Below are 72,089 nucleotides of genomic sequence, written 5' to 3'. Positions count from 1 at the left end.
ACCTGGAGTTTCTCTTGACCTTTTCCTAGTCCACTGATCCATTACTCTATTTCTTAGCCAGCACCAGGCTGTTTTGATGACTTCTGCTTTTTACTATAGTTTGAGATCTGGTAGAGCTAGGCCTCTTCCTCTACAATTTTTTTCATCCGTTCCCTTTCTATTCTTGCCCTTTGGTTGCTCCAGATGAATTTTGTAACTATTTTTTCTAGCTTGGTAAAGTAGTTATTTGGTAGTTTGATTGTTATGGCACTAAATAGGTAATTTAATTTGGGTAGAGTTGTCATTTTTATTATAGTGTCTTGGTCTAACCATGAGCATTTGACATTTTCCCATTATTTATATCTGACTTTATTTGGGTGAGAAGTGCTTTATCATTATGTTCATACAGTTTCTGGGTAGGTTTGTCCATCTCACAGAATTTGAGATCTGGAAGGGGCATTAACAAACTTCTAAATCCACAGATTAAAAAAAAAGATTTCTTCTAATTGCAAATCAGATGCATGGGCATCTAATCTCTATTGGGATACCTGAAATAAGGGAGAAACTCACCTCTAGAGGAAAATCATTCCTCTTGTGACTGCACATATTCCCACTTTTAGGAAGATTTTTGCATGTTTCCACATATTTTCTTAGTTTTCATCCAATCAAGACTAAAATTTCCCCTTTACATTTACACTGTTACTATTTCTGCTCTATGAGGATGAACAAAACAAATTTAATCTATTCAACTACTTTCTAGTACTTCAAATACTTTACGATAGATAGGATAGTCTGAGTCTTCTTTAATTTAAATATATCTATGCTTTTCAATTAATCTTTACAAGTATATCATGGATTAAATACTACATACCATGCTACTTGTATTCCTCTGGACACACCAGGTTACAAATATCCTTAATTCATTACTCTGGATATCACACTCCTGATGAAGTCTTGTGTGATTAGAGTATAGAAATATTACTATTAATATTTTATGTATGAGGGAATTGATGAAAAAATCGTTAAATAATTCCTTCTAAATCATTCATCTAAGTACCACAAGTGTATTTTTCATGACTATTCATCAACATTTGGTGTCTACCTTTCACTCAGCTTTCATCTGGGGCTCCACAAAGCTGTAGCTAATCACACCCCAGTAAACTCATGGCAACAGACCTCAGATCCATCAGTAAATTAGGGGAATATCTGTCATAAGATTCTCTGGTATAATGGGAAGATGAGAACAATTTATGACAATGGCCATGAAGGTAGCTAAAACCCAAAGAGTAGAATGCTTAGTCAGATATCAAACACTTCAATGTCATTCCTTGTATGCCAGCCCATTGCCAGTCATCCTGATTTTTGTTTTGTCAATGAAGTTTAATGACTAAAATAAAGTCACACTAACAACTTTGTGAAACTCTGATTCACTTAAATCCGATGGACACACAAGTCGAGACATCAAGCAGACATCACTGAAGAGTGAATAACCTGAACAATTCAGGTTGATCAGAGACCAAGTATTCTATTAAAGACACTAATGATGGAGAGTCTGATTCTCTTTCTCGAGGTTGCATGTCTGACTCTGCTCCAAAATACTTTTTCTAACATGGAATAGAAGGTTTGGTCCTGGGAGTTCACTCTACCTCTGAGTTTCTTCTTATAATCAAAGGATCCTCCTGCTCTTCAGGTCTCACCTTATGACTGGTTGGTGTTATCCAGTAGCTTCCTTTTGAAGACGATGTCTAAACATGTCTTTTCATGTCTTTTCAACATGCACTACTGACTCAGTTACACAAGACTTCCTCTATGAAGTCACCTTTAAAGGTACCATCTCCCCCATCCACTATCCTCTGGCACAGTTTTCAACTGTTTTTGCATTAGCTTCCCTTAGAATGTAAGTTTTTTGAGGGCCAAGACTTTCTTCTTACTTCTTACTTCTGTTAATTTTTCTATTTTATTAGCATAGTTTCTGTCACATAAGTGCTTAATAAGTATTTTTAATTGACTGATAATGGTGATAATATTGAAGATAATATTGGCATGAGGTAACATTTTAATGCTTTACAAAGTGTTATATATGAATATATATTCACACATATATGCACATATATAAACTTATCATTATGTTATTCTGATATATCACATAAGCTTACAGTTGGAAAGAGCATCAGATGTTTTGTCTACTTGGTACCTGAATGGAAATCACACTTCATTCTCACCTACAAAGAAACATAAAGTCTTCATCTAAAGAAAGTGAGATTGCAAGAACTGATGCTGAATGGGATGAGCAGAACCAGAAGAACATTGTTCACCCTAACAGCAACATGGGGGTGATGATCAACCTTGATGGACTTGCTCATTTCACCACTGCAAAAATCAGGGACAATTTGTAGGTATCTTGGATGGAGAATACCATCTGTATCCTGAGAAAGAATTGTGGAGTTTGAACAAAGACCAAAGACTATTACCTTTAATTCACAAAAAATGTTGTCTTATTATGTAATTATTATATCTCATACTATATGTTTCTTCCTTAAGGATATGATTTCTCTCTCATCACATTCAACTTAGATCAATCCATATTATGGGAATGATGTAAAGACGAGCAAACTGACTTCTCTGTGGGGTGGGGGGAGGGAAGTGAGATTGGGGGAAAAATTGTAAAATTCAAAATAAATAAAACGATTCTAAAATTTCTAAAAAGTGAGAAAACTAGCCCCTCCAGAGACAAACCATTGTATATTTGATAATGTCTAATTGTCAAAGTTTTCATGACTTGAAGCTTAAAATTCACTCAGTAGATTAGTTTATTTTTGAACTTCAAAAACAATCAAGATATTTCTATCAAAAGACCTGTGTGTAAAGGTCATATTGGATAGGATGATTTTTCAAATGGGCTGATCCTACTTTCTGATGAATTACATTGGCTTTTGTGAAATTTATAATCCTCGGCATAAAGAATTCATCACATCTTAGTTATGCAGGTGGCTCAAAAGTACTTTTCTGCCCAAACGATGCACACTAATTATAGATAAAGTCTCATTTGTGTCCTTCCTCTACTAGGGGCACGTCCAGAAATGAACTCTACCCCTCCCTTAACACTGGTCAAATTTCATCTAATTTCAAACTGGTGTCTATCTATAGTAAATTTACACTTTATATACTGAAGGCAAAACCAAGGACAATTTGTTTTTATTAACAGACACAATTAAGCAGAGTACATATCATTTATGACCATCAACGGTGGCTTTCAGATCATCAAGAATGTAATTAGATAGATCAGTTTATTCAAAGGTATCAAGACAACTTACAGCACATTTAAGTAATATTAATATATAATGTTTCTTTTTCCTAGAAGTTTTTGGATGAATTTATATTGGGATACTTTTCTGGGCTTATTGTAAAGTATTATTTTACTGTATTTGTTGGAATCATCATTATGCAATTATATGAATGAGAAAAAATGTCCTCAAGGATTTGGAATTTTATCAAGTATATTTCCTCAAGGGATACAAATCACAAACCATCCAGGGATGACACTCATATGTTCCTTTTCCATATTCTCATATAATTTCCCCTCTTGGAGTCTTCCTAATATGCTTAGATATTCCCTTGCACCCTTTTTGGAAATGCACAGATATAAGTGGGTCACATCCATTTGTTTTTTCTTCTCATCACATTCCAAGGTAAGCTATTTTCTTTTCTTCTCCTTTTAAATTCTTTGGTTGAAATGTGTTTTAGTCTTCACATGCTTAAAACCACTTCCTCATTGACCTCTGATAGCTTACCAATAAAATGATTATGGAGTGTTATAATTTTTCCATTCATATTACTGAAATAAAGGCATGTGGAATATTGGGCTTAAGTTTTCTTTGAAACTCCTTATTTCCTTCTGTTCCATGAAAGACAAGGGAAATATTATGCATTTTATGTGTCTGTTAGTTTTCTGAGGTCTTAGGTATAGATTATATGAAGTGGTAACTTGATGTCACAAGGACGTTGATGATTACATCTTTATGACCTGGAAGTTAGAAGTTAGACAACCAAAGAAAAAGTGGTTTATAATTTGAGAACTCAAACAGGAAAATAAAAACATTCTCCATGAGCATGAAAATGCTATAAGGAATGATCTAGAAAAGATTATTAAATAAATAATCTGTATTTATATCATGAATTCACCTCCTGTCAAATTTTGTCCATTCCTCCTATTTTTTCCTTCTATAATCCAATAGAAGTCTAATCCTTATAATTAAAATATTTGAAGTTTTTCTTTTATTATTCTAATTATGATTTCAAAATGTTTTAAAATTGAGTTGTGGTCACATAACAACACTGAAGATGATCATGATAACGATGAAGATGATCCTATTTTACATGGAGATAGGCAAGGTTTCTTGGAATAATGTGGTAATAATCCCATAAATTCTATTCTGTTCTAACTTTTCTGGATAATAGTGCTCATTAATCAGTGGAATGAAAATTGATTAGCTGGGAAATATAAATGAGGCTAGCCAGAAAAAAAGGAAGTGTTTCCAGTTCCTTCCATTCATTGAAAGAACTGGGACTTGTTATCTTAACTCTAGAACTGGAAAAAATTTCATGAGTCATCTAGCACAACCTACCTCTCCTAATTTTAAAGATGATGAAATTTAAACTCCAGGAGGTTAAATATCTCACAAAGTCACTCACCCATGTAGTAATGGAGATAGGAATCAAAACAAGGTATTTCTGAATAGAAAATGTACATTGAATTCATTTTTTCATGACCTGTTTCAAAAATGTTTATTTTTTTAAAAAATGAGAAAACTCATAGGACACAATAATTTTTGTAGAGTTTCTGAAATATTGTATTATGGAAAAATAATTAAACATTATTTTTTGATTCCATGGAGCGTGAATAGATTCCAATATGGAATTTTCAAGGGAGCAAAATGCATACTTTGACCTTAATTTTTAGATTAATTTCTTTGTACAATCTAGATAAAAAACAATCCCATGAAGAATTCTTGATTCCCCTTCATTGGAGGGGTTAAAGCAAGACTAGATCATCACTTTTCTAGTGCTTTTTAAGGGGGAATACATTCTTTCATAGGTGCGGAGTTATATCTATCTTAGCTTAGATACTTTTCAATTTTAAAATATTGGAAATTGATTTTTGAATGAATCAAATTCACATTTCATCACTCAGTCATCCAGATTTCTCTAGATGAAGGCTACTGTTGGGCAGTTCAGTAGCACCCTAGGCAACCCATCCCCTTGAGGGAAGCTAAAATTTTTGTATATTTATTTTCTTTTTTTTTCTGCTATCACCTCTGACATCCTTTAATTCTTTCTTTTATTTCGTTCTTTTTGTTTGTTTTTGTTTTTTATTTTTAAATTAATTTTTATTAAAGATAATATTTGAGTTTTTTTAATTTTCCCCTCATCTTGCTTCCCTCCCCCCATCCCACCCCCACAGAAAGCACTCTGTCAGTCTTTACATTGTTTCCATGTTGTACCTTGATCCAAATTGGGTGTGATGAGAGAGAAATCATATCCTTAAAGAAGAGACAAGAAGTCTAAGAGGTGACAAGATCAGACAATAAGATATCTGTTTTTTTCTAATTTTTTTTTTTTTGCAAGGCAAATGGGGTTAAGTGGCTTGCCCAAGGCCACACAGCTAGTTAATTATTAAGTGTCTGAGACCAGATTTGAACCCAAGTACTCCTGACTCCAGGGCCGGTGCTTTATACACTGTGCCACCTAGCCGCCCCCTGTTTTTTCCTAAATTAAAGGGAATCATCCTTGAACTTTGTTCAAACTCCACAGCTCCTTATCTGGATACAGCTGGCACTCTCCTTTGCAGACAGCCCAAAATTGTTCCTGATTGTTGCACTGATGGAATGAGCGAGTCCTTCAAGGTTGAACATCATCCCCATGTTGCTGTTAAGGTGTACAGTGTTTTTCTGGTTCTGCTCATCTCACTCAGCATCAGTTCATGCACATCCCTCCAGGCTTCCCTGAAATCCTGTCCCTCCTGGTGTCTAATAGAATAATAGTGTTCCATGACATACATATACCACAGTTTGCTAAGCCGTTCCCCAATTGAAGGACATTTACTTGATTTCCAATTCTTTGCCACCACAAACAGGGCTTCTATAAATACTTTTGGTACAAGTAATGTTTTTACCCTTTTTCCTCATCTCTTCAGGGAATAGACCCAGTAGTGGTATTGCTGGCTCAAAGGGTATGCACATTTTTGTTGCCCTTTGGGCATAGTTCCAAATAGCTCTCCAGAAGAGTTGGATGAGTTCACAGCTCCACCAACAGTGTAATAGTGTCCCAGATTTCCCACAACCCTTCCAACAATGATCATTATTCTCCCTGGTCATATTGGCCAATCTGAGCGGTGTGAGGTGATACCTCAGAGAAGCTTAAATTTGCATTTCTCTAATAATTAATGATTTAGAGCATTTTTTCATATGGCTATGGATTGCTTTGATCTCCTCATCTGTAAATTGCCTTTGCATATCCTTTGACCATTTGTCAATTGGGGAATGGCTTTTTGTTTTAAAAATGACTCAGTTCTCTGTATATTTTAGAAATGAGTCCTTTGTCAGAATCATTAGTTGTAAAGATTGTTTCCCAATTTACTACATTTCTTTTGTTCTTGGTTACATTGGTTTTATCTGTGCAAAAGCTTTTTAATTTAATGTAATTGAAATCATCTAATTGGTTTTTGGTGATGTTCTCCACCTCTTCCTTAGTCATAAACTGCTCCCCTTTCCATAGATCTGACAGGTAAGTTAATCCTTGATCTGCTAATTTACTTATAGTATTGTTTTTTATGTCTAAGTCCTGTAACCATTTGGATCTTATCTTGGTAAAGGGTGTGAGGTGTTGGTCTAATCTAAGTTTCTTCCATAATAACTTCCAATTATACCAGCAGTTTTTATCAAAGAGGGAGTTTTTATCCCAATGGCTGGACTCTTTGGGTTTATCAAACAGCAGATTACTGTAATCATCTCCTGCTTTTACACCTAGTCTATTCCACTGGTCCACCTCTCTATTTCTTAGCCAATAGCAGACAGTTTTGATGACTGATGCTTTAATATAATTTTAGATCAGGTAGGGCTAAGCCACCTTCTTTTACACTTTTTTTCATCATGCTCCTGGCAATTCTTGACTTTTTATTTCTCCATATAAATTTACTTACAATGTTTTCTAACTCATTAAAGTAATTTTTTGGAATTTTGATTGGTAGGGCACTAAACACATAGTTTAGTTTTGGCAGAATTGTCATTTTTATTATATGAGCTCTACCTATCCATGAGCAGTTGATATTTGCCCAGTTGATTTAATTTGTGTGAGAAATGTTTTATAATTGTTTTCAAAAAGATTCTGAGTCTTTCTTGGCAAATATACTCCCAAGTATTTTATATTGTCTGATGTTACTTTAAATGGAATTTCTCTTTCTAGCTCTTCCTGCTGTATCTTGCTAGACATATAAAGAAAAGTTGAGGATTTTTGAGGGTTTATTTTATAACCTGCAACTTTGCTAAAATTGCTAATTGTTTCCAGTAGTTTTTTAGATGATTACTTGGGATTCTCTAGGTAGACTATCATGTCATCTGGAAAGAGTGAGAGTTTTTTCTCTACCTTCCCAATTCTAATTCCTTCAATTTCTTTTCCTTCTCTAATCACTGCTGGTAACATTTCTAATACAATATTGAATAGTAGTGGTGAAAATGGGCACCGTTGTTTCACCCCTGATCTTATTGGGAATGCCTCTAGCCTCTCCCCGTTGAGTATAATGGTTGTTGATGGTTTCAGATAGATACTGCTAATTATGTTAAGGAACAGTCTATTTATTCCTACACTCTCTAGTGTTTTTAATAGGAATGGATGCTGTATTTTGTCAAATCTTTTTCAGCATCTATTGATATGATCATATGATTTCTGATTGGTCTGTTGTTGATATAATCAAGTATACTAACAGTTTTCCTAATATTGAACCAACCCTGCATTCCTGGAATAAATCCTACTTCATTATAATGTATTATCCTAGTGATAACTTGTAATCATTTTGCTAAGATTTTGTTTAGGATTTTTGCATCTATATTCATCAGGGAAATAGGTCTATAATTTTCTTTCTCTGTTTTAATTCTTCCTGGTTTAGGTAACAGCACCATATAGGTTTCATAGAAAGAGTTAGGCAGAGTTCCATCTTTCCCTATTTTTCCAAAGAGTTTATATAGAATTGGAACCAATTGTTCATTAAATGTTTGGTAGAATTCACTTGTGAATCCATCAGGCCCTGGAGATTTTTTTTAGAAAGTTCAACAGTTGGCTTGTTGAATTTCTTTTTCTGAGTTAGGGTTGTTTAGGTATTTAATCTCTTCTTCCTTTAACCTGGGCAACTTATATTTTTGTAAATATTCATCCATTTCACTTAGATTATCAAATTTATTGGCATAGAGTTGGACAAAATGATTTTGAATTATTACTTCAATTTCCTCCTCATTGGTGGTGAGTTCACCTTTTTCATTTATCATACTAGCAATTTGGTTTTCTTCTTTCTTTTTTTAAATCAAATTGACCAGAGGTTTATCAATTTTATTGTTTTATTCATAATACCAAATTTTGGTTTTATTTACATTTAGTTAAATCTCTTTAGATATCAGTCTCATGCATAGGTCATGCATGTCCATCATTTCTATCTAGGTATATTCTCTCTATTAGAGTTACAATTCTCTAGATTTATGAGAATGTTTTTCCCCCATGCTAGGATATAGCCAGTTTCAATTTACTGGATTGCATTTTTTTCCCTTTTGCTGCCACTATATACACACACACACACACACACACACACACACACACAAACATATATATATATATTTTGGTTTTTTTACCTTTTCATGTGTCTCTTGAACCTCCAGTTTGATGTCCAGATTTTCTGGTTAGCTCTGGTCTTTTCATCAGAAATTTTTCGAATTCTTCCATTTCGTTAAATGTCCATCCTTTTCCCTGGAAGAGAAGGCTCAGCTTTGTGGGAAAATAGATTCTTGGCTGCATTCCAAGCTCTTTGAAATATCTCATTCCAGGCCCTTCGATCCCTTAATGTTGATGCAGCCAGGTCCTGTGTGATCCTTACTGTGGCTCCTTGATATTTAAATTGTTTCTTTCTGGCTGCTTGCAGGATTTTCTCTTTTAACTGATAGTTCTGGAGTTTGGCCACAACATTCCTTGGTGTTTTTATTTTAGGATCTTTTTCTGGTGGGGATTGATGGACAATAACTACTTTGCCCCCTGATTCCATGATATCAGGGCATTTTTCCATCACTAGATCCTGTAAAATTAAGTCCAGGCTTTTTTTCCTCTTCAATGTTTTTAAGAAGTCCTATAATCTTCAGGTTGCCCCTCCTCAATCTATTCTCAAGGTCAGTGGTTTTGTTGATGAGGTATTTTACATTTGCTTCTTTTTTTTTTTTCTATTTTTTGATTTTGTTTAACTGACTCTTGTTGTCTCATGGAGGCATTAGTTTCTGTATACTCCAATTCTTTTTTGGGGGGAGGAGTTCTCTTCATTATCCTTTTGCAACTCGTTTTCCAATTGGTCAATTCTACTTTTGAAAGAGCTTTCCACTTGACCAATTGAGGTTTTGAGAGAATTAATTTCTTTTTGCTTTTGCCCATTTGAAGATCTGAGAGATTTAATCTCATTTTATATTTGTCCAGTTGTACTTTCTAAGGTTTTGTTTTCTTGTTGCAAGGCATTAATTGTCTCCCCCACATTTTCTAGTTGATTTTTAAACTCCTTCCTTATTTCTTCAAGGAAGTCTTTCTGTGCTGGAGACCAGATTGTATTCTCCTCAGAGGTTCCAGGTGTCTTTGAGTTAGTGTCTTTCCCTTCCAAGAATTTTTCTGTGGATCCACCTTTCCTCTGACCCTTCTTCATTTTGCTGAGACGTGAGTTTTGGAGGGGCTGGTTCACCGGGGCTTGGGATCTCTAAAGGCTTTACTGAGTGCGGTTTCTCTGGCTGGCCAGTAGGAGGTGCTGGTTGCTTTCTCTGGAGTGTCTGTGACCTTGGCTGAGGCCTTCTCCCTTTGCTTGAGGGAGGAGTTGGAGCTATTGAATTCTTTTGCCTTCAACCCATAGTGGGCTTTACCCTGGCCTGAGGTCATTCCTCAGCTGGGCTGGTTCTTCTGCTCACACACCTGGGCCTGAGGCAGTAGTTTTCATTCATTTGTTAGGGAAGAAGTCTGAATTGTAATGGGACTCAGACCAGAGGAGCCCAGGGATGGTTTCCCCAGCTCCCCTGCTCCAGAATTCTCCCCCTAGCCCTGTCCGGGATCCCCCTGGGGGACAGCTCCAACACCAGCACCTCTGCTCCCCCGCAGACTCACACCCCTGTTCCAGCCCCACCTCTGATCCAGCAGGTCCAGCTCTGGGGCCCTCAGACTCCAGGTTCCAATTCAGTTGTTAATCTGGTTGATCAGGGCTGATCCTCCTTCTGAGCCCAGACTCACCCGCCTGAATTCAGCCAAATCCAGAGATAGATGTTCTTTCTCCTGGCTTTTCCTTCTGGGTTTTGTGGGTGGGATTTCTTTTAAGAGGTTTGTTTCATGTGATAGATGGGGAAGAGATCAGGAGACTTTAGAACTGTGCCTGTCTTCTCTCCACCATCTTGGCCAGAAGTCTATTTATTTTCTTTAAACAGAAATCAGCTGTTCTTTATTTCCCACCTCTTCCTTCTACTGCTGCCCTCTGGGGCCAAGAAGCACAAATTTAATCCCCCCCAATCTGTGTAACATGCCTTCAAATATTTAAAGCTAGCTGTTTTGTCACCTTAAACATTCTTTTCCCTAGGTTAAACATCTGCAATTATTTCAAGTGATCCATAAAAGGCACTTCTAGCCCCTTCATTATTTTCTCAGGGAAGTCATAAAGATCTTAATCTTTTTTTCCATAATTATGAGACCAGAGATAAGAATCCCTATTCCTAACACAGGTCCTAAAATGTAGTATACATACCTGTACCCAATATTGTAGACACAGTCTTTGCATGGTAGAGAATTGTGAGATGATTATTTGTGCCTTTCTGTAAAATGTTTCTCTCAATTGAAATTAAAAAAATATGAAATCATTTGTTTACCATCATAATTTTTTTGTTTTACTCACATCCCTGATTTGCAGTCCCCTAGAATAAGAACATCTTTCTTTTTCTGTTAAGTGAATTGTAGCATAAGCATACTTCATCTAACTTTCATTCAGGAATTTTACAGCTGATTCATTGAAGCTAAGTATTAAACTTTTTTTTTCATTTAAACTTATTGAAATTCATGTTTTAAAAAATAGTTTATCTTTTTAGACTTTCAAATACATTTGGATCCTGGCCCTGACATCAAGTGAGTTATGAAACCTTTCCACATTCACCGTATATTTTATTATTATAAACATGAAAGCATCTAAATCATTTTTAAAATGTTTAAATATTTCCATGATAAAGATGGATCCTTTAAGCTACTCATGTTGCCAACTAGTCTCCTCTGCTGGCCAAAGGTCACACCCTCCCCTAATTTCCCTCCTCCTATCCCAAGCGGTACCCAAGAGAAGGATCTAGAACAATTTCCCCTACAGTTGGGTCGAACCCAGACTCTCATCTAGGCCAATTTCTGCAATACTTCTTGGAGTGTATGACCTCGAGTTTCACATCAGCTGAGAGCTTTCCAGGACTGCTGATCCACCTTTGAGGTCTACCTTTGACCTCATTTTCACCTGTGTTCCAAGATGCTGTAGCGGGCACTCAGTCCCATCCTAGTAAGACATGAGGGCAGATGGGTCAAACCAGGTTGAAGGTTAATTGCTAGATTTCAAACTCGTAGTGAATTATGGGGATGTCTGGCTAAAGCAGGTGAAGACTTCTCTGGTGGCATGGGAGCGTAAGAACAATTTGTTCTATAGAACATAAGGGTCCCTGAAGGGGCAACTGTAGATTGCTGGGAACTTGGTCAGACACATGAGATGCCACAGGCAGTCGATGCATGCCAGTCCATCACTGGTTGAATTGGAATTTGTTTTCCCCTAAGGTTTCCATGATATCTATTTTAGGAAGTCTGCAACAGGTATAGAAGACTGTCTCTCTTCCACCTGCAAAACCAACTTATCATTATGCCACATAAATAATTTAGCAACTTAATTTCTTTGTGCAGAGGTGGGGGAGAGAAAGAGAGAGAGAGAGAGAGAGAGAGAGAGAGAGAGAGAGAGAGAGACAGAGACAGAGACAGAGACAGACAGAGACAGACATATAGAGACAGACCGATAGACAAAAAGACAGAGAGAGAGATAGGTAAAGACAGACATAGAGAGGCATAAATAGAGAGAAACAGAAAAACAGAGACAGAGACAGAAACAAAGACAGAGAGAAGGAAAGAGAGACAGAGAGACAGAGAGAGAGAGAGAGAGAGAGAGAGAAACAAAGAAATCTGGTATGGAACTTCTCTTTGGATGTCAATTTTCTTATCTGAGTAAAATGAGAATGATAATAACTAATCCAGCTCACAATCAATGAGATAATGACAATGAAATACTATGTAAATATCAAATATTATAATTAACCTTCCCTGCCCTGAAATTGCATATTTGCTTATCTGTGTATGAGTTGCTTCTTTTTATTCTTTGAAGTTCCCTGAAGTTTGAAGTTGTTTTTTTTTCATCTTTATATCCTTAGATACTAATATAATGTAGTTACTGCTTTTGCATGAAGGAAAGAATGAGTGATTTCATTTTCTAGGACAGGGATTTCGTCTGTAAAATGGAGCTCAAAGGTTTTTAGATTTTTAGATTTTAGATTTCTGTATAGATATGATCTCTCTGATGAAGAATAATATAATGTCAATATTTATATTGAAAATGCTTAAGAGACAAATCAAGTACCATGTGATTCTCAGTAAAAAGACAGGCTACCTTGAGCAAGAGAGCCAGAAGGATGGGGAGCGGTTGGTATTTAGGTTTGTAAGGAAGGTTAAGATGGTGAATAGAACAGTGACTGTCCTATAAAGGAATTATGGGTTTAAATGAAAGAAAGGAAGGAGAAGGGGGAGAGACATAAAGAAGGCCAAGGGAGAGACAGAAACAAAAATGAAGACTGAGCCAGAGTCAAGGGCAGCTCCCTTTGAGTAGGGAAGCCTTTCATACTTTTCTAAATGGATGAAACTCTAGTAACAAGTTCCATTGCTGAAGGACAAAAGAAAACGGGGCCCAGATTGATGAGCAGTATTCAGAGACACTTGTCTCTATTGTGTGTCAAAGAGTACTTTCTTTTCCAGTGGAAGGCCCGGCACCTGGGAAGCTGTGCCAGCTGAGACAGAGCCTCGGCAGGATCAGCCAGCCTCTGGGAACACCAAGGAGGCGACTTCCCTTCCAAGAATAGATGGAGAGAGCACAGGTGTGCAGAAGGGTGGCAGCCGCCTGCTGTTCTCAAGAGCCGCCACCTTGGATTTTTTTTCAAATGCTCTTCAATGATATACGGTCACAGAGGACAAGACTAGAACTCATTTGGCAGATATATCATGCCATGGGATCAAATTTTCCTATTCTGAGATACTGCAAATATATTTAAAGCAAATACTTATACAAAAAGGCATACATACATGTATTTGTACACATATGTGCCAAATCATTATATACATATTTTCCCACTATATATATATTTATATATAAATTATATATATATATATATATATATATATATATATATATATATATATATATGCATACAGATACAGGCTTATGCACTGAAATATTCATGCCAAACAGAAGTATATTGCATCGAAAAGAGCAGCTCTGGGGTTCAGTGGATAGCATTCCAGTCGTGGAGTTAAGAGAAACTTAGTTCAAGTCTGGTCTCAGGCACTGACTAGCTATATGAGCTTGACCAATTCATTTAACTCTACCCCCTCCTCCCATCCAGGGTCATCTCCAGTCATCCTGATCCATATCTGGCCACTGGACCCTCTTTGGAGGAGAACATGAGACTGGGGACTTAACATAACAGACCTTCATTCTAATCCAATTCACCTGCTCATCATGGCCTCATCTCCCTGATGACCATCTTGGAGAATTAAGAATAAACATCAACATCATCATTATCATATATGAGTAAACAATATGTAAATACACACATAATGTCTTTTTGTTGCATATTCAAAGAGATAGAGTCATAAATATATATATATATATATATATATATATATATATATATATATATATATATACATATTCCCATATACATATGCAGGTAGTATGTTGTGTTAGCATAAATGAGAAGGCTTAGCACCTGGACTTGTGGTTGTATGTGTAGAGATAATCTCAGATTGAAGGGAGAACTTCTATCTCTGAAAGCTGATGGGCACAATTATGTCAAGTAACCAGGGTGAGCTATCTTCTGGTGGTTGCATCATTGGGACTTACTTAGCCAAAAGCATCTGTGATCATTTTCCAACAAGAAACTTCCATTGCCATTAGGGTGAGCTTTTTAATATTGTATCCTCTAGGAATGGACCTTCCTTAAAGCCAAGGACTGTTTTAAATTTTGTCTTTAATCCAACCTCAGACACTTACTAACTGTATGATCCTGATCAAGTATTCTAAGTTGTTTGTGTCAGTGTCCTCAGCTGTAAAATGAGTTGGAGAAGGTTCATGGCTCCACTATCTGTGCCAAGAAAAACCAAATGGAATTCCCAAGCGTCAGACATTATTGAAACACTTGAATAAAAACAACAATGAGGACCAAGACCTAGGACCTTGTTGTCTAATTTTGGATTTCTTGAAAGTCAAATTATGTATTGACACTTTCAAATAAGAAGTTTCCAGAAAAGAAGTCATCTTATTGCTGAAAATGTAAATGTAGCATGGACTCAACCAAAAGCTGACTGAGGACCACTGGGTAATGTTGAGATCATCTAAGAAAAAGGTGTCTCAGGGGTAGCTAGGTTGTGTAGTGGTTAGAACACTGGCCCAGGAGTCCCTGAGGATCTGAGTTCAAATGTGACCTCAGATACTTTATAATTACCTAGCTGTGTGACCTTGGGCAAGTTACTTGACCCCAATGCCTTATATAAATTTAAAGAAAAAAAGTAAATAAGGAGAAAAAAAAAGACAAAAGGAGTCTCTCCAGGAGGAGATGAACAGAATTTAAAAAATCACAGGGTAAAATATCTATTGAGGTTTTCTCAATGCTTTTGACTTCCATGTTGGAAGATGCCTCTCTTTTTTGCAGCCTTCTCTCCCTCACACGTTGCTCTACCTAATCTCATAAATAACTTTTCCCCAGCCCCTCCATTTCTGAGAGAAGACCAGGTCAGCCATTCTTAATTCTTTGTCTATGTTCCCCCTTCCTCATTCCCTCACTTTGTAGCTCTCATGTGTTTTCTTTCCCCCAATAGATCATTAGCTCCTTGAGGGCAGAGAATGGTTTTCTTTTGTTTTGTGTTTGTGTTCTCAGAATTAGAACAAAGCTTCACATTAAGCAATGATTCTTGACTTGCCAACTTGAAAAAGGGCAACTTTAGGGAAAAAAAGGAAAAATTGTTTTGTAGGACCTGTTAATGAATCTTTTCAGGAATTCTATATTTTCTTGCTGACTCTGAAACAAAGAAGTATTTGGAGAATGTGGGGCAATTGTATATTGGCTTTTGGTGTTGTGGATAAATGAAGAAGGGTAGATTTAAGGCATTTGAATGAGATCAGCACTCTTAGGACTCAGGAGGAATACCAGATGAGTTGCTAAATTAGTTAATAAGGGGTGATCTTGTAAGCTAGAGTCAGGTTATTATTAATCACTACTATTACTTTATTTCAGCATATTGTTCCAGGTGGGAAGAGTGATCAAATCCTGTCTCTAGATAAATAATGGCTGTGCACTTCTGGGCAAATCACTTACCACTCAGTATTTTAGGCTATTCACTAAAAATATAATACCCTCTGAAGGTTAGCTAGGGGGTGCAATGAATAGAGTATGGCCTTGAAGTCAGGAGGATGGGAGTTTGAATCCTGCCTCAGATATTTGCAACTTATTAACTGTGTGACCTTGGGCAAGTCACTTAACCCGGCTTGCCTCCCGTCCATGGCCATCTCCAGTCATCCTGATTCATATCTGGCCACTGGACCCAGATGATTCTGAAGGAGAAAGTGATGCTGGGGACTTAGCTCAGTCCCTCTCACTCAAATTCAAATCACCTGCTTGTTGTGGCATCACCTCCCTGATGTCACAGTCTTCTTTGATAACAGAGGATAAACATCTTAGTCAGATAGATTGCTGAACCCAGATTCAGGAGGATCTGAGCTCAAATCCAACCTTAGATATTTATTAGTTATGTAACCCTGACCAAGGTATATAAACTATTTGTCTCCGTTTTCTCAAGTGTCAAAAAGAGCTAATAATGGCTTCTATTGGAATGGACTGCCATGAGAATCAAATGTGATACACACACACACACACACACACACACACACACACACACACACACAAACAGACATATACAAATCCAAAGCATTAGGCACAGTGCCTCATTGACTGTATTTAATAAATATGTTTCCTCTTCCACATACCGCCCTATACAAAGTTGAGATATCAGAAGTTTGAAGTCAGAATAAAGAAAAAGGAAAACTTTGGAGCAGAAAAATTTGTTATGCGAGGCTAGCAAATCTCAGACCATCTTCCTGGATGATCTGTGCTTAATGTGGGTTGTTAATCTGATTGGAATAAAGTTCTGGTCTTTAATCCAGGTGATTAAAGGGAAGGCAAAGTAGCTGTTGTTGGCAGAATTCTACCTACTGGGCAGGTAGCCTTTCTTTCTAGGGCCATGCTGTAATTTGAGAGAATTCAAAACCTTTCAGGCTTTCCAGTATTTCCCTTTCCTGCCCTCCATGCATTGGGAGAGGAAAAACTCCTCAAAGTCTATAGAGAAAGATATTTTACTATTTTAGAGATCTTGATAGCTAGGTAGGCAGGTAGGTAGGTCATTAAATAGATAGGTATAACTTCAGGTATGTAGTTTTATTTCCTATGAGTTGAACTGAACTCCACCATGAGCTGAGGAAACCTTTTCACCAGGTACTTCAACATCCTATGAAATTGTACTAGTTTTGGTTCTCATACCTCCTTTTGTACATTTTGTCCCATTGGTTGGAAGGTTGGAAGGTAGAATAAAGAAACCCCCCCAACCCTCAATTTATGTGGGACAACACATTCTTAATTTCCCACAAGCTAGGTAGTTCAAAGGATAGAGCAAACGTGTTGAAATTAGGATGATCTGATTTCAAATCTGGTCTCAGTTACTTGACATTTATTAGCTGTGTGAACTTAAGAAAGTCATTTAATCATGATTTCCCCCAATCCAGGGTCATCTTCAGTCATCCTGATCCACATCTGGCCACTGGACCCAAATGGCTCTGGAGGAGAAAGTGAGGCTGGAAACTTAGCATAGCCCCCCTCACTCTAATCCAATTCATACACTTGTTATGACATAATCTCCCTGAGGTTGTGGTCTTTTTTAGTGAACAAAGGACAAAAAACAGCAGCTCCTTGCATGAGACCCTATTATGCTTCCTCCCATGATGTTTGCATTCCTTCTACCCCACTTCTTGCTTTACTCTCTTTTCTGTGTTATCTACCCCATATAGATTGCAGTCTTCTTGATGAAGGGGGGAATTCTTTTTTTCCTCTTTTTTTCCTTCTTTGTATTTTTCAGTACTTAGTCACAGTGTTTGGCACATAAGGATGTGTTTACTAAATTTTTATTAGTGCATTGAGTGACTCAGAAAAAAATGAAGAAAAACAAACTTTGATGATAGAATATGGTGATATGCCAGACCTCCAGTGACCAACTCTGTAGAATCAAAGAACATATGAGTTTTCCCATTTATACGACTCAGTATAATTTCAATAAGTGTGTACAGTTTTCAATCCATATATACTTTACAATAATAAGAATTGGAAAATCAGGTATATTATATTTCGTTTTTGCTCATTTTCTCTTCTATTGAATTAAACTAATAATGTGATGATTTTTGCCTAATCATTTCCCCAGTGTCTCATATTAAAGAACAAGTGGCATCATCATCTATCTTTTGTGTACATTCAAATCACATCACATTTGGTGCTGTGAAGTTATAATAAAAGCAGTAGTCTATTCACTGTTAGAAAAAAGTTCACCTGAGTTATGCTAAAGGTATTTAATAAATAGATTATCACTAGGGAGGGAACCAGTCCAACCTGACATCATTAGTACAATTGCCGATGAATGAGTCAGCCACAGCTGAAGAAAATGAAAGCCTGGGGAGAGCTGTTGGGGAAGGGGGTTCCAGTTACATTTCATATCCAAACTTCATAAAAATATTGTATGTATGTGTGTATATTTCTATCTGTTCAATTATTCATTTTTCCTTATATTTATCCTTATTTTATATCTTCTTGATTGTTTCTGGATATTATACATATTTTTGGCATGGCAAAATCATTGTCTCAGTCATATTAGCTATTCTACCTGTTTCTTGTGATCCTGAACCAATCAACCTGTCATAAGTAAACATTCAAATGATTAACATATATTAAATATTTAGGGAAGTATCCAAATCTTAAAACACCTATTCACTCATTCATTCATCATTCATTAAATGGCTATTGTGTATAGCACACTATATAAACTATTGAAGGAATGAACCCATGAATAGGCACTTAGAATAGAAGCTCTCTCCTTTCCTCTCTCTTTCCCTTCCTCCTATTCTTACTCACTCTCTTTTCCTCCCTTTCTTTTTACCTCTTTATAACCTGACCATTTTCTTATATTTTTTCACTTTTACATATTATTCCCCTCCAAATGTTTCAAATACAATTTAGCCATAGTGTCTTACTTACTAATTTTTATATAAATAGAACTGCAAATTCTTTATTGTTTCCTCATATTTAAGAATGCTCTTTCTCCTCAAATCTGTCCCTTATAATGCCTGGTCTTTTCCAAGATTCAGCTCAAATATCATCTTTTTTTCCAGAGACTTTTTACAAGTCTTCCCTAACATTGCTCCTAGTATAATTCTCTATATTACTTTATGGCATAGTGAACAAATTTACATATGTACACATTGTCTCAAGTCCACTTTAAAAATGGACTTTTGTTTTTAATTTGCATCCTAAGGATCTAGCATAGAGTAATTCATTAATAAAACATTTATTTAATTGTTAATTTAATGATTTCTTGAATGAATGGATGAATGAATGAAATAGTGAGGAAGAAGTAATTGTCAGATATGGAGGATAAACTCTTTAAAGAAGCTGAATTGAAATATGCAATTGTTATTTAAAAGCAATGGCAGGGGACCAGTAGTTGACACAGTGGACAAAGCACTGGCCCTGGAGTCAGGAGGACCTGAGTTTAAATCTGACCTTAGACACTTAATAATTACTGTGTGACTAACTGTGTGACGTTGGGCAAGTAACTTTACCCCATTGCCTTGCCAAATGCAAATAAATAAACAAATAAATAAGTATGATAAAATAAAATCAATGACAGATGAACTAGTTTGGCTGATACATAGAATTCATGAGTGAAATCAATGTAAAAAAGAGTCTAGAAAGGTTGATGAATGCCATATTTTTTTAAATTTATTTTTTATTCTAATTTTGTACAAATGGTTTTTTTACATTAATAAAATATTCTTGTTTACAAGTAAACAAAATACCCCTCCTCCCCCATGAATATAGATAGACTTGCTTGGGCAAAAAAAGTAAAGGGGAGAGAAAAAAAATAAAGTGAAAAAAATTATAATAGTAATAATTGTAGGTATGGCCAGGTGGCACAATGGACAAGGCACCAGCCCTGGAGCCATGAGCACCCAAGTCCATATCCAGCCTCTTAAACCCAACAATCACTCAGCTGTGTGACATGCAAGCCACCTGATCCCCACTGCCCTGCAAAACCAAAAAAAAGAAAGAAAAAAAAAGACCCAAAATAAAATAAAATAGTAATAATAGTAGGGGTGGCTGGGTGGCAGACAGAGCATTGGCCCTTGAGCCAGAAGCACCTGGGTCCAAATCCGGCCCCAGACACCCAAAGATCCCCCTGCTATGTGGCCCCAGGCAGGCCACCCAGCCCCACTTGCCCTGCACCCTCCCCCAAATAATAATAACAAAAGATGTGCTTGAGTCTTTGTTCCAACACCAATAACTCTGTCATGGGTGGATTACATTCTTTATAACTCCATCACAAAAGTTATTTCCTTATTTTTCCAACATCGCCATTGTTGATCGCAACTCCCTCCTTTCTTATTTCTCCACTACCATGTACTCTATTTTCTCTCTCCTTTCACTCTGACTCTACTGTAGGGTCGCTGAGTGGCTCAGCAGACAGATCCCTGGTCCTGGGGCCAAGAGGCCCTGAGCCCTCATACCACCCCTTAGGTCCAGCATCCACCTGGCACTATGGTCCTGGGCAGGCCTTCCAATCCCAGCCCCTTGCAAGAAGTAAGAAAGAAAATGTGTTCTGTCTGGCCACTCTCCCACCATGGTCCATCCTCTCCTGCTTTACTCACATCCCCACCTCTTCCCCCTCCTCCCCCCTCCTTCTTACTCCTCTACTAGCCATCTCTGATGAGAGCAAAGGTTCCCTCATTCCCCCTTGCCTCCCCACTTCCATATCATTGCAATAGCTCATTGTAATAAAAAAAATCTTATGTAAAATATCTTGAATATCACCCCCCTTTTTCTTTCTCCCATTCCATTTCCCTTTTTCTCTATTGACTCCATTTTTACACCATATTTTATCTTCGAATTCAGCTTTCTCCTGTGATTCAACTATAAAAGCTCTCTCTACCTGCTCTATTAACTGAGAAGGTTCATATGAGTATTATCAGTGTCATTTTTCTATGCAAGAATACATGCAGTTCAGCCTCATTAAGTCCCTCATATTTCCCCCCTCTCCTCCAATATCCATGCTTCACCTGAGTCCTGTGTCTGAAGATCAAACCTTCTGTTCAGCTCTGGCCATTCCAAAAGGAACATTTGAAATTCCCCTGGTTCATTGAAAGTCCATCTTTTTCCCTGGAAGAGGACATTCAGCCTTGCTGGGTAGTTCATTCTTGGCTGCATTCTAAGCTCTTTTGCCTTCTGGTGTATTATATTCCAAGCCCTGCGAGCTTCCAATGTAGTTGCTGCTAAGTCCTGTGTGATCCTGACTGCAGCTCCACGATATTTGAACTGTGTCCTTCAGGCTGCTTGTAATATTTTCTCATTGACTTGTGAGTTCTGGAACTTGGCTATAATATTTCTAGGGGTTGGTTTTTTGGGATCTCTTTCTCTGGGGGATCAGTGGATTCTCTCCATTTCTATTTTGCCCTCTGCTTCTAGAATATCAGGGCAATTTTCCTGTAGTAATTCTTTGAAAATGATGTCAAGGCTCTTTTCCTGATCATGACTTTCAGGTATTCCAATAATTTTTAAATTATCTTTTCTAAGTCTGTTTTCCATATCAGTTGTTTTTTCAATGAGATATTTCAAATTTTCTTCTAATTTTTCATTTTTTGGTTTTTAAGTATCGATTCCTGATTTCTGCTAAATTCATCAATCTCCCTGAATTCTATTCTTTGTCTGAACGATTTGTTCTCCTCAGAGAGTTTTTTTTATCTCTTTTTCCATCTGGTCAATTTTGCATTTTCCATTTGACCTAAGCTGGTTTTTAGCATGCTATTTTCTTCAGCATTTTTTTGGATTTCCTTGACTAAGCTGCTGACTTCATTTTCATGTTTTTCCTGCATCTCTCTCCTTTCTTTTCCCAGTTTTTCTTCCAACTCCCTCATTTGGTTTTCAAAGTCTTTTTTGAGCTCTGTCATAGCCTGAGCCCAATTTCTGTTTTTCTTGGAGTCTTTAGATGCAGGAGCTTGTGCTTCCTCATCTTCAGACTGAGTATTTTGATCCTTCTTGGACTCATTTGCAAAATATTTCTCAATAGTCTTCCTTTTTTTTTTTTTTTTTGCTTGCTCATTTTCCCAGCCTGGGCCTGGTTTTAGGGGTACTTACTGAACTTTTGGGACATTCCCACAAGGGTCTCAGTGTGTGAGGCTCTGTCCTCCCTCCTGGTCTGTGAATGACAATAAGTGCCCCCCTCTGCCAAGGGGCTTATGTGGGGGGGTGCTGCTGTTCTATGGGGGGCCTAGACTGCGATCAGGATCTGAATGTGGTCAGAGCCCCAGAGTCCTGTTCCAGGGGCAGAGGACAGAGCTCAGCAGTCTCTCTCTCTTCACTCCCCTCCCTCAGCTCAATGGACTCATGCCCTGGGGGCTCCAGCTTACCAGCTCCCCCTGCTTCTGTTTCCTGGATCTGGGCTGGGGAAAGACCATGGGGCTTGCTGTGTGCCCTGATGGCTGGGCTCCATGTGCTCGCTCTGGCAGAGGTCCCCCGCTGTTCCCCCACTTTGTGCCCAGTGCTCCTCGGGGTGCAGCTCAGGAGACTCCCCCACTGCTGTGAGCCACGGCTCCCAGTGCCCTGGGACTGCCTCTGGGAGGCTGAAGTTTTTTGGCTCTGGTGGGTCACCCCTCAGGCAGGCCGCCCCTCAGACCCCGGGGGGAGCAGAGCCTTTCTGCTCTTTTCCAGGTTAACTTGAGTAGGAGAACTGCCTCACTGGGTCCCTTTGTGGGTTCTGTCTCTTGAAAGTTTAGTTAGAGTCCTTAGCTGATGAATTTTATCAGAGAGCTCCTAAGACTCGATCCCTTCTTGTCCCCATCTTGACTCCGCCCCCTGAATGCCATATTTTAAAGAGTTTTAGAGTTTATCTTTAAACTTGGATTTCCTCCCTCAATATTAGCATATGTTCTACATGAATGTTGAGGTAATAGGTCAATAGGATCTTAAGGTCATGATTTTTTTTTTCTATATAGTTCCCTTTTAATGTGTACCAATGATTGGAATAAAAGAATAAATAATGCAGATAAGATAAAAAGATAAGATAAGATATAAAGACACCAATAGGAGTAGCTAATATGACTGAAAATCAGACAAAATCTAAAATGATTTTAAAATTCCAGTGGCCATACAAAAAGAATACATTTGTTGGAGGAAAAATGTGCATTCTTAGCTATAAGATATAAATAAGGGAGTTGATGTCTGAGTATAGGTGGTCTCAGTAAAAAAGAAAGAAAGAAAGAAGGAAAGAAAGAAAGAAAGAAGGAAAGATCCACCTACCATTTCATGCAGAAAGGAGAACTTTCCCAGAACTTGGACATCTTCCACCTCCAGAAACTGTCTTTTTGTACCTATAAGAGCTAAGAATGAGAACCAGAAGGACATTAATTATTGCCACTCCATCATTTACCTAACTTATAGAGAAATATCTAAAGACCTTATACTTTGAAACATAGTCATTTCTAAGGAGTAAAGTGGAAGTGGTTTTCTTTTACACATATATCAGAGAAATTAATGTTGTAACATCAAGAAGATTTTAGTATGGAACACTAAAATAATGGCATCAAGGGACTGCTAGCTGGAAACTGTCTAACTCAGAATATTGGCTAAAATCAGTCACTGAATCTATTTATGATAGGAAGTTTTTGTTCACTTTTTCCACAATTACCCATTACAAAGATCTAGATAGCAGCAACAACAAAAAAAAAAGAATATGAAAAGTATTCTCTTTCAACTTTCCTGAATAACTCACAATAAAGATTTAAAGACTAGTGAGTATTAATGAATTAAAAAAGGCAATAAAATGGTAGTAACATAGCCTGCAGAAGGAAGAGCTAGAAAGAGAAATCCAATTCAAGGTAACCTCAGACAATATAAAATAACTGGGAGTCTACTTGCCAAGACAGACTCAGAAACTTTTTTGAAAACAATTATAAAACACTTCTCACACAAATTAAATCAGATGTAAATAACTGGGCAAATATCATCTGCTCATGGATAGGTAGAGCTAATATAATAAAAATGACAATTCTACCAAAACTGAAATACCTGTTTAGTGCTCTACCAATCAAAATTCCAAAAAGTTACTTTAATGAGTTAGAAAATGTAAGTAAATTCATATGGAGAAATAAAAAGTCAAGAATTTCCCAGAATTTAATGAAAAAAGTGCAAAAGAAAGGGGTTTAGCACTACCTGGTCTAAAATTATATTATAAAACATCAGTCATCAAAACTGTTTGGTATTGGCTAAGAAATAGAGTGGTGGACGAGTGGAATAGACTAGGTGCATTAGCAGGAAATGTTTATTGTAATCTGCTGTTTGATAAAACCAGAGTCCAGCCATTGGGATAAAAATGGTCTCTTTGAGAAAAACTGCTGGGAAAATTGGAAGTTAGTATGGAAGAAACTTAGATTGGACCAACACCTCACACCCTTTACCAAGATAAGATCCAAATGGTTACAGGTTTTAAACATAAAAAAACAATACTATAAGCAAATTAGAAGATCAAGGACTAGTTTACCTGTCAGATCTATGGAAAGGGGAGCAGTTTATGACTAAGGAAGAGTTGGAGAACATCACCAAAAACAAACTAGATGATTTCAATTACATTAAATTAAAAAGCTTTTGCACAGATAAAACCACTGTAACTAAGATCAAAAGAAATGTAGCAAATTGGGAGACAATCTTTACAACTAATGATTCTGACAAAGGACTCATTTCTAAAATATACAGAGAACTGAGTCATATTTTAAAAAAAAAAGCCATTCCTCAATTGACAAATGGTCAAAGGATATGCAAAGGCAATTTACAGATGAGATCAAAGCAATTCATAGCCATATGAAAAAATTCTCTAAATCATTAATTATTAGAGAAATGCAAATTAAAGCTTCTCCGAGGTACCACCTCACACCTCTCAGAGTGGCCAATATGATCAAAAAGGATAATGATCATTGTTGGAAGGGATGTGGGAAATCTGGGACACTAATACATTGTTGGTAGAGCTGTGGACTCATCCAACCTTTCTGGAGAGAAATTTGGAAATAAGCACAAAGGGCAACAAATATTAGCATACTCTTATATCCAGCAATACCACTACTGGTTCTATACCCTGAAGAGATGATGAAAAAGGGTAAAAACACCACTTTTACAAAGATATTCAGAGATTCCCTGTTTGTGGTGGCAAAGAATTGGAAATCAAGTAAATGTCCTTCAACTGGGGAATGGCTTAGCAAACTGTGGTATATGTATGTCATGACACTTTTGTTCTATTAGAAACAAGGAGGGACAGGATTTCAGGGAATCCTGGAGGGATTTGCATGAACTGATGCTGAGTGAGATGAGCAGAACCAGCAAAACACTGTATACTCTAACAGCAAAATGGGAGTGATGATCAACCTTGATGGACTTGCTCATTCCATCAGTCCAACAATCGAGGACAATTTTGGGCTGTCTGCAATGGAGAATACCATCTGTATCCAAATAAAGAGCCGTGGAGTTTGAACAATGTTCAAGGACTATTCCCTTTAATTTAGGGAAAAAAAAGAGATATCTTATTGTCTGATCTTGTTATTTCTAAGACTTTTTCTTCCTTAAGGATATGATTTCTCTCTCATCATATTCAATTTGGATCAATGTACAACATGGAAGCAATGTAGACTGACAGATTGCTTTCCATGGGGGTGGTAGGGGGAAGGGAAGTAAGATTGGAGGGAAAATTGTAAAACTCAAAAACTCAAAATTTTTAATAATAAAAAAAACATAGCCTGCAGAAGTAGGAATGGTATATGGATTAGAAAGCTGACAGGTGGGAGAGTCAATGGTTGTTATGACTTTTTTAATAGACATTTTCTAAGGGAAATTGGCACAAATTTTATGGTATGTAGCTATCGTGATGCAATTCTAAAGAAAAAAAGGGCACTATGAATAATGGATAGAAATGGCACTGTTTTAATTCTGAGTGTGAAATCAGCTTAAATAAGGTCTCAAAAATCTGGTAGATATGAAGAGACCAAAACTCGATACATTATCTTGCAAAGGGAAATGCTCTCAAAAAAGAGTTTATACTTTATGTGACATTTTCTCAGTTTCAATGTTACTAGAGAGAAAAGATATAAATAGCCTAGAAAAGATGTGATAAGGGGCAACTATGTGGCATGGTAGATAAAGCACAGGCCTTGGAATTAGAAGTATCTGGGTTCAAATCTGCTCTCAGACTCTTAATAATTACCTAGCTGCATGGCCTTGGGCAAGCCACTCAACCCCATTTGCCTTGCAAAAACCTAAAAAAAAAATGTGATAAGATCCTATATAAAGTAGGAAAAGAATAAAGAGAGAGAGTAAAACCAAGATAGAGACAATTAAGAATAATAAGGGTCAAAAGACACCTATTTGTTCCTAATTTTTTTTAAATAGTGATTTTTGAGGTATTTTCTTATTTGTAATCTATGGTTAAGAAGTCAGATGGTGGGGCGGCTAAGTGGTGCAGTGGATAAAGCACTGGCCCTGGAGTCAGGAGTACTTGGGTTCAGATCCAGTCTCTGACACTTAATAATTACCCAGCTGTGTGGCCTTGGGCAAGCCACTTGACCCCATTTGACTTGCAAAAAAAAAAGGCAGATGGTCAGAGAGGGAGTCTTCACTGCTGTATTTTCCATCATGTGCCAGGATACTTCATTTAACCTCAAAGTTGAATCCTCATCTGTAAAAGTAGAATGATATCTTACTTCACAAGTGTTAAACATGCAGTGTATACCAGTCTTAGTGTGACCTGAAGCTCATTAAAATAGGATCAGGAATGATTTAATGAAATTTTAAAAATACAATAAAGCAGGATATGCAAACAATGATGCTTTGCAAGGAGGCTGTATCATACCAGGATAATAAAAATGGTTTTGAAGTCAGGGAATGTGGGTTTATATTTAAGCAGCCCATGGTACAGGGCATAGAACACTGGGTTTCAACTTGGTATGGCTCTTCTTTGGGATTTCAAATTTGATATTAGTCACCTTAGTAGTTATATGACCTTGGGCAAAACACTTTTCATTTTTTGCTTCAGTTTTCTCATCTGTAAAATGAGCTGGAGAAGATAATGGAAAACCATTACAGTATGTTTGCCAAGAAAACCTCAAATATATTCATGAGGACGCATTGCAACAGAAAGGACTGTGCAGTACTAGTGCCTGAGATTCTTTAATCAAGTTTCTTAACTTCACTAGGACTTGGTTTTGTCAACTGTGAATTGACAGGTTTAAGAAAAAATGATTTTTTCCTGAGTGATTAAAATGTTATTTCATTAAGATAGCTTAACAAAATGGCACACCTCTCTCATGGTGGGAGAGGAGGCAGGAAAATCACAAAATCCAGGCTCTTTTATTGACTTTGAAAGGCTTTGTTCCTTCCCCTTCATGCCAGTCATAGGCTGAGGTCACAAATCTAAATGGTACATTGATTCCTATACATTTTCCCCCACCCTGCTCATTACTAATGAGTAAGAACAGTTAGACCTCCTTGAGAATGTGCAAGGAAGGTTAAGACTCTAGGTTAAGTTCAAAGCACATCAGGCAATCTCATCAGTTTTTGGTCTGATTGATAAGATAACAATATAAGCAGACATTAGTCTTTGTAATGTAAACCATAAATCTTCCCTTTACCTTCTGGTAGAACCCAAACACCAGCATTTTCCTCACAATTTCCCCCTTTTCTTTTTTATTTTAGTAAGAATTTGTGTTCCATACCTTAGTGATTTCTTTCTTAAATTACAACCCTTGTTAATGACATAACTACTGACTTTTCTTCTATCAAGATTTTTACTTCCTCATTTATCTGAGTCATGGACCCGTCCCATTTTCCAGGTGTGTGCGGGAGCACATGCCAACTTTCTGATGTCTTTTACTACTTGCCTTTTGACATCTATCTTGATAGATTGAATTTGTCAGGAACTCCTCCTTCTCCAATCAACAGATTTGTTTTCATGGCTTAGCCTACTAGCAAGTCAAGGCCCTAGCTTTCTAATTGGTCTATTTACACTATAGCTTAGACTCTAATCAGGATATAAATTGGCTTTCCACAGCCCCCACTCTCATCTAGGCCCTTAAGTCTAAATAACAATTCTCTGACCAACCCTTTGGACAAAGGAGTGTAGGCAGTAGTCCCACAAATCTAATAATGTCTCTTTAATGCTAGTTCTTCCAGGAATATAGTATTCCTTTTTCCAACAAATGGATAATCTTGCTTCTCCTTATTTCCAAGGGGACCTCCTAAATGAGGCATATAATCGTCATGATAATAGATTTATTTCCAAAGTTACCATATCTCCTTCCACTGGCAAGTTCTTATACAAATGTCTTTAGATAGGTCTTCCTTGCTCCCAAACTGATCAAAATAAATCCCTGATTTGTACCATGACTAACCCCAAGAATAGCTAATATATCTAGTGGTGTGCCTTAAATTATTTTTCTTGCAAATGGTGATTTCTGCCATTTCTTGCACTTTGCTTGGAAGTCCATACTAACTCTTAGTCATAGTTTCCATGAACAAGTCCCCCAGTTTGCACATCTTTACAAAGGATCCAGGTACTGTCATTATATCTCACATGAGTCTCAGTCCACCTATCTTTTTAAGTTGAACAATCCAGAATGCATGTACCGTGCTTCTGAACATGTCTAGACCTGTGGTACTCCCCCTGCCAGACTGGGATAAACAATAGCCCACCCTGAACTGACTCAGTCATATGCCACTGGTGTTCCTCTCCTCTGGATCAGAATCCTGTGCCACAGTGCACTTCTGACCAGTAACTGAGAATCTAGATCAGACCCAGGGGGACTGGTCCCCAGGGTCAATGCTCAAACTGCTGTGGAACGCCGCAAGTCCAACAGTTAGCCACACCAAAATACTGGGCATTGAATTCTGTCTGCCAGATTCTTCTCCCACCATTACTAATACCTGTTCTCTAAATCAGAGATAGGACTCTCCCTAGGTAGGATAATTAGACTCATGTAGGATATGATCATGCCACCCAATAATCCTCTTTTTCTCCATTTTCACCCTGCCTCCTCTCCTCTCCTCCTTTCCATAAGGAGAAGGGTATAAGTAGGGATGTCACATTTACAGAGTCAAGGGGAAGTTAAAGATACCCTGAGCTACACAATGTACAAATAAGCAAGAGATGGCAGAGATGAACTGGTCCTCTCTTCTCTTTTCCCCTGGAGACATCAGATGTCCTTCTATATATTCTGAATCTGGTCCAAAAAGTCCTCTCCAGCTCAGGTGACTAGTTGAGGCCTTATCTTCTGGCAAAGGAACTGCTTAACATTTTACTCAGACCAAACACACATTTCCACCACAAAACAATTAGATTCTGGAGCTTATTACAATTTACACTTTGCCTTATTGTCATATTGATGTACACACTTCACTTTAAAACAATAAATTTCCATCAGTTTTTTTATTACATAAGCAAATTCCCAATGAGAATTATGCCATTGACTTAAGCTTGTAACATATACATTCAACAGCAATCTTAGTTCAAAGAGTACCCAGTATATGGTTTAAAAATAAAACAATCTTAGCCTTTGCTCTCATTACAATAATGACTCAAACATTCTACCACCACCCCCATCCCAGGGAGAAAGCATGGGATCTTTACAAGATACAAGGATAGGAAATCTTCCCTCCTATAACTTCTCAATCTCAACCTTAAGCATTCTTTCTCTCTTAAACTCTTCAGTAATTCTCTCCAAACCACAGCTTTTTTCTATTTAAGAATCCACCCCCCCCCACAATTTATAATTTAAGCTGAGTCCCCAGACCCAGAAATGCCTAAGGCAGACACTTACATAAGATCACACACACACACACACACACACACACACACACACACACACACACACACATACACTATTGAGGGAACATTGGAATTCACTCAGACAGCACTGGATTCTATCAGCTTCCCTCCTGCTTCCTTGGTTTCCAACTACTGGCCACGTGGAAATTCCTGGAGAGAGAACTCAAATCCCCCTCCTTTGGGGCACCCTGGCATCCTCCGGCCTCTCCTTCAGGACAGATCTCCCACCGAGAGGACTTCTCAGTTAGTCCAGGGTGGTTCTGGCCATCGATGCCACCCTAGAAATCACCGCATTATGGCGGTTTTACACTCAGACATTTTAATCACTCTTGGCTCGAAACCAAGGTCAATCTTCTCAGGAATCTATTGAGATATCTCCCCAGCAAATAACACCAAGAAAGTGGGCTTAAAATCAAGCCATTTTGAGTGCATGATTTTCTTGTGTTCTTCCTTGAAAATACCAGAAAAAGAGACATGACGTTAATATCTCGAGATAAGCCCCCAAATTGTTACAAACAGCTCAAGAATACTTAGTCCAAACTGATTAAAATGCTTTTTATTAAGATTTCTTACCAAAATGGCACACTTCTCTCATGGTGGGAAAGAGGGGCCAAAAATGATTTTTTATAGTTCCTTCAATCTCAATCTATGATTTTAAAAGATAACATGCTAAGTCAACATAATATAAAGAGATAAATGAAATCGATTTTCAGTTTTGATTTCAAATTCTGCCTTTTACTTTCTATGTAACCATGGAAAAGTCATTGAATTTGGTCCATCTCAGGTTCTTAGTCTGAAAAATGATAGGACTTTGTATATATCTTCTAGTTCTAGATTTTGAGGTTATAACCTATCGCCAAACTCTTTACCTGTTTTAATATTCTATGAAATTTTGACAATTCAGTGGCAGTTCACAAGCATATATATCAGTCCCTGAAAACCACAGATTACTTAGTAAACTAGAAAATGTTTCTTTACCGAAGGAAAAACAAACTGTTTCTTGGATTTTTTTTTTCCTTTTTGTTGTTGAATATATCAGGAAGGAACCTAAGATTCATAATAATTCACATCAGACAGTCAAAAGTATAGATACTAAGAGAATGAAAGTATGAAAAAAAGAGGAAAAAAAGAAAGTCTCTTGGCTCTAGACTGAGTAAATTTCAGAGTTGGGGCCAGGTCATTTTCTTGACTATATCAATATGTTTAAACAAATGGTTTGCCATCTTTTTTTCTATCCCCTAAGTTTACTTGGAAAACATCAGAGCAGCCTTGTAAATGCAATATATATCAAGCTTTACTTTCAGAAAGCCTGAGATAACACAAGGAAATGTCAACGCAAGGAAACTAGACCCCAGAAGGATTGACTTCTCAATGGAGTTAGCCACAGAGCAATCTCTCTGAGGTCTAGCTGAGGCCATCACCTCTTAGCTGGCACATTCAACTGAACATACAAAAAAGTGACAAGGTAGCCCTTAGAAAGTTTACTAATGGGAAATACAATCCTTAGCAAAACACATAATGGAACACTTTTTTTTTTTTGCATATAGAGTCAACTCCAAGCTAAGAAGGAGACAACAGATAGCCAGCTAAAATATTTGCATATCAAGTCAGCATGAACTTAAAAAATATTCAAAATGGATATTTGCAAACAAAAAAAAGGAATTTGGAGAAATGCTTAGATATTTAGCAATGATGGGGCTAAGGAGAAGGTCAAATTCATTAAGAAATCAACGTCTAAATAGTAGGAGTAGTAGTAGTAACAACTAAAATATTCATAAAATTTAAGTGGCATGTTTCATATCTTTGAGGAGGGCATAGCTCTAGGTGAGTTATCTGACACATAACATAGCAAAGAAGACAAACACAATGTTTATAGGTTATATTTTCTAAGCAAATAGATTTCAGATAAAATTTAATCTGGAAAAATGTGTATTTTATACTTTCCCCATTTCATCATAAAAATGCTCCAGTTCCTGATGTAGAAGGAATTGCTAAACAATTTTATGTTTGAAAGAATCTGGCGATTTTCATGGTCTGTCAGCTCAAAATCATTCAATAGTGGAATATAGCAGCCAAATCTGTTAATGTGATCTCAGTCCACATTAAGAGGACAGAGCTTTTAGAAATAGGGAGGTGATAATCCCACTCGATTTGGACTCAATCAGACTTTATCTAAGGATTGAATTAAGTAAGGGGTATAACATTTTTGGAAGGTCATGGGTCATTGATTCAATAAAGGATGTCCAGAGGACACAATTTCCCAGGTAAGAGGTTAAAAAGAACCTTAATTAGAGAATGGTTTTTTGTGAATGTAGAAGAAAGGGTAAATGAGTCAGATGTTCTGCAATGGCATCAACAAAGAAGACAGAAAGGGGAAAGAAATCTAATCCAATTAGGAAAAAAAATATTTAAAAAGGAAGAAGAAATACTCATTTAGGAACTGAACACAAGCATTTGCTTCATGAAACATAAACTGGTGAGTCTAATAGCTTCAAATTTGGATAGCCCAAGAATTCCTCTAAACAAAACAACAGGACTCAAGTTTCATTTGATTTTCCAATTGAATTTCATGGAGCAATTTTCCTCCTGACATTCATTATCTCTTATAGTTAGCTGCCAAAGGCCTAAGGCAGTGTTGAGTGGCCCCCACAGAGAGATGCCACAGAGTCATGGCCTCACAGAGTTCAACAGGACCTTTGAACACCCCCGATCCAACACAAAGAAGAGTTAAGATCATCTCTAAAGTATAAGCACCATCTGGTCATCTGGCTTATGCTTGTGGAGTCAAGGCCAGTTGCAGAGATGGAAGGTGAGACCGAGATTTATATTCCTGGACCAAGTATTAAAATTTGATGATTTCTTGGAGAGGAATACTAAGACAATCATTTGTAAATTTATATGAACAATGAAAATGTCTGCCCTGATCTGGTTCCAGGACCAGTATGCAAGATTCATGCATTCATTCAAAAGTTTTTGATCCTCAAGGGCTACCTAGCTTTATGCACAGTGTTGAGAAAACAATCAAATTTCAAACATTCAATTACTTAAGCACTTACTAAGATCCCAATATAACAAAAGCCTGATAATAGAAGAAAATGATGGTCTGAGAATTCTGATAACTCACTCACAAAAAATTGGAGAGGTTGGGATACTATTGCTGCTGTTTGAAGAAATCTGAAAATTACTTATAAAACTTTTGAAACAAGAAGAAATTAAGTGAAGAGAGAAACTCTTAAATATTTTTTGAGTCACAGACATTTTGGTATAATAGTGTAACCCACTGAATTCTTATGAGAATAATGTTTGTAAGTACATAAAATGAAATGGAGATAAATAATAAGGAGATATAAGTTAGGGATTACTCTTATAAGTATTCCCATTTTTAAGTTGCATCAAATTCATCTAGAAAGCACCTATAATCGGAGTTGACCAACAGTTCCTGTAACTCCACTTTGGATGCTCTCATGTTAGACTGTGAGTGGTGGAGTAAATTTGGCAAGCTAGTGGACTTCTTTACTATATTTTGGCTGAATTTGAGAAACTTGGAAATCCTAGATCAACCTGTGCTGGGGCTTTGATGTAGGACTCTTCTTACTCCAGAAGAATCAGGAAAACAATTAAAAAACTTGTTCCTATCTACATTTCATAGCACATGATATGGTATATACAAAAAGTGATTGCCCATACATGCAGATACATGCCCATCATCTATACTGTATATTCCAGATTGCTCCAAGTATAAGCTATAGTCTTTTTTTTTTGCAAGGCAATGGGATTAAGTGGCTTGCCAAATGTCCCACAGATAGATAATTATTAAGTGTCTGAGACTGGATTTGAACCCAGGTACTCCTGACTCCAAGGCCGGTGCTCTATTTACTGAACCACTTAGCCATCCCAAGATATAGTCTTTGGATTAGCTATTGAAACACCTTTACAACATTGCACCAAGCTTTCTTTCCAATGTTATAGACCATAATTCCTCATCCTATACAATGCATTATTGTCAAATTGACCTCTTCCTGTGATTCACAGTAGGTTCTCTGGCTCTCTTCTCTGTATCTTTAGCTTAATGTCATGGACTCCTACATTTTTTATTAAGACATGAGTTCATTTCCTGCATGGACCATTTCTTAATGCAACTATCTATGCCCTCCATCCCGGACTATCTTGTATATTTACTTTATATGTGTTTGCTTTTATTCTTCTTAAACTCAATTTGTATATCATTGTTGCCTTCTGCTTTTGACTACCAACTCCTTATTTCATTCTTTAGTAGCAGCGTGTAGAATAGAAATTATATGGAAGGTTCAATACAAGGAGAACCTTTAAGAGGCTTTTACCATTATCAGAGAAGTTAATAGATTATCCTATAGTTCAGTGGAATCTTTTAGGAACCGAACATGATCATCATTTACCAGTCTGAGTTCTTGAGGTTAGAGTTCCATAATAACAGTCAGGAGTTAATTCAGAGTAAAGCAAGTATGAGGCAGCTAGGTGGCTCAGTGGATAGAGCACCAGCCCTGGAGTCAGGAGTACCTGAGTTCAAACCCGGCCTCATACACTTAATAATACTTAATAATTATCTAGCTGTGTGGCCTTAGGCAAGCCACTTAATCCCCTTTGCTTTGCCAAAAAAAACCCCTAAAAGAAGTAAAGCAAGTAGGTGTTTAGTTGTGCAGCAGGGGAAGATTTCAAAACGGATGGCAAGTTCCCCTTAGCTTATCATAAAAATCTCTTTAGATACAGATTTTTAGGACATTCATATGCTAAGCATTATTCAATATAACATTGTATGAAACAAAGAAAAGGATAAAACATAGGTATTTATACAAATAGAACAAAATACGTTTTGAACAAAAATATAATCTTAGCCATAGGTAATAGATAAAGAGTTTATCATCAAATTTATTTGGTCTTAACTAAAATCAAATAAATCTGCCCATTGGACCAGGCAGGATGAAGAACAGTCCCCAGAAACTGGAATCCTTTTTTCAGTAGTTAAGACTTTTGCTTCCAATAAGAGTGAGATAATGAAAGATATTAGCTGCCAGATCTGTGTCCTTCAACTCACTTATAACATAATAGACAGTATCCCCAAGGTTCATATGAAAGGGGGTAAAGCTTTATTTATTCTCCCTCAGAACCAATGCAGTTACTTGAGATTAAGGGATATTTTTTTCTCTTGATCTTTTTATTCTCAGTTACTAGCATAGTCCCTGGCAGGAAAGAGATTGTTGTGTTTGTTGACTGAATGAATGACAGTGGATAGAGTGATGGACTTTGAGTGAAGAAGAGGTGAGTTAAAATACTTGCTCAGAAACTTAACTAACTTTGACATTCTGGGGAAGTGACATAATCTTTGTCTGCCTCAAGTTTTCTCCTTATTAAGTGGGAAAAAATGAGTGTTTTTCCTCTCAGGTTTCTTTTGGGTGAAAATAACAAGAGATACCTTATCCCTAAATCCATACACATAAACAATAAAGCACAATTTAATATACTATTATTGTTACTTTTATTGCTTTTTTCAAACGTTGAATCATTTTTTTGCAAAAGCTCATTAATTTCATTTAATAGAAAGTAATAGAAAAATGCATAGATTTTAAATTATATATATATAGGTCATATATCTTCTAGCTAAATAATTAGATTGAGAAATTTCTTTTTCAGTAAATTAGTAGAGAACCTTGAATATAAAAGAGATAGGATAGACCAATGAACAGAGAGCTATATCTGGTGTCACAAAGATGCCAAATATATGTGTTTGTAGAAAAAGATTTTTGCCAAATTACAAAAGTACCTGCTGAGAGGAACAGAACCCATCAAGGATGATAAAATCATTATGTTCTCATTAATGTGTACATTATTCTCCTGTTTCTTCTCCCTTCACTCAGTATCAGTTCCTGTAATTCATTTCATCCTTTCTAGAGTCTGATCATTCATGGAAACCTGGAAACAATAAATATTTCTAATAATGTGACATGACTAAACACATTAAGATACATGAATGTGCTGGAATGGTTTTTGATTGAAAAATAAAACAAAGGGGTAGCTAAGTGTCACAGTGGATACAGCACTGATCCTGGAATCAGGAGGAACGGAGTTCAAATGTGGCCTCAGACATTATATATATATATATATATATATATATATATATATATATGGATATTTTCTGACTTCGGGGCTAGAGAGGTTGCTACTTACACTAAGGGGCCTCTTAGTATAGTTGTTTCTACCTCAAATTTTTATAACCTATTTCTTAGATAAGAACATGAGGTCAAAGATGGAAGGAAGATTATAGTCTATTGAATCCACTTCACTTATTTTTATGGAGGATACTGAATTCCAGATTTTAAGTCTCTCAATCACACAACTTGACAGCCTCTGAGAAACTATTTGGACTCAGGTCTAAGTTATTTCAAGTCCAGAACTCTTTCCAGTATATCACTAGCCTTTTTTTGTATTCCCCAAATATTCATTAAATATATATATATATATATATATATATATATCCATATATATCCACATGTATGTCCATTATATATTGCAAAAATAATATATATATATTCATTATATATAATATACACTATGTATTCATTGTTATCCTTTATATATATCAAATATTATACATTATATATATTGCAAAAACAATAGATATTCATTATATATCCATTATATATAATCATTATATCCACATATATGTATATGCGTATATACAATGAATACTCTGAAGCTCAGAAAGCCTGCATTTACTGATACAAGAATGAAATAGGGAGGGTCAAGAGGGAAAATACATGAGTACTTAAAATGAATAGCAAGTACAACACAATAAAATGAATTTTCAAAAATGAAAAATAAAGTCTAAAAGATGAAATCTGAGAGCTAGTCACACCTCAGTTCTTTGAAAGATGTGATAGCCATAGTTATGGAACAATCTATGTATTTTCAGACTTTTTCATAGTATTGGTCAGATTTGCAGATTTCTTTTTCTTTCTTTCCTTTTTATATTTTTTTCATTAAGTACTATTTTATCTCTCGTGTAGTTTGATTTCCTTGGAGAGAGAGAGGGAGAGGAATGGGGGGATTTTGAAAATACTAAAAAAATGTAGCATAAAAAGTTTATGATTAAAAAGACAGAATAATAACATGGCCAAATAGGAATGATTGGGCAGGCTAGGAGCTGAGAAACCATCATTAGATTAGGAAATCATTAGTCCTCTTTGACAGAGCAATTTCAGGGTGGTTGGAAATAAAAATCAAAAGTGAAAAATACAAACAGCTACCTACTAGGTCATATTACCTCCCCTTGAATCTTTTCTACAACTTCAGGCCAAAATAATATAACCTTTATTATTAAAATAATAATCACTGACTTTTACATAGTACTTTAAGGGTTAGGAAACATGCTTAATATAGATTATGTCTTCTGATCCTCAGCATAACCTTAAGTTATTATTGCACCTGTTTTATGGGTGAGGAAACTGAGGTTCATAGAAGTTAATAGATTTTCCTATAGTCAAGGAGTGTTAGAGATGGGATTTTAAATAAACCATTTTCTGACTTCAGGGCTAAAGAGGTTGCTCCTTACATTAAGGGCCCTCTTAGTATAGTGGTTTCTATCTCAAATTTTTATAACCTATTTCTTACCTAAGTACATGGGATCACAGATGGAAGGAAGATTATAGTCTATTGAATCCACTTCACTTATTTTTATGGAGAAGGATACTGAATTCCAAATTTTAAGTGTCTCAATCGCACAACTTGACAGCCTCTGAGAAAGTATTTGGACTCAGGTCTATATCATTTCAAGTCCAGAACTCTTTCTAGTACATGACTAGCCTTTTTGTATTTCGAAAATTTTTACTATAACACAATAAAAATAATAAATTAAAATAAAATCATATGATCTCCTCTTGTCTCCTTTTCCCTGAGTCTTGCTTTCAATATGGCAACTGAATAAGGGGACAGTTAGTTATTTTCTGTAGTCTATCCCTATTCCGTTCCACATATCTAGAAGGTGAGATCATAATTAAAACTTATTTCGTATAATGGGCACTGTTGGATTTTTGTCCACAAACCTAGAGTGAATATTCTTCATGAAAAACATATTAGTCTACAACCTTGGACAAATGAATGAATCTTTCCTTGACTCTTTTTTCTTCCTCGCAAAAATAATAATGTTACATGGTCTACAAACCCTTGAAATTCAAACCTATGAACCCATGAGCAATTAGTTTAATCTTCATTTTATAGATAAGAAAACTGAAACATAGATTGATTAAATGACTTGTCTAACATGACAAAGAATGACTCTAAGCATCTTTTTTCAAATAAATTCCTATGAAAGACAGGAAATATTTTCGAACCCCGTTAGATCTTTGCTACTATCTTTTACTGCAATCCCACAGAACATTGTGTTCATACTTCAAATCTGACAATGAGTTCATGCTATATTGTGGTATTATTTACTATTTTATATGCATGTTTGGTCCCTGAAAAGTATTAAGTCAGTCACTGGTTGAGTCTTTGTGGCTCAGGTGGGAGCAAAGTTTTCCAGTACAAATAAGAACTCAATGTGCTGCGATCCACGGCATTGTCAATAGGGGAAATTAAAACGGTGAAAAATAACCTTGGTAAAAATTTACATAGATTTTTATTGTTCTTTTTCTTTATTCAGACATTCTGACAATGAAGTTAAAAAATTTCATTGTATAGCACGTGTACAGTATCGGACAGTAATGAGAGAAATTTCTTGCACTGTGATGACATCTTGAACATGATACTTAAAAGCCAATAAGATGGATTTGCAATTCTAGGCCAGGCAAGGATGCATGAATGCCTTAAGAAAGCAAAAGAGTCAAGTGGCTTAAAGAAGAGATCTATAAAATAAAGCAGTCTTGATGTGGGATGTTACAGAGTTCGTGCTTTCCAATATAGTACTCAGATGGGGACAGCCAGTTATTTTCTATAGTTTAGCCCTATTCCATTCCAAATAGCTAGAAGATGAGATCATAATTAAAAATCATTTGGGGTTTAGTGAACTGTATGACCAATTCTTATTGATGAAACTCTACCTAAGGGAGAGCATTTTGGGGAAGATGTTCTTAAATTACTCATGGGAATACCCAGATAATCTTCAGCGGTTGTACTACCAGGGGTATAAGGATTAAATTCTAAAATACATTCTGATCTCAACTTCAGAAGACTAAATATTGAAAGATTGCAAAGAAAAGAGGCATATAGTCAGTAGCTTCCCCCATGATTGCAATTCATCCAAAAAGCAAAGGCTGAATGAGCTTATGATATTTATAGAGGGAAATTCTTGTAAAATATTAGTTGGGAGAAATGATTCTTATAGTCTGTTCTTTTGTTAGAAACTGGAGGGAAAAAGAGAAGTATATTAGCAATTAGAGAATGCTCCTTTAATGGAGGCCTTCAAGAAAATGATAGATGTTCATTTGCCAGAAAACTTGTGTATGTGAATATCTTTGTATGTTCTCATACATAAGATGTATATATATATATATATATATATGTATATATATTTACACACATTATATATATATATATATATTTATACTCACACACATATATGAATATTGTATTAGGCTAACTGGTTATTTGGTAGAGTCCATGAATAGAGCAATTCAAAAGTGGTAGAACTCTAAACATGAACATGTCATTTAAAAATCTTTTTATGTAAAGACTGAATCATGGAAAGAAATTTTGTAGAAACACATTCCTCCCATACTTCATATTCTAAGATTTAAATTTTATGTTGACTCCTTGCAATATATTTCCTCCTAAAAACTGTGTCATGAAGGTGTGTTTTTAATATCATAAACATTGTAGTAATATGAAAAGAAATGGCTTGAACAAAACAAAACTTGGGTTAATGCAGGGATTAGCCATGATTTCCAAAAAGTGGTCATAAAGAATACCTTCCTTCCACCGTGAGAAAAGTAGTGAAATACAAGCGAAGGTTGATCATTATATTGTCAGTCAAAAGCAAATGTTTACTTAATCTGACTGCAGTTATTTGTTATAAGGAAGTGTTCTGTTGGAGGGTGGGGAAGATGGTGGTAAATGACAACTATATTTTTTTCAAGCATCAATAAAACATCTTTTAAGATACATCATCAAGTAAATTAGATGTGTGCATTTTGGGGTAACCGACACATTCACAGATTTTTAGTTTGAGAATATATTTACTTTTCTATTCTTGATACTCATACTACACAATTATGTGTAGGGGAAAAGACATTCATTAAAATACATTGACAGGTAGATAGATAGATAGAGAGATAGAGAGATAGATAGACAGACAGATGATAGATAAGCAGATAGACTACACAGATGCCAATGGTTAACAGGCATAGAAAGAAATTAACTGACTCTGACCTACAGATTACTGAATGCAACCTAATGTCATCAGTTAGAGTCAGAAGTTGAACTAAGGTCTCTTTGACTCCTACTTAGTAATTCTTTATATTTATTTTCATTTCTTAATGCTTCTTTCCTAATACAAAACAGAAAAAGTCCCTTCTGATAAACCAAGCTATATTTCTTCTTTTCAGAATTCTTCAATAGTGTCTTTTCTTCAATTTTTTTTTTTTTACTATTGAGAACATTGCATTTGCTAAGTGAGAGGCCACACCACAAAAACCAAGAAATAAAGTACAGTGACATTTGGAATGGCTATTTTTAGGTAGTATTGCAGCTTTCCCCATGTAAACTAGTCAAAAAGTTCTTGTTAAGTTAAATTTGTTCCGATGCAGAATAAAATCTTATTCAATTTGATAAGGGAGCTGCTTCCCTAACTTTTTTAGCTTTATTCCTTAAGGTTCTTTGGAAATTCCAGGAGACACAAGGGATATTTACGGAATCAGTGCGCACTTGCTGATATTCAATAATGGCATAATGCTTTTCTTTACCTTTAAACATTGAAAGTCCACCTTCCCTGCTGTTCTACTTGAAGCAAAGATGCTGCACTGTTTTTGCAAGTTTCCTGGTGAGCAGAGGCTGGCCAACCAGCAACCATCTACGCTTTCTTTAACTTTGGAATCTATTGAATTCCTTTATTCCTCTTATTCTATTGACTTTGCTAGAAACTATTCCTTAAAAGTTAGAAACAGATTTAATGAGGAGAGAAGAAATAGGTTCTTTCTTCAGCCAACATTTCACTGAGCGCTAAAAAAAGGACTTTCACTTGTCAAAAGCAATTATTATTAAAGATAATATTCCTATATAATGAACCTATTTTTACCTTCCTTTTTCATGTTCATTCTTTACTTTCTTGTTTCACCCCCCACTGCCTATGTAGCTTGCTTTTCAAAATATAAATTAAAAATATTTTCACTGAAAATTAACTTTATTTTAAAAGTTTTAAACCTACAGAATAGCTAAAACTTATTCTATATATTTTCAAGTCTTGGCATATATTGCATTAACTAGACCTACACAGAAGCAGGGAATTTTAAGAGAAGGAGGACAGGAGGATATAAATTTCATTCATAGGAGGGTCAGTTGAGGAGACTCACATTTTCAAAAGCCTGGAAATGAGAAATGGAATACCTAAATTTATGGAAAGGCAAATGGGCCAATCTGGCTGAAAGTATGAGCATTAAGAGTTCAAATGTGAAATAAATCTGGAAAGAAAGATTGAATCCCAATTAAGAAAGGATTTAACTGTTAAGAAGAGGACTTTCTTTTCATCAGATAATTTTCAGAACAAAATGTCAGAGCTAGAGGAAATTTTGGTGACCACCGAATAAGACCTGTTAATTTCTTTTTTTTTGCAAGGCTATGGGGTTAAGTGACTTGCCCAGGGCCACACAGCTAGGTAATTATTAAGTGTCTGAGACCGGATTTGAACTCAGGTACTCCTGACTCCAGGGTCAGTGCTCTATCCACTGCTCTACATAGCCACCTCAAGACCTGGTATTTTCACAGCTAACAAAGTTTAAAATCATTGGAAAGTCCTTCCTGATAGGTCTTCCAAGACCATAAGTAATATCCTTTTGATTAGACTGAATTGACTTTAATAGTTTTCATTTGATTTTGGATCTCATTCTTCCCCTCATTACTCAGCTCACTTGATTTCAGAATTACAGAATTACCCAGTTGCAAAAGAATCCAGTCGTAATGAAGTCAAACCCATGTATAAAAAAAATCCCCTCTACAAATGTTCAACAATTTCTGGAGAGAATTATTGTTGTTAATTGTTATAATTTTTTTCTTTTCAATGAGGACCAATTATATGACATGTAATTTTTTTAAACTTAAAAGTGAATTAAATTTAAGTGAGACGGAATTGGGCAAAGTCACCAGCCTCACTCTGTCTTCAGAATCCAGTGGCAGGATAATGACCCTGCAGATGCAGTGGATGACCTTTGTTACTTTGATGTACGACCAAGCTCTAAGCACTCCACGGCACCTGTTTCAATCACCTTTGGGGCCACTGGAATAAATGGTTCTCATATGATCATTTTCTTAGGGGGAAATCTTCATATGTTTGAGATAGACTTCTCATTAACTCATTAATGCATTTGAAGACTAACGATTATTCTCACCTAGCTTAGTCCTCTGCCAAAGCAGTTGACTAGAGTGTGACTGCTATGTTTGCAATATGTTGGGGCAGGTGGGGTATTTAGGAGTACTGGTATCTTTAATGGGAGAGTTTGTTAAGCCCTTTTCTGGACTGCTCCCCCACCATTGGAGTTCACCTAATTTACCTAGAGTTGAAAGAAGTAGAAGATATATGGAGGAGAAATCTGTGAATCTAAAGGCATGGTTCTAACTCATTCTAGAGGCAATACCAAATTAATAGAAGTTTCTGAACAGGGGATGCATTTGATAAGGTCTTTGGTCTAGGTCCTGGAATTAAAAGAAGGATGGCTTCTCAAATTTCAGTTAGTAATGACTGAGCACTATCAAACTTTTTAATCACTAGATACTTCTGGCACTACATTTCTAAATAGTGGGAGTAGACCTCAATGCCAACCATAAAGTTTTTAGTTGAGAAATTTCAGTGTCCCATTTTTGCCTTGAAACCCCATGAAAATCATATTAAAGGCACTGAAAATCAGAAGAGGAAGGACTGCTTAACATAGTTGTGTAAACACAATATTTACCTGATTGTTCATCACTTAGGGGAGGGTATTGGGAAGGGAGGGTGGAAGAAAATTTTGTCCCTTAGAAATATACGTAGGCATAAAGATGAATGTTAACAAAAACTTTCATAGCATGTATTTGGAAAAGTAAAACAATAAAAATGAATTTTCAATTAAAAAAAGAGGAAAGGATGTTTCGTCTTGTCTTCTCATTCGCATGATTCCATTTTGACTCTACACCCATTTGCAAGTGTTACTTTTAAGATAAAGAAACCACAATCTCTTCAATTTTTTTAACTAGTAGAGAAATCCAACTTTATCTCTGACCACTTATTTTCATTTCTTTACTTTGTAATCATAAATGAGAGCAAACATGATGAAAATATTCGTCCTAAAATGAACTACTTTTCTTGTGCTTGAAGCAAGGATTATACTCATTTCTGAAAGTGTTTAACACTAAACTAATTGCAGCAATAGTAATAACAATAGAAAATTATGTAATATTTTAACATTCAGAATTCATTTAGCTTTATTACTTCTTTCAATCCTAACAACCTTGAGAAGTATTTCCTATTATTATTCTACTTAAAGATGAGACAACTTAAGGAATGTTTCCAGTATCCCATAGCTGAGCAATGTGTCTGAGGCTAAATCCCAATTCTGATCTTTCTATATTTAAGGTCAATTTTCTTTTGTACTGTCATGATCAAAACTCCAAAGATATCCTAGCAAATCACTGGCTATGTCCCACAGCACTTTTTTGTTTTAGTTATCACATCACCTATGAAGAACTCCATCTTCAAGAGACATTTCTCATTTAAGAATCATCTTCTTTCCTGACATTCTTTCATCATCAATGTATCTGGAAGAAATAAAATCAAATGGTAGACAAAATTCAGGCACCGTGTGTAGAATAACATGATGAGGTTCAAAAAGGATGTCTTATGGTCCTCCCAATCTATTTGAACATTGGAACGTCTTTAGATCTTATGGAGCTATCCAACATTAGATTTACTCTCCTTGAATCAAGGAGTCTAATGCAAGAAAGGAGTGAAATCTGGAGAGAATTAAATTAAATTTAGGTTTTAGAAAAATAAAGAAATAAGCAACAACCATATTCTTACTAAAAACAAGAGATTTCTAAAAGTAAATTGGGATACATTGAGGCATAGTAATTTTTCTCTCCCTAGAGATCTTCAAAAATGCCTAAATGGTCACTTGCTAGCTTTATGGGAATGTGGAATCCTTGTGAACAATAGATGGCCCCGATGTCAATTCCAGTTCTGAAATTCTGATATTCTTTGAGTTAGAAGGTATAGTATACATCAACTCGAGAAAGATCTTATAGTACAGATAAGGAAAGTCTGGTCCAGAGAAAAGAGATTCCTTGGAATTCCTTAATTCTACTTTTTTGTCAACATCTTAAAGAATAATTATTCTTCTCCTAGCACTGTATAGTCTGTCCAAACTCAAAATTTCCTTTCGCATGATTATGTGCTGCTTCTTACAGTAGACCTCTATGACTTGGTTTCAGGCATTTTCATTTTACTATGACATTCCCTGCCCCTCTTTTTCTATTGAATTTCTCTACATCTAGTCAATGCTGGTCCAAAGATTGCCTTCTCTAGAACCCATGTCTAGAAGTTCTTAATGATGTTATTCCTCCTCTGTGTATTGTATAAGACTTTATTATGTAACACCCTAATATTAATTTATATTCATTTAATATTCCCCAAACACTTAATATAGACTGTTTCATTTAATACTCTTTCCTACCCTGTGGAGCAAGGATTCCTAAAATCATTTACAGTTGAATACATTGAGGCACATTGAAGATAAATGACTTGCCCAATGACATTTAACTAGTAAGTTCCACAAGTGGTATTCAAAGCCAAATCTTCTCAAACTTCCATTATATCCATCACGAAATGATGTATTGATGAAATTGCCTAAGAAATACAAACTCTTTGAGAAAAGAGTATTATTTAATGTTCATCTTTATTTTTCTTCTCTAGTACCTGACACAATAGTAAGAACAAAATAAGGGTTTAATGCTTTCATTGATTGGGTAAAATAAAAACTGTACATATTAACATGTTTCTAATTAAATATTGTATTATTCATATATGTTTGGTCCTTAACCCATGACTACAGTGAAAACTCCATGAGGTCAGAGACTATATAACTTTTCTTTGATTCAGCATAAAGCACAGTGACCTGAAAATAGTAGATGCCTAAAAATGTTTTTTGGTTAATGGATGGCGGACTGAAAGGAACTGAAAATCTCATTTCATTGTTCTCATGGGAAAACTGATCATTTTATGATTTAAGTACATAAATTTCCATGTGTCTGTTAGTTCATGAAAAACTGTGACATGAATGATCCAGAAAATCTTTCCTATATTAAAACTATACTCAATCTTTTTTCTTGAAAGTTGTAAATATTCAAGTTATTTTAATACCAAAAAGTTGATCATCAAAGGAGAACCCCAGCCACTCAGTATTTCCGAGTATCAGTATTGCTTTTAGAGATGTCAGGATACCCATCAGGACCCAAATTTTGTTCCTCTACACTCTGGAATACTTAAATTATCCATTCTTTCTATTAGATTAAGGTATTACTTCTCAGTTTCATAGAATCATACAATCTTAAGGATAAGATTCATTTCAGAGCCACTCTAGATTTATAGATACGAATATATTCAATGGTTTTAAAACCTCCTGTTGAAAGGCCAATGAAACAGATCTCACTACATGTTGAAGTGGCTCATATTATTTTGTCTGTTCTAATGTTTCAATGCTATTCTTTCTACATTAGAAGAAATGTAAGAGATCCTCCAGCATAGTGTTTATACACCTACCAATGAATTTATAGGCAATCATGAATAAACCTATCACAACATAAGTAGGCATGAATGGTTTATATTCTGCATAATTGTAGGTAAGGAAAAGAATAAAGAAAAGAAGACCATTATCTATTAAGCATCCATTATGTTCCAGAGACTATATTAAACACTGTGAAAATATAATTTTCTGTGATCTTCACAACTCTGAGAGGTAGGGGATATAAAAGGCCCACTTTACATTTAAAGCAATTAAGGCAGAGAGACAGGTTAAATGACTTGCCTCAGTCACAGACTAGTGACTCTTCAAGACTGGATTTGAAATGCATTCATCCAAGTCCAGTACTTATTCTATTGCACAAGAGATCACAATTAATGACTTCACATATCTTTTTGAAAAATCAGATTTTAACTTTTTGCTTTTTGCATATAACTGAACTTCTATCTATTGTTTATACATTTGATGCCTGGGGACAAGATGTGAACATTTTCAATTATATTTATAGAACCTGTCTCACAGTGTTTTAAGGGAAAAGTGCTTCAGAGATTATATGGTGAATTATTATTTTTAAAATTACATATTACTTAATTATTTGTTTATGGAAGGCTAACCAGCCATGAAACTAAGTTTGTAGGACATGTGATTTACTATTTTTTTCAAAAATATAAAGGGATAGCGAGAGGTTCTTTTATTTCAATGGTATAGGGAATACACAGCAAAGATAATTTTCTCAAATAAATCAGTTTGGTAGATTATCTAAAACTTACAGTCTTACTTTTAAATTGATTTTGTTGTTGCCTAGAGCAGAGGTTTCAAATGGCAATGAATCACTGAGGGTAGCATTTTAACTTTAAAAATCACAAATAACATTATCAGTGCTATATTCATTGTATTTTTATGTATTTCGTGAAAAATTCCCAATTACATTTAAATATTGTAAAAGTTTCTTTTCTATCATTTATTTATTTGAATATGTTTAATTTTGAGTATCAAATTCTTTTCCTCCTGCACTTGGTTCAACCAGAGAAAGTAAGCAACATGTTATCATTAATGCAAATGAAATCTTGCAAAATGTATTTCCATATTAGCCATGTAACAAAAAAAAAGCAATAAATAAATAAATAAAAACACATCAATTATTTGCATTTAGATTTTATCCACTCTTTTCTGCAGATGAATAGTATTTTTCTTTATGAGTCCTTTGCCACATTCTGGGATCATGGTTTTGAATGAAATTACTGTCTTTCACAGCTGATCATTATTACAATCTTATTGGTCCTGAATATAATGATCTACTGCTTCTGATTTACTACATTTTGGTTCAGTCCACATAGGTGGTTTTTTTAAATGCAACCATCTCTTTTTTTGTCTGTTTAATTTTTTGCTAAAACCATCCCCCCCCCCTTATTTCTTATAATAGTATACTGTTCCATAATAATTATTTCCCACAACTTGTTCAACCATTCTTCAATTGATAAGCATCACTTCAATTTCCCAAAAGAGCAGCTGCAAATAGTTTTACATATATGTGCTTTTCCCTTGATACCTTTAGGATACAGACCTAATAATGTTATTGCTGGATCAATGACTTTGTAAAGTTTTATTACTCTTTGGTCATAATTTTAAATTGTTTTCTAGAATGGTTCAACTAAATCACAATACCATGACTAGTTCATCAGTGTACACATTGTCCCTTATCTGTTCCAGCATTTGTCATTTCTGTTGGTCTTAGGTTGTTCTGCAGAGTTGTTTTCATTTGCATTTCTCTTATCAATGGTGATTTTGAGCATATTTTCATATATATTATAGATACCTTTAATTTTTTTCTTCTGCCCGTTCATTTCCCTTGACAATTTGTAAATTGAGGAATGACTTTTAATTTTGTTTGATTCAGTTCCTCATATATTAAAAAAATACCTCCATGAGATATATTTGCTTTAATATTTTTGATTTTCCATTTTGTATATGAACTTTTATCAAAATGCAGTTCTTCTACTTATCACTTTTAAATGTCTCTTATTGATTTTTTTCATTTTCTGAGATGGTTGCTGGACGTATTTTACTGAAGATCAAAGCATAATAGATTCGGTTCCTTCTTATTTTAACACTGTGTGTGTATGTGTGTCTTTCTAATTCAAGTTAGTCTTTTGTAAATATGCTATGAATTGTGGTTTCTAATCTATTCGATGCACTTCCGTTTTCTGAATAATCTCATCCAATTCATAATTGTCATTATGTTTATTATTTATAGTTTTGTCTCCTTACTATTTTCTTCTGTTCTATTTTTCTGTTTTTTTTTAATAGTTAAAAGTCACTTTTTCTTTCTTCTGCCCTTCTTGTATGTGTGTGTGTGTGTGTGTGTGTGTGTGTGTGTGTATGTATGTCTGTGTATCTTCTCTCTTTGATACAATAGTGATGACATGGATATTCAGCCATTACAAGTAACACCCTTTTCCTAAGAATTCATTTTTTCCATTCTCTCTCTCTCTCTCTCTCTCTCTCTCTCTCTCTCTCTCTCTCTCTCTCTCTCTCTCTCTCCTGGAACTTTGAGCCAGAAGAGCAGAGAGTTCTTGAAGCTTCTTGCTACTATCTCAGTGACCTCCATGGGTCACCTCTAGTTCTATCTACATGTGACCTTGAGCAGCTCCAACACATTATCATAGGTCTTTATTGCTGACTTCCCAGGTTGCCTTTGGTTGGAAAAATGACTCCACCACAAAATTTGTTGGTTCTACAAGTACAAAATTATTTACATGATTATTCTAAGGGCCTTTGCAGGGAAATATTGATAGAGTTTGGATGGGTTGCTCCCTCTAATTTACCAGCTTGGTTCTGCCCCCTTAACAATTACATTTGAATCTAGTTTGGGTTGTATTGGAAGCAAGGAGGGTGACACCTCTGATAGACAAAGAGATTAAGTCATTCATGAAGTATTCTTCAGTCAACGTGCTCTTGCTTCTCACTCATCTGACCACAGGCTTGAAGTAAAGATGAATCTGACAGAACATCTAATTGAACTTTTTTATTTTACAGTTAAGGAAATTAAAGCCTAGAGAGATCAAATAATTTGTTCTAGGTGACATGTGAATTACATGAGGAAAAAAATATCCTTGAATTAAGCATTTGGAAAATGGATTAAGTTACTTTAGCTTGGCCCCAAAGAGATTGCTTGGGAAAAAGGGACAAAAGGAAAGATGTTTATTTAGGCATGAAGCAAAGTTTCATACAGCATCTAAACCTAAGTAGAATTATAATGGGTTCTATGAGCATAATTCATCATGTATGGTAAACCAAGTAGAGTTTTGGTCTTCAAAGTAGGAAAATCTGGGCTCATTTCCTACTACTAATGCTTAAGGTGTCCAACTGGAAAAGTCACATGTACATTCTAAATTTTCTTTTCTGTACTAGTAAAAAAGGGATTAATTACACACACACACACACACACACGGGTGTGTGTATATATGTGTATATATACACATATACATACCTATACATATCTATGCATATCTATACATATCTATACATATACATATAATACATATACACACACACGCACACACACACACATATATATGTGTGTGTGTGTATATATATATATACGTATATATATATATATATATATATATATATATATATATATATATATATATATACGTATATATATATATATATATATATTGCCTCCCAGGATTGTCAAGAGACTAAAATGAGGGGGAAAAAGAACTTGCAATGTTTAAGGATTCTATGATTTTCTATTTAACTGTTAGTTGGTAGTAGCATAACACTGAAGGTTGATTCAAACTCAAACAATCTATGTGAATATTTTTGACTGATTGTAACAAAGACTAAACTCAGTTTCAAAGCATGACTTGCTTACTTTTTTGAGAGATTAGATAAATCATTTTATTCTCGAAAATATTGAAGTGAGCCATAATGACGTATACCATGAAAAGCGTTTTGACTTTTGAGTTGAAACATTTTAGGTAAATCTGATCTCTGGTGTTTTATGTTGTCACCTTCCACAATCAAATTATATTAATTCTCTAAATCTCAGTTCTTTACCTATAAAATAGTGGGGGGGGTGAATTGTCTCATAAATTTAGTCCATACAATTTTTGTAAGAATCAGAAGAAATGATGAATTAAAGTATAGCATAAATTTTATCTGTTAAACATTCCTCCTGTATTTCCTCCAGCAACAAACGAGTTTTAAAATAGTCAAATTCCAAGGTTCCTCTGATTTATGAATATGTGATATTTAAAATAATTACAAAAATTTATATCTAATGTTAAAATGTATGCAAAATGCTTTATAAACTGTTATAAGGGACTAACAATAATCATTATTGTTATTTGATTCAGCAATTCTAATAACAATGCAGCATAAGGGTCAGTAAATGAGAGTGTTTTGTTTTGGGCAGACAGAATTAAATTTAAGAAATGGAAGTTGTAAAGACTTGGAGTTTAAGACAAGCTTCCTGCAAATTCAAGGTTCCCAAGAGTAGACTACACCATTTGGAGATATAATAGTTTTCCCTTCACTGATTTATTTATTTATTTTTGGCAATGGGGTTGTTACATGCAATTATTAATTGTCTGAGGCCAGCAATTAAACTCAGGTCCTCCCATGCTTTAATGCCTGGGCCACCTAGCAGCCCTACTGAATGTCTTAAAGAAAGGTTAGATGACTACTTGTCATATGTGGTATATTGGGGATAATGATCACATCATGGCTTAGAATTGATAGACCCTAGAGTCTCTTCTGAATTTGAAAATCTGTGACTTTATTTTGTTTCTTTTTCTCACGATCTATTTGTTGCTACCTATAAAATACATAATGGAGCACTGTGAGGGATTTTTACATGATCATTTTGAATCCTAGTCTTAATAATCATCTGCCTATATATAAAAGAAATCAAATTTTCATACAAGTGAACTATATATACATGCATGTTTGGATTTTATATATATATATATATATATATATACATATATGTGTATATTATATAAATATATATTTGTATACACATACCCAAACTATGCATACATATATATTAATCAAGTAGTCTCTATGTTCATATTGATGTTTAGCAATATATCCATAAATGCATATAAAAGAAGTCTAAAATACTGATGCATAAATATATATGAACGCATAAAAGCTATACCCATGCCAACTGAAATGCATACACATGCACTGTATTATGTTTCTCAAAACCTGGGCTTTGTCTGTGTATGTTGATGGGGGCAAAATTATTTTCCCATGGTTACCTAGTAGGCATATGATGCCCTAAACAGGTTTTAAATATAGGATTCATGAATTGAAGGGCAGTCTACACTTCATCACCTCATCACCCTACTTCCATGTTGCTATAATTTGCATCACTTTAGTTTCTGAATGTTTCCATGTAGTCTAGTCTGAGCTCTCTGTGGTCTGATTTCAACCTCTTAAATATCCTTAAAGTGTAAAATACACGATTTGGTCCTTATTATTAAAGATGAGGCCCATAAAACCAGATGGTAAGTACCCAACTCCAAAAGCAAAACTAGTTTTGAAATTAACCACACATTCCTGTATAATGAACCATATAATTAATCTGTGAACAAAATGATAAAGTCCCTAATCGTACATACAGTCAGCTGGCACTTTGTCGATTTGGTTACTAACTCAGCTGTTTCATTTAATACTCTGAGTTAATGAGGGGTCTCAAAGCCTAACAAGATGAACATTAGACGATATATGCATGCATAGAGTCCAAGACTCTTAGAAGCTTGGCTAGCCAGTTAAAGAAGTAATTAGAAAAATATATAAATAAATCCTGATGGTCATTTGTGAACATAAGTGAAAGTTTGATTGATAATAATAGAAAAGTAGCATCTATTAAAAGGCCAAATGTCACACCACTCAATTTCGTTGGTAAGGGAGAACTATTTCTAATTCTCACCAGTCTCACATAAGAGTATTAACAAAATATGTAAAACTTCCCTTTGCTCTTCATGAGGAATGGTTGGCATAGAGGTTAATGGCTCTGATGCCCATTTAGCAGAAGCTTTGCAAGTCTCCATTTCTTTGCCCCATTAAAAAAAAAATCATATACTTGACTATCACAGAGTTTTAAAAAATGTGAAATATTCCAAGAATTTTGCAAAAGCACTCTGTGAATTAAATGTGACTCAGAAAAGTCAAATATGAAGACTTTTGCTTTCTATATAATCCAGGCAAATTTTGTCTTAACATTTGATTCAGTCATTATTCTGGGTAACATTCTGTGTGAGATATTGGCAAATATTTTTTTCCAAGGGGTAAGATATGACCTTTGCCCTAAAGTAGCTTTTAATACAATGAAGAATTGAATTGTGTGCAAACCATAGGTAATAAACTTTTATTAAATATCTACTATCAACTCAACATTAATCTCATGGACAAAGGAAAAATATTGTTCCTCCCAAAGGAGCTTATATTTGAATAAAAATGACAAAATATGCATAGATAACTGTAATGTAGGACTTAGAGTGCAATTTTCAACCCTCCTCCCAAAAACCAACTTTGGATTGGCTAATATATATTTCTCTTTATGGTTAAAAGTGTAATCTTGAGGGAATGTTGTTGGTTACTTATTTCAGTTATGCCAAACTGTCAGTGGCATTTGAGGTTTTCTTGACAAAGATATCAGTGACTTGCAATTTCCCTTGCCACCTCATTTTATAAATGAGGAAATGAGGCAAGCAGTGATCCTTGGGGCCTATTTAGAGTCAGACAGAAAGTCTGAGGCCAGGTTTGAACTCAAAAAAGATGATTTTTTCTGACTTGAGGACTGAGACTTTATCCTCTATATCATCTAATTGCCATAGTACTATAGTCCATGATCCCACACAGGTGTGGTACAGCTGTTTTAATCAGCTGATATGAAAATTAATCTTCAAAAATTAAACTTCAAAAACTTTTGGAAACAAGTATTTACTAAAGTGATATAGTAAGAACAATTGCTACACAGCATCCACCAATGAAGACAATAATCTCCCAAAATAAAAATAGAAACTTGGAAAATGAATTTTTATTTAGAGAACATGTGGCAAAGTCAGTAATATAATTTCTTGAACTCTTTTGTGCCTTTTCTTCTGGAAACAATTCTTCCTTTTATGGGCTCTTCATGCAGTTCATCTTAGCTATGATCTAACTTTCTCCTTGTAGAATCTATCTCTGTTGAAAGTAGCTAATTTGTCCCCAGGTACCAATATAGACAGTGATAGAATGTGTATAGAAAGGATAAAATCTTCTGACCTTTCAAAGTTCATAATGTTATGAATGATCTTGATATATTATACAAACCTCAATATAAATGATGGAATCACTTGAGCCAATCATGATATATTTCCTAAGAGAGAAAAGATTTTCTGAGAGGAAAAAAATCATTCCTCTTATATTATTAAAAAAAATATTGTAATGGAATCAGGGTTTTTCCCTGTTTTCACTACCTCATCCACAAATCAACTAAGATGGAAATTTCCATTTAGAGATTTACCCATAGCAAGACTTAATCAAACAGCAAAAGAAATTTTAAATTTGGACTAATGGGTCTTTTCTTGTTTATTGTGTTTGTTCAAACAAGTTCTGGGGGAAAGTAATGATTCTCCCTATTATCAAGACAAATGAAATGTAATTTGATGTTTCATGGACAAAGATTTAAGTAAACCAAGTCACATAGTCCCAAGACCCTCATTATAATAAAATTTAGCTTCTCGTTTTAATTTGCATTATCCAATTATTGTTAACTAATCATAAATACTGACACCCTCGAGAACATCTACCGCTCCAAAGGTAAATACACATGATCCCATGACCATAAGGGGGTCTTTGATCAAAGAGAGACAGTCAAATGATCCTTCTTTTTAGGAAAAATTTTGCTATTATCGATAAATTTCTAATTATCCAAAATCTATGTCTCTTGAATATTTTAAATACCTCACTTTCTTAATTCAATAGGTTTTACTCATTATAAATCAGAACTATTCATAATTAGTTAACTAACAATGTTTGATTGACTGGTCCAATTGATATCTTTTTCCTCTTCTGATAAAATTGATTGGAGGGGTTGATTGATTAAATTGGTTTGTACTTTCATTTAGTCACACACAAAATACACACAACACAGAAATGATAACTTTGAGGGACTAGAAATTAATAGTTCAGGGAAAAGTAACTGTCTCTAGCAGAAGGTGAAGCTTAAAATGAGTCTTAAAGAAACTCCAGGAAGATAGGAAATGATCACAGAGGACAATTCAGGTATGGAGACAAACAGTGCAAATTAATGGAGAGTGAAGATGGATATCTTTGTATGAGAAACAAGGAAATATCATTTTGAGTGGACCTTAGAGAACATAAAAGGGAGCAGTATTTAAAATGCATGGGAAATTATGATGGAGAAAGATCGTGAAGAAATTTAAATGCAAAATAGAGGATTTTTTTCTTTATAGGATAAGGTTTCATTGGAGTATAGACATTAGGAAGTTTATAAGAAGTCTCCATGACTGATCTCAAGGTGCTTTTTCTTCCACTTTGACTCGGTTTTCTTCTCTTATTTCTCAACCATGTTCCAGTCACCCACTATTTGGAAGGGGTAGCTCAAGTTCTTGCCCTGTTCATACTCATTTTATCATTATTCTTTTTCAACTAATCCCATAGAAGAAATGACTACTTCTACAATTTTGATCCCCGATAGACATATCTATTCCTGATCTCCTGAATTCTGTCCTGCCAATTGAACATATTAATATGTATTTCTAATGACATCTAAGAACAACAAACTGAGCTCATTACCACCACCACCAAACCCATCAATTTTCTAAAATCCTCTAATCTTATGGAGGGACCTCAATCTTTCCAGACTCAGAGGTTCACAAATACAATGGGATTTCATCTTAACTACTTGCATTCAACCACTCCTTTATATCTAAGCAGTTGACAAATAGTCAGTATTTCTAATTTAGGTCTTTACACTCACATAGCTCATAATTTTTAATTTCCTATTTAATATCCTTTCCTCAAACATTTGCTTAACCTAATTCATTTTTCCAAAAAAAAGGTAAAAGAAATTTTCCTAGGATTCCTGTCAGATGTCAACACATAACAATAGACAAACACCAGTTTAAAGTGATACCATTAAAATCCAATGTATACTTATCTAGTTGGTATTTAAATATTTTTACATCCTCATCACTTCTTATATTTCCAATCTTCCTAAATACTTTGTCTTGCTTCAACCCTCTAACCCAAACATTTACATTGTCCTTTTGTCTCTTTGGAAGCAAGGCCCCATCCCTTTGCTTCTATGGGGTTCAGATAGCCCTGATTTATTTTCATGAGAATTATCTATTTAAACTATTTGTTAATAACAGAACAATGCTTATTCTTCTAATTATAATTCAATTCCTATATATCTTGGAAATGTGATCTTCTGAGTGACAATTGTGGAAAATAATTTTTCCCTCCCTCCAGGTATTTTCCATTTCACCTTAGCTTCATTTGAGGTTTTGAACATGAAGCATATGTAATCAAAATTATCTGTTTCACTTTCTCTATTATTTTCTGTCTTTTTTTTCAGTTATAAACATTTATTCTCTCCATTCTTCTAATTGGGAATTTCCCCATGTTTCTATCATTTGTTTATGATATGGACTTTTATATTAATATCAGGCATCCCTTTTAAGCTTATGAGGAAGATATAAAGGAGAAGCTATTAATCCAAAGATCATCTCCTTCATACTGATCGATTTTTTCTGGCAGTTTTTATCAAATAATGAGTCCCCTAAAACTGTTCTTTTGTGTGTGTATGTGCATGTATGAATATATAGTTTTTGTACATATATGTTCATACACATGCACCCACATATATTAAACTAGAGTACTAGATTGTTTAACCTATATATTATACACATAATTTACTCCTTCAATTAATTTATTTTCAACAATTTATTCTTCTGGGAATTGCAACATCAATTTTCATTAGGGATATTATATTTATGTATTATACAAGAAGAAAGCAAGCAAACATTTTAAAATATCATCTGAGCACCAGATATTGTACTGTGATTCATAATTATTATTCATTTTATTCTCATCACAACTCTGGATGATAATTATTATAATTTTCCTATTTGGCAGTTAAGAAAATTGGGGAAGAGGGGAATAAAAATATTTTCTCTGAGATCACAAAGAACCTAGGTTTTCTCTTGAGCTCCATAGATTATACCAACCAGATAATAAAATATAAATAACACAATAGTATAATAAAGGTGGGAAAGGAGATTAATAAAAAATGTGTAACTTAGTAATATCAAGTGTATGACTTGAAAAATCTTCATAAGCTGTAATTGGAAAAATAAAATTTAAAAAAATGGTCTCAAATCCAAAACATTATCTCTTGGAAGATTTCAAAAAAATATTTTATAAAAAAAGCAAAGAAAAAATAATTAAAGTTATGCAAGAAAATTATGAAAAAATTGGCTGAAGAAAACTATACCTTTCAAAGTAAAATTGACCAAATAGGGAAAAAAAATTTAGTCCTTTAAAAGAAAATTGAACAATTGGAAAGGGAAACTATTCTTTCAAAAGTAAACGATCAACTTGGAAAGAAACCAACTCATCTAAAAAGCAAAAATAGCCAACTGGAAAATAACCTATCTAAAAGTAAATTGAACAATTGGAAAAATGAAACACAGAACCTAGTTGAAAAAAAAAACCCTACAAATTAGAATTGAACAAATGGAAACTAATGACTTTATGAGAAAATAAGATTCTATAAACATAACCAAAAGACTGGACAAAAAACAAGTAATTTTTAAGTACAACATGGAAAATAGTTCCAAGAGAAATAATTTACAAATTGCTACTCTACCTGAAAGCCATGATCAGGAAAAGAACCTGGACAACATTTTGCAGGAAATTATCATAGTAAACTGATTTAATATCCTACAACAAAAGCAAAATAAAATAGTCCTTGAAAGAATCCATTGATAATTCTCCTAAAAGGATCCCAAAATAAAAACTCCAAGTATTATTGCAACAAAATCAACTAAAGAAGAAAATCCTGAAAGCAGACATGAAGAAGCAATTTAAGTACCAGGTAACCCTAGTTAGAATTAAGCAGGACTTACTGGCTTTAATATTGAAAGACTGGAAAGCTTGGAATATAATATTCTGAAGGGAAGTGATGATTGGGTTATATTCTTTCTAGGGAAAAGATGGACTTTCACAGAAAAAAAAAGGAATTTCAACCTTATCTAATAAAAAGACCAGAAATGAACAGAAAACCAACCTTTGTCTCTCAGAATTAGATGAATCTGACCATAAAATAAATAGGAAGGAAGCTTAAGGAGGTAATTAGAATGGATTTCCTAGGAAACCCAGACATAATAGACCTTTGGAGAAAACTGAACAGGGAAGGAAAGGAATACACAATTTTTCCCTGCAGGACATGGAACATACAGAAAAATTGTTCATGTACTAGGGCATGAAAAACTCATAATCAGGGGCAGCTAGGTGGTGCAGTAGATAGAGCATGGGCCCTGGAGTCAGGAGGACCTGAGTTCAATTTCTGTGTCAGAGACTTAATAATTGCCTAGCTCTGTGATCTTGGGCAAGTCACTTAACATCATTGGTTTAAATAAATAAAATATTTTTTAAAAAAGGATTCTTAGAAGAGTTAAAAATTCTTTATAAAAACCACATAAGCAAATGCAGAAAGGTAGAATGTGAATACTTCCTTTTCAGATCATAAAGTGATAGAAATCATGTGCAATAATGGGCTATAGAGAGATAGAGCTAAAACCAATTGGAAACTAAATAACCTAATTTCAAACAATGAATGGATCAAACAACAAATTATACATAGAATTAGTGATTTCATCCTAGACAATGACAATAACAAGACAACATACCCAAACTCATGGGATACATCCAAAGCAGTAATCAGGGGAAATGTTCCATCTCTAAATAGCTATATGAATAAAATAGAGGAAGGGGAAATCGATAAACAAAGAATACAACTAAAAAATTAAAGAACAAATAAAAATGCTCAATTAAATAACAAATTAGAAATTCTAAAAATTAAAAGAGAAATTAATAAAGTTGAAAGCAAGAAAATTATTGAACATAAATAAAACAAAGTTTGTATTATAAAAAACAAAAAATAAATTGCTAGTATCAACAATCAAAAAAGGTGTACTCACCACCAATGAGGAGGAAATTAAAGTAATAATTGAGTATTTTGACCAATTGTATACCCATAAATTTGATAGTCCACGAGAAATGGATTAATATTTACAAAACATAAGTTGTCAAAGTTAAGTGAAGAGTAAATTAAATACCCAAATAACCCTATCTCAGAAAAAATAAATTCAATAACCCATCAATGAATTCCCTAAGAAAAAAATCTCTAGGGACAGATGGATTCACAAATGAATATTATCAAACATTTAAGGAACAATTGTTCCAATTCTATATAAAATCTTTGGAAAAATAGATGAATATGGAACTCTGCCAAATTCATTCAACCCCAATAGGGTTCTGATATCTGAATCAGGAAGAGTCAAAACAGAGAAAGAAAATTATAGACCAACTTCTTACACCCTACTCCAAGAAAAGATAAAAATGGGATAGGATTTAGACACAAAAGACAATATTACAAGCAAACTAGGAGATCAAGGAATAGTTTACCTGTCAGATCTATGGAAAGGGAAGCAGTTTATGACCAAGGAAGAAATAGAGAATATCATAAAAAAAAATTATATTTTGATTACATTAAATTAAAAAGTTGCTGCACAAATAAAACCATTGCAACAAAGATCATAAGAAATGTGGTAAATTGGTAAACAATTTTTATTAGTGTTTCTGACAAAGGACTCATTTTTAAAATATATAAAATATATGAAGAATTGAGTCTTATTTTTTAAAAAAAATGCCATTCCCCAGGTGTCAAATAGTCAAAGAATATGCAAAGGCAACTTACAGATGAGGAAATCAAAACTATCCATATTCATATGAAAAATTGCTCTAAATTAATGCTGATTAGAGAAATGCAAATTAACGAATCTCTGAGCTATCATCTCACACCTCACATTTTGGTCAATATGACCATAAAGGACAATGATCAATGTTAGGAGGGATGTGGGAAATCTGGGACACTAATACATCATTGGTGGAACTGTGAACTCATCCAACCTTTCTGCAGAGCAATTTGGAATTATACCCAAAAGGCACTAAAAATGTGCAGTTCTTCTGATACAGAGATACCATTACTGTGTCTATACATTGAAGAGATCATGAAAAGAGTAAAAATATTAATCATACAAAAGTATTCATAGCAGCTCTGCTTATGATGACAAAGAATTGGAAATAACAGGGAAGTGCATCAATTGGGGAATGGCTGAAGAAATTCTGGAATATGTATGGTATGGAACACTATTGTTCTATTAGAAAACAGGAGGGATGGGATTTCAAAGAAGCCTAGAAAGACTTGCATGAATTGATGCTGAGCAAGAAAAACAGAACCAGAAGAACACTGTACACCCTAATAGCAACATGGGGGTGCTGATCAACCTTAATGGACTTGCTCATTCCATCAGTGCAATGTTCAGGGACAATTTTAGGGTATCTGTGATGGATAAAAACATCTGTATCCAGAGAAATAATTGTGGAGTTTAAGCAAACACCAAAGATTATTACCTTCAATTTTGTTTTAAAACAAAGTTTTCTTATGTACTACATAATTTTGTTATTTCTAATATTTGAATTGTTGTCTAAGTATATGTGCTTTTTTTCTCTTAACACATTCACTTTTGACCAATGTATGGTATGGAAACAATGTAAAGATGATCAGGTTGTCTTCTGTGGGGGAGATGGAAGAGAGGGTAGAAAAATTGTAAAGTTCAAAAGCTTATAAAAATGATAGGTAGAAGCTACTAGTGTATATAATTGGAAAACAAAAAAGATGGTATAAATAAAAGAATGTTTTAGAAGTAGGGATAGTTTTTAGGGTTTGTGGCAAAGTCTTTTGGGCTTTTTTTTGGAGTGAGTTGCTTACATTTCGTTTTGAAGTGGGAGATAGTTTCAGACAAGTAGTTGGAATATTTGGGTTAGATTGAAAGGGGCAGGGTAAGCATTTAGAGTTAAGGGTAGGCATAGGTGTGGAGTTATTGTCAGAGTGTTTGTTTAACCCTAAGCGTGGGAAACTTAGGGTTACACTGGGATGCTAGTGTTAATGTGAAATATGGATGCCTATATGGTTTAGAGGTAAAAAATGTATTTATATTTTAGGTTATGTTCAAGGAATATTATTGTCTCTGGTATAAGGGTTGCTGAGACTTTTTAGGGCTGCTTTTCACCTTTGATATCCACTGAACTATCTGTCTCTCTCCTGTGATTCAAAGAACCTGTAGCATGAACAAAGTCAAACTTCACAAAATTGTTTCTGCAGGTGGGCAACCATTTTAGAAGGTAACCAAACCTGACATTCATAGAGTTGGGGGTATCTACCCTTAACATGTGAAATCCTCCACTGGTGGAATGGGAGCATAACAACAATTCATTCCAAGGGCCATGAAGATAACTGAAGCAATGACTGAGTTGAGAGTTCAGTTATATATATTGAAGATACCAAGGTGAACTATTGCCACTAAAGTCATCACCATTGTCTTGACACTTTCCTTCCACTGGACTGTAATGACTTTGAAATAGAGTAAGGCTCATGACTTTGTACAACTCTGCCTCACTTCAATCCAATTTGTGCATGAATCAAAAGACATTACCCATACCAATATACCATTTCTCTCTCAAAAACCTGTGGCAAAGGGTAAATAATTAAACAGCAAGTGTGGATACACTGGGAATTGTACACACAAGCCTGCCCATAGACAGTCCAGGCCATGAAGTCAGCTCCTTATTGGAAGGAGCAGTGAGATCAGACAGACCCTTGGGTATCTGAGCAGTCCTTTAAGGGCCACACAACTCAACTCTTGAGGAAGAGATTAAAAAATATCCCTAGTAATTGTCTATTTACCCAACTCTGACCTGATTACTACAACAGATAGGTATTCCACCCATTGGTGGGTACACAAAAATAGTGTACAAAAACTTCTTCAAAGAAGTTTTCACTCAACATCAATACTTGGAATGTGCACCCATTTATAGACAACACAAATTTCAATAGACGTGAAAGATGAACAGCTCTCATTGTAAGAGAAATCATCAGGTATCATATCCAAATAGAAGCCCTAATTGAAACAAGGTTGGCAAATGAAGGCCAGCTTCCTGAAGATGAAACTTAATATACATTTTTCTGCCTTGGCCACAGAGAAGGGCAACTCTGTGAAACAGGACTAAGTTTTGCACTCAAAAACTAGTCTAGTCACCAAAGTGAATGACAATGCAATTGGAACCTGCAGGAAAAAAAAAAAAAACATTCCACCATCATCATCCCACTATGAAGAACCCTGTTGAAGTCAAAGAAAAATTTTATGAAGACCTAAAGACCCTTTAATCAGTGTGCCATAAAAGGATAAGTTTATATTTTTTGGTCATGTTAATGCTACAGTAGGGTCAATCTATCAGACATTGCAGGAGACCCTAGTGGAATGAAATTGGAAACAACAATAGCAATAGTCACTTATTACTGCAGACATACATCTCCCAACATCCTTATCACAAGCACCATTTTCTGTTTATCTAAACAAAATGAAATTTCCTGGATGTACCCTCATATAGAACATGGACATCTTATAGACCATATGAATATAAGAAAAAAAGACAGACGGTATATGAGATAGATAAAAGAAATGTGTGAAGCAGAGTGTTAGAATGATCACAGACTCATTCTCTCCAAGCTAAATGTTCATATTCAAGTGAAGTGAATTCCATAAGTCAAAATGAATACAAGAAGAATTAATATCAAGAGATTAGAGTATTATTCTGAGTAGGTTCAGATTTTTGCTAACTCGGAGTGAAGGTTGAGTCAACACACAGCAACAGTGGAGCAAAAAATTAGTGGGTAGTTTTCAGAGATTTGGTGTACAATACCATATTTGCTTATCTCAGTTAGATTGCTCACAAATATCAAGGATTGTTTTATAAAAATGATGGGGAAATACAGAAGCTGCTAAGGAGAATAGCAAGCCATCTGTGTTGGCGCAAACACAAGAGCTCCAGAGCACCTATGAAGCTGAAGTAACCGGACTGGATTGCCAAAGTCCAGTGAGCAAGTTGCTAACATTCCTAACACTGTCTGTGAGTAGATCCCTCTCCCAACATTAAGAAGCTTTGAAGAGCAACCCCTGGGGACAAGAGCAAAGCTTGAAATGAGGTAGAAAATTAAGAAAAAACAATACTAAGAAGTTATTAAACTGATAAGGAAGATCCCATCACCATATCATGAGAAGAATGCAGTGAAGTCCCAGAAGAGAATATGAATTGGTCTCAAGCACAAAACAATTCTCTTGGAAGAGCACAAAAATGAGTTTAAAAATCAAGTGGAAAAATTGGGGATGTCAAAGAAATGTATTATCTTGCAAAAGAAAAATCAAAAATTGCCTAAAGAAAATAATTCCTATAAAAATACAAAATACAAAAGAATTCTTTAAAAATATGGTTGAGTAAATGGAAAAAGGAAAATAATTTCATTAAGAATACAATTGGAAAAATGGGAAATGATGACACTTCCTTTAAAAATAGAATTTTCCAAATGGAAAAGGAGAAGCAAAACTAATTGAAAATAATCCCTCCTTGAGAAATACAATTTGGAAAATGGAAGCCAATGACTCTATGAGACATCAAGAGTGGGTCAAGCAATTTTTTAAATGGAAATAAAATATAAGGAAATGTAACATACTTCATTGGGAAAACAACTGCCTTTGAGAATAGAACTAGAAGAAATAATTTAAGAATTATTGGACTATTTAAAGCCATGATGCAATAAAGAGCCTGGAAAAGAATTTCCAAGAAATTGTAAAGTAAAATTGCCCTGATATGATAGAATCAGTGAGTAAAATAGTTATTGAAGGAATCCACCAATCATTCCTCAAAGGGATTCTAAACTGAAAATGCAAGAGACAAATTGCAGAATTATTTGGTCAATGAGAAAATACTGCAGGCATCCAGAAATAAACTGAGGAGTCATAGTAAGGATTACAATGCACTCGACAGCATCGATATTAAAGGATCAATATGTCTGGAATATCATATTCTGGAGGGCAAAGGAACTGATTACAGCCAAGAAAAAGATACACAGATAAAGTGAGTGTGTTCTTTAAGAGGAAAGATGGACATTCAAAGAAATAAGTGACTTTCATGTTGTACTGATAAAACTCCAGAGCAGAACAGAAAATTTAATATTCAAACTTGAGACTCAAATGATACAAAAAATTACAAGTTAATAGATAAAAGAATGTTATTCAATACAATAAATCTGATTATATTTCTACAAGGAAGGAAGATATGTGTTACTTTTGAGTAATGTATCTATATTAGTCAGAAGGTACAGGTATAAGCTGATGTTTATGGGATAAAATAAAAATAAGAACATTAAAAAATATATTATTTTGGGAAGGGAAGAAGGGGGAGGCAGAATGGAGTAAATTGCATCACAGAAGGAAAGAAGGGTGGGGATGTTAATTGTCTGAATCTTACTTTCATCAGATTTGGCTTAAAGATATCTAAACTATTGGGGTACAATTTTATCTTAATCTAAAGTAAATAAGAAGAGGAAATGGAGAAAGGGAAGGCAGGATTTATTGAAGGGAAGGCATATTGAGAGAGACTGCAGTCAGAAGCAAAACATTAATGAAGAGGGAAAGGATGAATAGAAGAAGAGAGAAAAGTACAAATGGAGGAAAGATAGAATGGAGAAAAATACATATTTAATACTCATAATGGTGAATGTGAAAGAGATGGATACTCCCATAAAATGGAAGTAGCACACAGAGTGAAATAAAATCCAGAATCCTACAATATGTGGTTTGGGAGAAACACATTTGAAGCAGAGAGATAAACACAGTGAAAATGCAACAAACTGGGTCAGAATATATTATGCTTCAGTTGAGTGAAGAAGAAAAAAGAAACAAGGGTAACGAAACTAATATCAGACAAAGCAAAAACAAAAATAGAATTCATTAAAGGTAATAAGAAAGGAAAATGAACCTCTCTAAAACAAAACAAAGATAATGAAATAATATTGACAATAAACATATATGTACCAAGTTGTATGGCATTCAGATTTTTGGAGAAGATAAATGAACAAAACTATACTAGTGGGGGACATAAACCTCATTTTTTTTCAGAATTAGATAAATCTAACCACCAAATAAGCAAAATGAAATTGAAGAAGCTGAAATTTGAATGGGGATAGAAAGGAATACAACTTTTTTCTCAGTGATACATGGTACGTACACAAAAATTGACCATGCAATAGTACATAAAAATCTATCAAATTCAAGAAAGCAGAAATAGTAAATGCATCATTTTCAGATCTTAATGAAATAAAATTACTTGAAATAAAGGACTATGTAAGGACAGACTAAAAATTAATTGGAAATCAATTAATCCAATTTTATAGAATGAGTAGATGAAGAAACAAATGAAAGAAGTAATCAATGATTTCACTGAAGACCTGATATATGAGTCTACTTACCAAAGCTTGTGGGATAGAACAAAAATACCTATTAGGGGATATTGCATGCCTCTGATTGCTTATATGAATAAAACAGAGAAAGGGGAGATTGTTGAATTGGGCATACAACAAAAAAGCTGGTAAAAGAATGAGTTAAGAATCCCCTACTAAATACCAAGTTAGAAATTCTGAAAATCAAAGGTGAGAAAAATAAAATTGAAGGTAAAAAAATGAGTGTACTAGTAACTATGAATTGTTTTATGAAAAATACACATTTAAATAAATATTTGATTAATTTGAATCAAAAAAGTATGAAATCCAAATTACCAATATCAAAAATTGAAAGGGTGATCTCACAACCAATGAAGAAAAAATAAAAAGTAATAATTTAACTCTCTATTGTCCAACTGCATACCAATAAATCTTACAAGTAATTAAATATTATAAGTTAAATGGATAAATATTTGCAAAGACATAAAATGTCCAGATTAACAGAAGATGACTTATAATACTTAAACAGCAAAGACTGTACTGTAAATAATATGATGGCATATTTTGAGAAGGCTACAAAATCAACTTAATAAGCTACTTGAAACAATGAGCAACTTTAGCAAAGTTGTAAGATATGAAATTAGCCCACATAAATCATAAGCACTTTTCAAATATTACCAACAAAGTTCATAAGCAAGAGATAGAAAAATTCATATCTAAGTAACTACAGGCAACATAAAATTCTAAGGAATTTACTTGTTCAAAATTCTTGTTAGAGAAAATGCCATCCACTTTTAAAGAAAAAACAAAACAAAACTATGCAATCTAAATGTAGAGCTAAATATACTGTGTTCCCTTTTTAAAACTTATTTTTATGATTTTTTTTCTTTCCCATTTTGTCTTTTTTTTTCCCCAACATGATCATTTATGGAAATATGCTAAGCACAACTCTAAAGGTCCAACCTATATCATATTTCTCACTGCCACAGGGACAGAAGAAAGAAAGAAGTGTGCTAGAAAAATGTTTAACTCAAAAGCTTACAAAATGATGAAAGGTGAAAACTATCTTTGCATGTAATTAGAAAACAATTGAACAGGAGCTTTGATAAGATCAAAAACAAAATTGGTCATTTCCCTTAGTGCATGTCTTCTCAAAGAGTTTTTTGTTTGTTTTTGATATGTTCTGTGCACATTAATAGATATTTATCCAGTTTCTTCCCCATTAGGATAAAAGATAGGTATAGTCTTTTTTGTTCTCAGAAATTTACAATGTATTTGGCACTAAACATTTAATAATCTTCCCTTTCATTTTTTATTAATTGATATGATCAGACTTTCACTTTAGGAAAATCACTCTGAGGAAAAGATTTGAAATAATAGAGGATGAAGGGCATGTCAGAACATTTAAAGCATTTCAATAAGCTTCTTTCTGTTTTTTAGATTATGAGATATTTTGTAGAGAAGATTACATCTGAATTAAACCTTAAAATATAGGTAGCATTTTTTGCAGGCACATAACTGGTTTAGTTTGAATAGAAGAGAGAATTATGAGGAGAAAAAAACAAATGTCCTGGAATCGGTGACCAAAGCCCTGTGATTGAGTCCTGATTCTTTCATAAATATATTCTTTTGCAAGTTATTTAAGAACTGTAGGCTACAGTTTCTTCATTTGTAAAAAAGGGAGGGGATTACAATATCACCCTCAGAGGATTGTTGCAAGCAAGAGTGTCTTGGAGGCAGATCCTTTTCATAATGTGAAAGTTGCTGGTTAAGATTTTAACATCAGCAATTGTACAGTGAAAACTGACAAATGCTTCATTTATTGCTTTTTTTTGATTGTCTAAACTTAAGAAAGATATGTAGAAAATTTCAGTAAAATTAAACAAATATAAATCATATGTACATCCCCCCCCCCGCCCAAGACTGACAGTTGTTAAACATTTGCGCTACAATCATGGGCACAAAGAATAAACACTTTTGCTCAGAATATGAGCTAGAATTGTCATTATAATGAGATTAACTTATCTGCATGGGCAGCTAGTTGTAGCAGACTGGGTAGAATGTTCGACCTGAACTCTGGAAGACTACTTGTCATAAAAATTCAAATCCAGCTTTAGATACTTACTAGTTGTGTGACATTGAGCAAGTCATTTAACCCTGTTTTCCTTACTCATCTGCAAAAGGAGATGAAGAAGGAACCCTTCCAATATTTTTGTCAAGAAAACACAAAATTGTAACAATGAGCTGAACGTGACCAAAAAATAATTGAATGATAACAAACTCACCTGGGTCCTAATTATAAATAAACTACAAAATGATAACTAGAATGATAAACTACAAAAATAAACTGATTGCTTAAGACAGAGTTCATGTAACTAAAAGTGTAGAAGGACACATAGTTATAATGGTCTTACATAATTAAAAGTGAAAGTGAAGAAGACTATTAGATACAGAAATCCTGAATGCATATTAGATACAAAGGCAGAGAAAGTGGTAGAGACAGAGACAAACAGAGAGAGACAGACAGAGAGAGAGACAGAGAGACAGAGACAGAGAGAGACAGAGACAGAGAGACAGAGACAGAGAGGAAGACAGAGATTCACAGAGACATACAGACAGAAAATAAGAGAGATAGAGATAGGCAGAGAAAAAATCAAAAAGAGATAGGCAGAGAGACAAGAATCAAACAGAATCAGTAGAAAGAAGAGAGATTTCACTATAGATAGACAGTGAGAAAATATTTATTAATTCCTTCATAAGTATCATCACTGTAAAGAGGTTTGAAAATTGACATAAAGAACATACAAGAGAAACCCTTCCCTCTAGGAGTTTTGAACTCTAGGCGTTCAACTATATCAATACGGACACCTTCATGTCTTGTGAATGTCTGGACCTGAAAAAGCTAGCATGATATTTTACCTGTTAAAGTTCACTGAGCTTTCAGACCTACCATTCAACTTTCCAGTAAGGAGAAAGGGAAATTGTTGGCCTTTATACAGAGAATAAGGCTAGAGAAAAGAAGAGGGGCTGAGCAGTTTGCATTAGACAGTGCCACATGGGTATCAATGGGGATTTTTTGTTTTAGGTTTTTGCAAGGCAAATGGGGTTAAGTGGCTTGCCCAAGGCCGCACAGCTAGGTAATTATTAAGTGTCTGAGACAGGATTTGAACCCAGGTACTCCTGACTCCAGGGCCGGTGCTCTATCCATTGTGCTACCTTAGCTGCCCCATTGTGGATTTTTTGAGTAAGGAATGAGTAGTAAAGTGAATTTAAGAAAGATGAATTCTGACATTCCTTTCCCAGAAAGGATAGTGAAAGATGAGAAACATGGGTATTTTGGCAGGGTGATATTCAAGCAGTGGAAACAAAACTATTCATGCATGTTATTTTGTAGCATAGTGAGGCCTGCTAGGTGGTAAAATAGAAAGCTCCAGGAATGAAACCTGAAGTCCTGAGTTCAAATCCAATCTCAGATGTGTGATTAACAACAAAGAACTTCACACATCTATAAAATGAACTAACTAAGTTAATGGCAAACCACTCTAGTATTTTTGCCAGGAACACCCCAAATGGTGTCATGAAGGGTTGGACATGATGGAAATGATAGAACAGCAGGTAAGTGCAGGTATGAAAAAACAACAACCAAAAAGAACTGGGTGGCTTATTTTGGGAATGGAAGTAGAAGGACAGAATAGGAATAACAGTCCCAAGGAAAGGACAAAAATCAAAGAAACAGCAGGAATAGCAGCAGAAAATATCCATCAAGAAACTTTCCAAAGAATAGACAGCAATGTAAAGAGCATTTAATTTATATTTTTTCTCTGATATGTTCAGAGACTTTTTGTGAACAAATTTCTGATAAATGAAAAATATTCTCTTTGTCTATGGGCATTAGAAGTCACACAAGGTTGTCTAGATATTATTGCCAGCAACTTCCATTTGAATAAGCATGCACATCAGGTAGATGAGAGTCAGACTGCAATGATATTGACAGCTGTCTTTTGAGTCTTTTATTAGTTGACAATCTTCCACAACTTTATTAGTTCAGTTGAATAGATATTTTGAAATTAAGTGATTTAATGGTTCAGCTGAATGTAGAGCAATTTGCATTAAATTACACAAAATCCATTTATGTTAGAGTGCATTGGAATTAGGAGGACTATGCCAATGGTAATTATTCTGTAATCATGCCAGCAATATACATTTCTGGGTCACGAATCATGAAGGAATCAGTTTCCCTTGAAATAGTCTCTTGGATGCTTATATTTTACCAGGACAAGCAGTGCCCTTAAATACCCTCTTTGAAAGGCTCAAAAATCCTGCATCACTGTCACAAGAATGAATCTGGCCAGGACATTACAGAAATTGAGTATTTCTTGCACACTGGAAATCTAATGTCGGTGGTAATCTATAGGTAAGTATATCGCCATTCATCTGTATCAACTGAAACACATTTTACTAAAACTAACAGGAAATCAATAGGTAGACCAACAAAATAGTTTGGTATGTTTTCCCTTTTCCCTCTTAGCTAGACATATTTCTACAGCAAACTCCAGTTTTCAGTAATAAAAACGATGGAATATCTCTATATCCATATTGTAAAAAAATATGTTTCTTCAACTATAGTTCCTTGACTTTTAAAGGGAAGATTACTTTATCTTAATCCCTTCTATTTTCTTTTCCCAATTCCTACCATAATAATGGTATTTTTCTCCCTACTTTGATTTTGTTACCATTCCCTATCTGATAATATTACAAACTCAGAGAGTTTGATAGGGAAGATTGGGACTACTAAACCAGTTACTGAAATGTTATTGAATACCTGTTGATAGGGACACTGTGATCCAAAAGACCAAGTTTCAAGTTCACCTTGGGACACATGTTTCTTTGTTTTCCTGCACAAATCATTTTAACTTTATAAAATATTATTTAGAATAATTAGTAATGAATTTTTAAACTTTCTTGCAGGTCATGAGCTCATTTTTTAGTATAGTAAGGCTAATAAAGTCTGAATGATATTTTTTATATTGGGGAAATGCTAAATTTCAGAATGTAATGAAAATAGAAACTTTTTTCATCCACTTACATTCATGACTCTTTTGGAATCTCTCCACTGAGTCAACAAGAAATACGACTATTTTATATTTAAAAGATATGAACAGTTGCTGATCAACATTGTTAGACAGTTTCTTGGTCCAAAATTGTCCACACCAGAGAAATCAACCCCACCTTCCCCCCAAAATATATGGGCTTATAGTTCTGTGGTAGCTTTGATAATGTTTTATCTAAGACTTTTGAAGTATCTTGTGTTCCTATCTAAATACTATATATTCATATAGACATATAAATCCAAATAATATGCTTATGAATATTCATGTAGGACATAATATCCCTTGTTTTATAGATAATATATTGCAATTTATATAAGCTTGCACATTTATTCACATAGGCATGTATATGCATGTGAAAATAGGAATTTCTCTGAAGAACAAGTCATCACTTTGTTGAAAACTCATTCTTACTTATCAAAAGTTTCTTGGTTTGGCTTTCCTGCTGATTCCCTACACTGATACAGATTCTAAGTCTTCTACAAACTTTAATAAATATTGTATTGGGTAATTTATCTTTTGCCACCCTCCTAGATAAGAACATTTCATTTTTTTAATTAGACTGATCCCTTCATTGCAGGTGTTCAGTTGCCAGGCTCATCCTTGAAATTTTGCTGGTCTAGAACCTTTTCACAGTGGTGTCTTCATGCTTTGGCTTTTGAGACCTTCATGGCAAGTCTTCACCCCGTCAAGGGATGAGAGGGCTTGCCAAGTCCTTTTCAGGGCTTCTGAACCAACTTAGTGTTTTCTTGGCACGCAACTCATATGTTTAGCCCCTGGAACTTTTAGAATTCATAATGGCCACACCCTGGTAAAACTGTATAGGCAGATGTGCTGAACCAAATTGAGATTAACCAATGGGCTTCATGCCAATGAATCAGGAAAATGTCTCTTCCAACCATGTGAAGACCTCCCCTGTGGAATGCTTATCTCCCATCCAGGGCCATCTCCAGTCATCCTGATTCCTATCTGGCCACTAGACCCAGATGACTCTGAAGGAGAAAGTGAGGCTGCGGACTTAGCACAGCCCCCCCCCCCCCCCCAATCAAATTCACTTCATGTCCTTGTCATGGCATCACCTTTCTCTTGTCATGTTTTTCTCTGAAAACAAAAGACAAAAATATCAGAGTAGATATACTAAAGAAAGTTATAAAGGAGGAAAAAATGCTGATAAGTTGAATGCAGTATTGTCATTGCTATATGTTTTCAATCTGTCCTCTTATTTTTTATTCTAGAATATTCTAGAATTTTATTCTAGAATATATCCCTTGTAGAGGCAGATAGTACAATGGAAAGAATTTCAAACCAAAGGATATGGGATTCAAATCCTGGCTCTTCCCTTTATTATCTCTGCGGTTCTAAGGCAAATAATTTACTGGTTTTATTCATCTTCAAAGTCGTTGGCGTGGATTAGATAATTGCTCGAGGTCCCTTTCAGTTAAAATCCATGATGTTTGCTTACTATTATGACTATTTTAAATAATTCTTATAATCCTGAATTCATTCACTATATGAATTACAATTGATCTCCCCTTTTTCATCACAGATCATAAAACGTAATATATATTACTCTCTGGAAAACCATAAATGTTTCTTCAAAGATACTTCTGTTATTGAAACTCAAAGAACTAGAAGCCCACTTCCTTTTTAAATAATGTGTAACTTACTGAAGTCCCAAAACTTCATTTCTATTTTCTACCTCTGTAACATAACAAATAACTGATAGATGTGTAACAATCAAATCCCTGGAAATCAAATCCATACATAACACATTTTAAAATTTATATATATATATATATATCAATTTATTAACTTGGTAAAATGAAGCACTATTTGAATAGAAAGCAAAGAATTAAAGGACTTGGTTGAATAAGCTTATCAGCCATTCATTCTAAACTATACAGGGATTATCATATGGTATTCTATAGCATAACAAAAAACTGGTTATTCAGATTTATATATATATATATATATTACCAATATTTTTCGATGAATGTCTAGTCTTAACAATTAACAAAATAATGTATCGTGATATAATTTGAAATGTTTGCTAATGTCCAAAACATAAATGCTCAGTAGGAAAATTCATAATCTTCTCTGTTCCAGTTATTGCCAACCACTCTTACACCAAAACAATTGCCACCAACCAAGGCAATAGATAGAAGACATTTCCATATATTGTGCCCCACTGCATGCCCAACTCCCTGATCATTTCACTCCTCTAATATTACTTACGTCTACACACTATTTGGTATGAGTGACAGAAATATTCCTGTCTGTGATTATTGATTCTCTTTATTCTTTTTCTGGAAAGCAATAAACTACATAACATAATTGCAAAATCACTATCTGTCAGCACTCTACCCTTGAAATTTGCCATGCAAATGATAAATAGTACAAAAGCAATTTAACAGATAAGAAACTGGAGTACCAAGGCAATAAATGCCTTGTTAGATTTCTGGTATATACTGTATGAGGATTTCTTTAAAATCAGGAATGAGAGGAAATTTTGCGATTAGAAAGAACTGTTGTAGAAAGAATTCAGCACATTCCATGAAAACTATATAAAGGGCGCTACCAGAGGATGGCAGATTCCCTGAAGTAGCAAGATTATACTCCAACCCA

The sequence above is a fragment of the Macrotis lagotis genome, chromosome 1 (genome assembly GCF_037893015.1).
Source record: "Macrotis lagotis isolate mMagLag1 chromosome 1, bilby.v1.9.chrom.fasta, whole genome shotgun sequence".
Lineage (NCBI taxonomy): Eukaryota > Metazoa > Chordata > Mammalia > Peramelemorphia > Peramelidae > Macrotis > Macrotis lagotis.
This window is presented reverse-complemented; position numbering follows the sequence as displayed.